Source organism: Poecilia latipinna, unplaced genomic scaffold (assembly GCF_001443285.1).
Source record: "Poecilia latipinna isolate Pla-1442-1.1 unplaced genomic scaffold, P_latipinna-1.0 Scaffold434, whole genome shotgun sequence".
Taxonomy (NCBI): domain Eukaryota; kingdom Metazoa; phylum Chordata; class Actinopteri; order Cyprinodontiformes; family Poeciliidae; genus Poecilia; species Poecilia latipinna.
The window spans coordinates 294,143-353,093 of NW_015113050.1; the positions used below are offsets into that span (position 1 = coordinate 294,143).

General features: G+C 39.2%; 1 protein-coding gene across 5 annotated transcripts; it reads right to left on the minus strand.

The window, feature by feature from the left end:
* Window positions 1–4,523: 4,523 nt before the first annotated feature.
* On the minus strand, window positions 4,524–54,584 carry phactr2 (phosphatase and actin regulator 2). Of its 5 annotated transcripts, none has more exons than XM_015038236.1 (13): window positions 54,319–54,583; window positions 22,930–23,112; window positions 21,584–21,658; window positions 20,980–21,123; window positions 19,499–19,747; window positions 15,354–15,891; window positions 14,309–14,487; window positions 13,739–13,895; window positions 13,349–13,404; window positions 11,145–11,206; window positions 10,741–10,878; window positions 9,393–9,469; window positions 4,524–7,362 (listed from the first exon to the last, which is right to left on the minus strand). In XM_015038236.1, the coding sequence occupies exons 1-13, from the start codon at window positions 54,455–54,457 to the stop codon at window positions 7,347–7,349; spliced, it is 2,013 nt and encodes a 670-aa protein (XP_014893722.1). In that variant the 5' UTR covers window positions 54,458–54,583; the 3' UTR covers window positions 4,524–7,346. The 5 variants fall into 5 exon arrangements, with proteins under 5 accessions (XP_014893722.1, XP_014893725.1, XP_014893724.1 ...); XM_015038239.1 differs by lacking the exon at window positions 54,319–54,583 and adding an exon at window positions 46,027–46,147; XM_015038238.1 differs by lacking the exon at window positions 54,319–54,583 and adding an exon at window positions 36,396–37,091.
* Window positions 54,585–58,951: the final 4,367 nt, after the last annotated feature.

Here is a 58,951-nt window from a genome sequence, read left to right on the forward strand (position 1 = left end):
ACAACATTAAGGAATTATTTTTTGTTTTAAACTCCACAGGTTTACAAGTGGTACTAATAAACAGAGGTGGGGACTCGAGTTACATGACTTGGACTCGAGTCAAACTCGAGTCATTAAAATCAAGACTTGAGACTTGACTTGAAAAAATTCTCAAAGACTCGGACTTGACTTTGACTTTCACACCAGTGGTTTCTGGATGGTATATGCAGCACATTATTTTGTGTCTTGGTTAGTGATTCTGGCAAGCTTGATTCACGCAGCGTGTTTTTATCAATACTGAGATGTGAAATTAGCTGTAGATTTGACCCCACTTGGACTGAAAAAAAAAGACTTAAAATGACTTGAAATTCCCGACTTGAGACTTGACTCAACTTTTGCCCGACTTGAGACTTGACTCGGACTTGAGGACTAGTCTGAGTCAAGCTTCAGCTGTGTGAATCTCAAGAATAAATAAACTCCGATAGCAATTTGACCATTCAAAGCACTTTACACTACAGCACTTTACACTACAGCCGTTTTTTGTCTCTCCTTTTTTCCCCCCGTTATTTTTAAATCCTGTTTTGAGACTCGCAAAACAGTGACTTGGTCCCACCTCTGCTAATAAATGCCGCTATGGTGAGAACTGCTGTGCATCCAGAGCAGATGCCCTGAGGGTGCAGACTGGCTCAGTTTATTCTGCTGTTTTGTTTTGTGTAATATTTAATGGAGAAAAAAAAAAAAGATTTTGCTAAACCAATGCTGGACAGTGTTTGCAGAGGCGTGGTGCTGAGCTGCATTTATCCCCAAATGGAAGATGAACTTCTTTAATACGAAGCCTGCAAGAGAAATGTAAGCAATTTGATGCAACATGCAAACTCAACAACACATTACAGCACACACAGAGAGACAAAACAAAAAGTGGAATCTCAAACAATCTTTATTTTTTTACACAACTAAATCACTTGCATCTGAAGGTCACATTGTTGAATGTATTCTTTCTTTTATTAAAAAAAGAAAAAAGCTTCCTCATCCAGTTTCTGTCCCTCTGGAACAACCGTTAGTGTTTTCACTCAACTTTCAAATGTTTTTGAACATTTAAAAGTTACAGAATACAGCATAAAGAATGAAGAACAAGAGCAGAAAATATTGCATTTCACTCTCTATTTCATTTGTTGATAATCGTCCCTTATAAGCTGTAAACTTTATTTGTTAATATCTTTCTTGCAGTTGGTTGCATGTCTCTAAAATTGTCTGTGGTTTTGCTTCATTTATGTGACTGTTCGATAATGTCTGTTCAGACTGTTTTAACAGAAAATTGTCCTTGATTAACTATTTCTTTCAGGTTTTTTGCTTCGGCATCGACAAGCAAAAGCTCAAACCTCTGAAAAACAAAATCATGAACCGAAGCAATCAAACCCTCCAGTACCGAAATCCCTATTGTCTCTTTATGCGTCCTCTTTTGTCCGAGAGGCAGTAATTTTACTCCTGTCAAATCTGTAAACAACTTTTTTTCCCCCCTTCTTCTTCTCTGCTTTCTGTCAAGCTTCAATTTCATTGTCAATGCGTCTAAGAGCCCATTGTTGCACTGACGTCATGGGGGCCCAGCCACCCAGAGAAGACTCCTCGCAGCTCTCTGAAGCCTTCTTGCATTGTGCACACCATTTCAGATGCATTAAGCGCTATTTTTGGCCAGTTTGTCTGTGTCAGTTCTCCTTTTTATGGAAAGTAAAAGCATGCCTGGTGAGCATCTCGACACATCTCCCCGTGAAATATTTAATGTTGCATGGCAGCTCATTTCTTTACCTCCGTTTCAGGGGACTCATTATGTTCCTTCTCTCACATGCCCTTTCAGACGATTGTTACAATCGAGGCTGCCGGGGCCAGCCTCTCGTGTTTTGCTTTTACAAATGACACACGGCGCCATTTCTTTGCTCATCTGTATTCGTGCCGTTTGGATGCTTTTCTTTTCCCTCCGACCAGCTCAGTCAAATGGTGCAAAAATCCAGGACTCGCGTTATTAAACACAACACCTCACAAATTCAACAGTCTGGCTTTAATATAGGAACACAACATGGAAATCACTCTTTATTTCTTGTTTTTTTTTTTTCTAACACGAGTCAGAATTAAATCTCCCCTTGAATAATAGATGCAGTTTTACTAGATTCAAAAGGTAAATGTTTTCAACCCACACTTCTTACCAGACAAATGTGCGTAACAAACCGAAAGGCTGTCCTCCTCCTCCTCTTTCAACACGTACCCTCAGCATTATTACAATATTTTTTGATGGATTGGAAGCAGAATAAGAAGAAGTGTGACTGCATTATTTCTCCTTTAAAGGAGTTTAAGAGCGATGTCTTCAGTCAACTTGTCTCCAGTTGAGCGGTGGGCTTACACTAGAGTGTGTCGGGGAAAAGCTGCCTTCCCATGTAGAGTGGGAAATTTAATTAGAGCTTAGGCTATGTGCGCGTCTGTGGGAGGATTTTTACAACAAAGCAAAGGGCAATTTTTATATTTTCTCTGCTCAACCAAATCATTGCAAAGATGTTTAATCCGTAGGCACATTTCCTATTTTTTTTCCAATTTAGTCTTGACAGAAGATCTTTGAGGAACTCTCTGTCTGTCTTTAATAACCAGCATCTTTCCCCCCCAGACTCTCCTCGCTGTCCGTTCTGTTTTAAACCATAAAAATTTGTACTTGTGTGAGAAACCTCACGTCAGGACAACTTTGTGTTTTTAAATAACAGCCGGCGCCTCTAAGCAGATTGGAGCAACGTCCAAACGATGATTTATTTTTCGGAAATTGGTTTTCTAATCATAAAATTCTGTCGTGAAATAAAAAAAAAAAAAACATGTCGCACTTCATAATATCTAGGGATTTTTAAACAGAGAAATGCTTCGGCGTTCATAATCGTTCTAGGTAAGTCTAAGAAGTTGGTTGCAAAAGAAGCTGAGCGTTGTATTCAAGCAAATCAACTAAAAGTTGAGTGGAAGGAAAACATGCCAAAGGTCCATTCAGAAGGTAATGGCTACAAGAGCCATGCCAACTGCTGGCGTTGGTTTTAATCTAGCCCAAATTCAGCTCAGCTGTCTACCCTGGAAATAAAAAAAAAAAAGAAAAAAAAAAGTTATCTGCTGACAAGATTTATGGAGATGCATTCTTCACTTTTCAGCAGGACTGGCAGCTGCCAAAAGTACTATCAGCTTGGTTCAAACACCCTGGCATTTCTGCCAACAAACCGGCCTGACCTAAAACTCGACAGAGAATCTGTGAATAGCAATGCAACTGAGCCGAAGGCTGTTGAAAAGACAGCGGCTTCCTTAAAACTTCAGCAGAGTTTGCGGTTTATTCTCAATTTCGGAGAAGGCTGGATATTTCCAGAAGAAGTTTTCCAATTTCAGACAAAACTCCTTCGAAACGAGATTGTGGTTTGAGGGGAAATCTGGGAGGGATGGTGCGCCACGCGTAGAAACGAGCTGAAGAAAACGTGCACTTCCATCAAGTACGACAGGAAGCACAAGCCCTCCGGCATTTTGAGATCCTACAGTGAATCCAGTAAAAATTACGGAGCTGTAACAGAAGAGTAGGGGGAAGTTTTCTTGGTTTCACATGAGCTTGGAGGGGAAGTGTCTCAATTTGACCTTTATTCAAAAGCCCAATATACCCAATATATGATCTCTGTTATGATGCATGTCACATTTTTATGTAAATGCATTTCATCAAAACGCAGCAGGAAGAAGCAACATCAATGAAGACAAAAAACTTTTTTTCATGGCTCTTTATATATATATATAAAAAAAAAACACACTATACACATTAAGGATGTAACAGTAGTTGTATCTGGATATATCGTGTGAGATTATTACAGTCCATACTTTAATGATGAATTCTGTCAAGTTATATGAAATATCCAAGCCTGGTTCTTTTCAAAGCTCACGCCCAATTTGTCAGCGTCGCGACAGCATTTAACGACGGACGAGGTTAAAATATCTGGGAAATCACAATGATTAACATATTAATGAGGATATGCAGCTCCATCTGGAATGTTCTCCCAAGAAGTGGCAAAGGAAACAACAACAACAACAAGCAGCATTACGACAGCACTTAATTTACACTGTAAACGTTTCATAAACTTGTGGAAGTTATTGAGCATTTTAATAACAAGCCGCTGCTATTGAGTATAAAAGTGTTTTCATTTCCAAGTTAATCTTGACATCTAAGATATAGAAACATCTTCTGAGTACAAGTCGAGTTGTTCTCTTTATATATATATATATATTTTATAGGATGAAATAAAGGTTTTCTTTTAAAGCCTATCAATATATTTAATACAATAAGATTAATTTATTCAAATAAACTCTACATGGTCTTTGTTTTATTCCAGCATCTTTAAAAAAACAACAACCAAAAAAAAAACACTATTCTATGTGAAACATAAACTAAACACAATGAATAATGTGGGTGATTTAAACTGAAAATTTAAATAACATTTTTTTCTTGGAATATTTTCCACTTTGGGCTAAGAATGGTCCCATTTTAGTGGTTGTTTGTGTATATAATATTAAACTACCCAAGAGCGCCTTTAATTCATCACCATTCAGATATTTACTTTAAATGTCTTTATGCCTAAATATTTTTAAATTAATTATTTAAAGCTTAACAGAGTTCCACAGACGTTTGACATGCTTCCGAAACAATATATGGAAAGTTTGAAGAGATAAACCAAACATCGACTTCGTCGTGGCTTGGAGCGACTGACCGTATGTGGGATGTGTGAAGGTCAGAGTTTGTGCGTCACCCACAAACAATTTTCATATTTAAGCAGGGGCTTGTTTTTTTCTCTCCATATTTTAAAATAATGGGAATAAAATAAAACAAGTAAAAGATGGACGATAAAGTGTCATATTTGCAATAAAACTGTTAACGCGTAACAACTGAGACATGAATGAATGAATGAATGAATGAATACCGCTCCATTTCTGTACACGGCTTCGTATTACAGCCTCAGCAAAGTCAGAGGCCAAATGTCGGTTTTTGCTCCACTGGTGTCTGAAACCAGAACGAGTGTTGTGAAGGTCCAGGTGTTAAAAAAAATAAAATAAAAATAATAATAATAATAAAAAAGAATATATCTCTGGATGTCAACAGTAACAATTATCAGAAATCTCAGTAGACCAATGGCATCGGGGTGGGGGGAGGAATGTCACAAAAGATCAGGGAGACAGAGAAATATCCTCGTCACATCCTGCGTCAACACGCATCTCCACAATTTAGGATTCGTCGTATTGAATCTTGTGAAGTCTGAAGTGGCACACGAAGCCAGCGAAGCAAGGATAGGTAAAAGTATTCAAACCATGTGACCGACAAAATAAATCTATCAACTTTTATGTAAAAGGAACGAAGAATAAAACTCAATTCAGACTTCCGTATCGTCTCTTTTCTTTTAGGGAATATATTTGATCAGTTTACTCGAAATAAAGCGGTGCGACAAAATGCACAAATATAAGCGAGAGAGAAAGTTATCAAGACGCATGTCAAGGCGATGTGTAAAAGAGGAATGCAGCTCTGGTAAACACGTTTCTTTCCTTAATGATTCTTTACATCATCATGGCTTTTTTAAAGGGCTATTTCAGTCCGTTTTTAAATCAATTTATCTCAGTTCTTGTTCCAAATTTAGGATACTTGATTAAACAAACTTGATCTGATTGTTTAAAGCTCAGTTATTAACAAAAAAAACTCTGTTTTCTAACTTTTTTTGGCGTTTATACCCTATTGAATCATACCCAGTTTAGGCGCTCTGCAGGTTCAGTTTAATATCTTGATTTAAAGTAGTCTAAAGGTAAAAAAAAAAAACTTTTATGGTTTTATGTTTGGGTCCTCAGCCAGAAACCGAAGAACCAAAATACTGATAACTAAAATGTTGACGTGAAGCAGCTACTGGGGAAATCAAAAGTAAAGCATGTCAAATAAAGCATGAGACAATGGAAAAACGGCACTTCGTTCCAATAATTCAATTCATAGGAATTGATAGTAAAGAGTGAAATTATCCAAACCTGCAAGATGATAAGATAATACTCTGACTTTGTCCAGACTTTGAAACTCTGGTAAACATAATTTTCAGATGGCTGCATCATTGGCAACATTTCAAGCCTGCATTATATTTATATTTATATTTATATAGCCCTCCAAAACAATAACCTAACCTTTTTTAATTAAAAAGGCAACCTGCTTTTTATTAACCCAACTCGTCCAGACGAGGGAGGCGCCAGGCAAGAAGTCTTAAATGAAAAAAAAAAAAAACTGCAATTGAAGGAAATTAAAAACAGCAAGCCAAGCATGGTGTGATCATTGGTTTGCAGCTAACGGCTCGGCGCAGGATATACGACGTCACACGATCAGAATTTGTGCCGAGGAAGCACAGGTGACTTTCAGTAGGCTGATGATAATTCACACTTCACTATTCAAGCCTAAAGGTGTCCACATCTTTGAAAGCTTCAGCAGCTGACGGGATCATCGTCACCCACAGACGTCAGGATCCCAGTCTGGAACTTCTAGGATACAATGCCCCCTAGTGGCGATGCTTGGAACAGATCTAAAAATGGGGATTTCACAGTGAGGCACATCAGAGCGGAACAAAGTGCCTCCCCCTCCTGTGCAATCTGTCCCACAGGCACTGACATCATCCTGAACCCCACCCCTCCTCCTCACACCCCCAATCACCCGCCCCCCCACCCCCGCTTCCTGTTCCAGGAGGATGTCCATATTTGGGCATTTGTAAGATTATGGCATAACTTGGCAAGAACACCACTCTACAGCACATCTGAGCCACAGTCACAATTACAAAGGCAATGCTGCTTGTCTTTCCACCCAGCAACCTCTCATTACAAGGCCTGAAGTGGGAAAAAAAAAAAACACACAAACAAAACAAAAACAATAAAATACCCAATAGTTCTGATATTCTACAATAAATAAGAGGTCCTATTCAGCGAGCTATACACAGCACTGTAATCACAATAGATATGTGCAAATGTTTCAAAGGTGCCTTAACGTGGCCGAGGCCTTAAGACACACATGTAGCTGTCATTAAAGACATAAATATGTATCACCAGGAGCAACAGACCCCCGTCAAAGATGACATTGTATATGTTTTAGCAGGAGAAGCCGGGTTTAAGTAAATCTGAGTGAAGGTAGCACAGTTTTTTATAAACATCCTCGTATCCTCTGACAGAGAACAACGCCATGGCTCATCTAAATACACACGGTTGGTTTTCCCTGCTCCGACGGGCCAAAGTGTCCGTTTCAAAGATGTCGACGGGCTTCAAAGAGGAACGAGTTGAGGACGCAGGGAGAGGAGAGCGAGAGAGAACCCTTACGGCCGATGGAACCTGAAAGCAGAAACACAGAAGAGTCGCGTCTATTAAAACCGAAAACAAGCAGACCGCAAGACACCAGCAGAGACTGTTTGAACTCAACAAAACAACATGTCGGGTTCCTACGAATGTTTCTATTCAAAATCTCCACTGTTCGACATTTCTGTCAATTTTGAGTAAGATTACAGCTATTTTTAAATACAAAACATTTGCCTTTTTTTTTTTTTTTTTACACAATCCGTGAAGCAACGTGATTCAGCAGGGTGGTAAAGGGATATTTCACCGTTTATGGATATTTATTCAACTTAAACCAGTTAAAATCTGTAACATTTGAAGAAATGTCTGGACCAGTTTATTCTACATTTTCACTCATATTGTGATTAGTTTAATATCACAAAATCAAAAAAAAAAAAATATATATATATATATATAGAGTCATCTAAGCTTTACAAAGTTGGGTTCAGTTTAAGACCCAGATGTCGAAAGAAGGATCTCGAGGTGAAAAAGCAGGGAAACATACTGCAAACAAATGTATTTTTTTATCTGGTAGTAGTTTAAAATCAAATTAATCAATAAATTTGACAAAAACTCAAGTTGTGAAGAGTTAAAACAACGACAGTAATTTCCTACATAAAACTTATTTGTCACTTATTTGTAGAAAATAAACATGACAGCCAGGTTATTTTTCTCTTCTTCTAGATGGTAAGAAATGAATTCAGGCTTTTTTTAAACACATTTTTTCAACAATTATCTAGACCAGGGGTGTCCAAAGTCGGTCCTCGAGGGCCGGTATCCTGCACATTGTCGTTCTCTCCCTGGTGGTAGTAACAACCTTTCCAGCTTGTCAATGTTCCTCTTAGGCCTCTAATGAGCCATCATTTGATCCAGGTGCGTTAAACCAGGGAGAGAACTAAAACATGCAGGATGCCGACCCTCAAGGACCGACTTTGGGCACCCCTGATCTAGACAAAACAAAAATTATCTATTTTGCAGGTTTTTTTTTTATGACAAGAAAACCTGATGCATCAACCAAGGAAAACATTTAGCTGTTGCCATGGACAGGTGTGTTTCAACAGCAGGAAACAGGCACTTTGTTTACCCTCTCCATTTCCACTGTATTGACCACAGTAAAAACAAATCACCGTGGTGATCCAGGAAAAAGCCCTGGAAGAACTTTCTTTTTAAAATTGTCTTAACTTTCCATGGTGCAAAGAATTTCAGTGTAACTTGAAATTGTCTGGGAGACAAAGAGAGAATTTTTAAAGATACCGAAAGTACAACAACATTTAAGCAGGTAATCGCTCCAGTGGGATGAGGTAGAAAACTTTGTTAATCTGAACCTGTTCACATTTTCTGCTGCCTAGTCAGACTACAGCAAAACACTGGTTTAAATTTGCAAAATAAAGATGACTCGGATGTTTGTTTTAGTTGAGTGAGTGCAAAAATAGAGTGCAAAACGTGATCTTGTGTTTAAAATGACATAAAACTCATAATTTCTGCTTATTGCCAAAATATTTATTTCTACTAAGGCATAAAGTAGCATTAATAAGCAACTTTGCCATATAAACATAATGAGAAAAAATACAGTTTTATGACCCTAAAATGGGCCACTTTGCTGCTTTTGCCTGCCCAAAAATGTTAACATACAATTTCTATAACAAAGGCAAATTTAGGAAAGGTTCCCACATGGGCTCTGAAAGCCCACAGGGCCACAATTAGTGTCAGATTTATTTTGCATCAATAATGAGACGAGAAAACAAAGGTATGTTTTGTGACGCGTTTGTTCGGACTCACAAATCCAATACTGCTCAGGTGTAACAACATCTGAGACAAACCTGAACGTAGGTAATCAGTGCTGGCAGGTAATGAACTGAAACTGACCCACCATGACTTTAATAAGGAGTGGGGAAAGGCTTTAGGAGGACACAATAACGCGTATTGATCAGCGAGCGCTAATAAACAGCGCGGCTTCAGGACTCACTGAGCTAAATGACGGATGAAGCCTCAGAGTCAGGCTAAGTGGAGTGAAATGACTGCAGGGGTACCTTGTAAACTGTTTGCTGTCTTCATGAACCTCCATCTCTCGGCTCTTAAACTCGTTCAGCTCCTTGCGGATGGCGGCCTGGGGGGACAGAGGACGCACAGACACAAACAGGCGATGATGAGAAAATCTTTAAACCCCAAAACGATACCCGAGTCGCTGACCTAATTCAGATTACAGCACTTTGAATAACCCAACCTGTTCAGCAACAACAGTTCGCTGTGCGTCAAGTGTTATAAAGGACAAATATGTGGATTAACAACTCATGCCTATTGTCAGGTATGGAGGAGGAGCTGTGATGCTGTGGGCCTGGTTCTGTTCCGAAGCCAATGGGAGCACCTTGTTGGAGCACATGGCATAACTCACGCCTTGAAATATACAATGAAATTAAAGTTTTTCAGCGTAAGATTATTCCTCCGGCAAAAAAGAAACATTTATTTAACATCTTGTAACACTATGATATTGGGAATATTTCCACAAAGAGTCCCAGTATCTGTGAAGTGTGACGTATATCCACTGTACTGTTTGCTGCAGTTATGGAAAATATAAATGGTTTCATGATGGAAAACAAGACAAGGGAAATAAAAGTTTGGGAAAATCTAGTATTAGCAAGCTAATACTAGATTTAGAAATTAGTCATTTTAACAATGACTATTTTCGAGGGTTAGGGTTAAAAATAAATTTAGGTCATGAAATAATTTTTAATACATTTCAATACAACTAAAACTGGTTTATGCAGACGTATATATGGTAAGTGATACAATAAGGGAGCAGCATAATAAGGACATTATGTCCTCAAAATAATGTCCTTATTTTGAGTGAATATAGTGAAGTGGAGTAGAATATTCCAGACTTTACCCCTCAAATCTATTTAGTCCAGTTGGATTAGGTCGACAGCTCCTGCACCTTAAGCAAACAATCCATTTGACATTTTCCAATCCTGGAATTGCTTCGGCATTTGATTCTAATCTCTTATAATCAGGCGCACGCTCCGATTAGTGTTCGATGTGACCCAATTTATGAACTTTGTGTGATGTGCAGTTCCAAACATTAGCAGCAGGGGGCAGACTTGGCACACAGACTGAACTACGATCAAAACATCCAACACCCAAAACATGCTAAGAGACGGTTTCTACTGGTCCTGTTTAGACAAAACAGCTGTGCTGAATAAAAATAGAAAATGTATTGCTAAATTATCTCTTACTGTGCTCAGTATAAGTGTAAAACTTTGTGCTTCGGTTGATTATTTGGTCCTTTAATCTGCTAACCAGCCCATTCTTAATGTCTAATACATAAAAAGGTGCCCTCAAATACAACTGAAGTAACAAAGGAAAGTAGACGGACAGCAGTACCTTGTCGGCGGGAGTAAGCCGTGTCCAGGGTTTGTCTGCCCGACGGTCGTAATCCTTGGCGTCCGTCACCTCCACATACTCATTAAACCGCAGAATCCTCCGAGCAATTAGCTCTGCCACTGTAGGCCTCACACTCAGCTACACACAAACAAGAACAGAGAGATATTAGTACGAAAAAGGAATTTTGGTAGATTAAAAAAATAAGTCTTTTACAGAAGAGAAAAAAAAAATCAACAGATTTCTCAGCTCGACTTCCACCTACTGAACCTGAGATGAGCTCATCTATCTACAAAAGCCAATTCTCTGCCTCCTTTCATGCCTCAGAGGGTAAAGTAAAGCCCATAAGTTTGCCCTGAGTGTGTGCGTGTGTGTGTGTGTGTTTGTTTACTCAGTGTTAACAGTACCTTTCTGGTGAGTCTCCTTTTAATCTCTTGCTTTTCTTCTTTCTCCTCAGCTTCATTTTTCTCTGCGTGCAGAGAGTAAGCAGAGTCATTTCACTCCCAGCATGTCTGCAACAAGCTTCTGCTTTTATTTGACATTCGATTTCCTAAGTCAAAATATGCACCGTTAACTGTTCAAATTGTATAAGTCGCTAAGATATGACAAAATATGATTACGTTGCTCTGTTTCTCAGACAGTGAAAGCGGAGCTGGACTGGTTTGCCATATGAATTCTCGTCATCCATCGACGTTGTAGGGATACAGCCGAAGGGCTGCAACTACTGACGATGGGAGAAAATAACTACCGGCCAGACATTTTAATGCTGCAGCTGCTTTCGGTAACTTTTAGAAAAAATACGTTAACATATTTCTTAAAACTTTCACTTTGTTGTGACAATATAACAAGAGACAGATAATCTGTTAAAAAATATTAAATTAAGCTCCACTGCCTGCGTCTCTCTGGTCCTGCTGCCATCTGTAGACATACACAGCTTGCTCAAAAACACCCAAATAAAACTGTCAATCATGCTCAAGTACTCGGTGCTCGATGTGCCAACTTACAGTTACAGGAAAACAGTTTTCCGTCGTCGGTTGTAATGCTAACTAGCCTGGGAATTCACAACAACCTCTGGTGTGGTGAGCTAGCTGTAGCAGGGTGTGAGCATTGCATACTCGAGGATGATTGGCAGCGCTAAGACCCTCCTCCTGGCTCTGATTGGTCATTTCTGACTAAGTGGTGTAGTTGGTACTGGGAGAAAGTACAGGAGACTGAGTCACTTTGTCATGACAAAGTAGCAGCTTTAACAGATATGTAAAAAAACAACATATAATTCATGAAAGTTGCCCAGTGGACCTTTAAGCAGATTGGTTTCAGTTTAGAAATCTCTCCAATTCGAGAAACCTAAAGCAAAATGTCGTCCATGGCAAATGTATCAATGTCTCTTCAGACAGACTTATTAAAAAAGTTGGCATGCACAGTAATCTTAGTCTTCTCCAAGTTGGAGGATTTAATTCCTGCTCAGTGTCCTGAGTCCCAAACGAGTGTCTGTCCATCTGAAGAAAGGACATGTAACACAGGGTGTCCAAACTTTGTGGGCCAAAATCGCTGAGCCAAAAGAACTTGTGGGCCAAGAACACAAAAAGAACTAAAATCAAGCAAACATAGTCCATTTATTTTGTTCTGTTTGGAAGGAAAGGAATGCTATTCATTGCAGATCCAAAACTTTTTGTGTTTGGTGTCTTAAACAAAGACATCTGGTCTTCAAATACTTTTGGGTTCGATTGAAGACATTTATCCTCAGTTATAAGGACAGGATTTGAGTGAAGCAAAGTCGGCTTTTCAGTAAAAGCCTCTGGATGGACGTGGTTCAAATTATTATAAAGGTTTGGTCATAAAAAGATGAATATTTTGTGTTGTACTTAACATGCACATGACAGTTATACTGTTAATAATGTTACCCTGATTTCAAATAAAACGTCTCCGCCTACATCAACCACTTGTGATGGACGGGACAAATTCTGTCCAAGGGCCACAAATGGGCCCTGGACTGCAATTTGGACACCCCTGATGCGATGTCTGTCTGTTTGTCTGATTTAGGAGGCACATGAGGTTATGTGAGGAGCTGAAGGAGGCTGGACAACATGAACCCTGAACAACTAGAACACTTCAGCTCCATCAACCCACACATCCATTCATCACTGTGAGAAAATGATGACCACAAACCATGTTTTCCTTTGGAGCAGCAAGCAAAGGACGTGCATTAGCATTTTCAAAATGTGTTCTTTGTTTCTTCTTCAAAGATTCAATTAGTTTATTTTCACACAACAAGATTACATAATGAAATTACAGGACTTGATCTGTCAGCCAACTCCCATTTTGAGCTCATCAGCTGTGAAAGCTGAGTTCCTCTGTGCTTGGGATGAATTTATTTGCTCTGCACCAGCCAAACACGCTAAAGTAGCGCCGAAAATCTTCTTACGGGTTCGCTTTTATGTGCTGAGCTGAAACGTCGAAGGAACGGACAAAGACGTTTTCTACAAAAAAAAGCTTTTCTGTGGATTTGGTGTTATGCTTGCCTGAAACGTGTTTGTTTGTAGCGCAGCAATATCCCTAAACCCTGCCCTAATCTTCACATGACGAAGATTAGGAAAAGATTTCATAGACTTACGTTTGAGGATGTTTCTCTGCTCCAGCTCCTCTGTGGTGGGTCTTTGGCTCAGGCGTCTAAAACAAGAAGATTATGCCCACATGAAATTTTTACAAAAGGGCTAATGGAATATAACTGGAACATTCCTCTGACCTCAGAAAGGGAAATTAATATAATTCTAACACATTTAAAATCTATTTAACACCATTTGTTGCTGATTATAATAGATCCAGTGCCGACTGCCATCATCCTCAGTGCTTCGCCGCGTATCACTGGTACTATTACACCACCCACGTCAACACCATTAAATCATTACCAATCTGTTATTGTCCCACAGCTGAGCCAAATCTATGACAGGTAGCACCTACCCACTCTTTCACAGCATCCTTTAGTGAGTCTCAGTGTGTGTACCTGACTAATTTGGAGCCTATCTGCTGGCGGAGCTCGTGCCTCTCCGTCTCCGAGCTTCTTGGCAGAATGTTTTTCTCCTCCAACTCCTCCTTGCTGGGTCGGTTGCCCAGCTTAATGTTCAGCGTGTCTCGTCGGCGGATCTTGCTGGCCAAGGAGTCTGACGAGAGGGAATGGAGATCGATAAATTGAGTTCTTAAGGCAATGAAAAAACTTGAGGTAAAACTTAATATTGACTGACGATTAATATATGAAATATTAAAGTAATGCATTGCTGATAAAGTAGACAAGTACACATGAGGGTTTTTTTTTTATTTGTGAAAACTTGGGTAGTTAAGCAAGAGGTTTAAAACTGACTAAAAAAATTAACTTGATGGCTAATGAAGAAAATTTCAATGTCAGTTCTGGTACAATACAAATAAAATATGCCTGAACACTGGTGAGTCAGATTATGATTCACTTAGATGAGCTTAAAAAAAAGAAAAAAAAGAACAGTGCAAATAAAACTCCCAACACACCTTGCTTGTTTTCATGTCACACACTTATTACTACATCAATAAATTGACATCATACTGTTTGTGTATTCGTCTTCGTCGTCCTCTTCATCATCATCGGCCCGATACAGGATGGGTCCATCCGAATCAGAATCACTGGTCTGGCTGTCTCTTGGCCTATCGGGGATAACCGTCGCCTCAGCCTGGTCCATCTTCACGCTCAGACCTGGCTGCTTTTCCGAATCGCCCGCTGCTGACCTGCACAGGTCAATAACACATCAATAGCAGGCCAATAACATATTATTAACAGGCCAATACCACATCAATAACAGGCCAATAACACATTATTAACAGGCCAATAACACAATTATAGCACAACCTGAGTTCCTAGTTCAAGCATGGGCAAATGATGAAATTATTTATTAACAAATTGACTGATTGACAGTTCATTGCAAAAGAATTCATATACTTTTAACTTTTTATTTTGTTACGTTACAATAAAAAAAGAAAAGATAAGCCCTTGGATTTTATTAGCACTTAAACCGACAGACCGACACCGAGATCCACATCAACGTGATGTGCAAGGAAAACCGTAACTGGAACCCAGAGTTTTGTTTGTAAATTATTGAGGTGTGGTTTGCATATGTATTCAGTTTTATTTACATCTTAAGCTGAAAATAAAACCGATACATTTACAGCAGCTCAGCAGATCTAAAAAATAAAACGCTATGAAAAACAGAACTCTATGAAATGTTTAGAGCTCTCCAATGTGCTCCATCAAACTTCTGCGATCTTCACAGAACAGATTACCGAGATTAAATGATATACAAGGAGATTATTTACTCACTAAGTGACTTTTGAAGGTGAATTGTTGCTGTACTTTTTTAAAAGAAGGATTTCTTCAAATCTTGTGTCACTTGTGTCTATGATTATGCAAAAAAACATTATGTACAGGAAAAAATAAGAGCCTGACTGGACCTCTTACAATCAGCTGCAGAAAAAATATCCATAGGGACTATATGGCAGAACTTTAGCATGGTATGAATTATTAACATCAATACTATCGGACTATATGATCACAAAACAAAAACTGGCACACAAAGGCAGATGAGTATAAGCATCACCTGGAGTCGTTCTCTTTACCACAATCTGTTTCTCCTTGCTTTTTCGCATCTTTCCCATCCTCTAATTCTGTCCTTTCACGTTTCTCCCCCTGCGAGCCGTCGTCTTTGTCTCCTGTGAAGGAGGTGTCCTCTGTAGTCTGGTTGATATGAGAGGACTGGTCTGTGGTCTCAGGAGCCACAACCTTGCGAGTCTCTTCCCTTGAAGCAGCGTCACTTAGAGCCGATTTAGACTCTAGATCAGCTTTCGAACTGCCAGCCTGATTTCCCTCTGCCTTGCTTCCTGAGGCTTTGGATGAAGGAGGCTTGTTGTCTGAGGAAGGCGGAGATGATTTTAGCTCCTCAGGCTGACTAGGAGTCTCTGTGGAGGTTTTCTGAGGTTCGGGTGAAGAAGTTGAAGCGTCTGGTTTCTTGGTGGTCTTTGCAGGCGTCCCCTCAGACCGGGCCGCAGCATCCTTGGGCACCCGAGAGCGAGGTGCGGCAGTGGTGGAGGTGGTGGCTTTACTCGCGCCTCCCGTCTTCTTTGGGTTTGAGGATTTGGCTGAGGAGGAACGGAAAAACCTCCAGTCAGTATAAGAAAGCCAAACATTAGTGAGCTAGGGTTAAACAAGCAAGCTGTAAATACAATCGTTCAAATTTCTAAGACGTGGATTAAAGCCCAAACAATGTAAGTAATAAGTCAAGATCAAGATAAATGAAAATTATATTCCAGACTGTTTTTTGCAATTAAAAGTGCAAATAAAGTAAAGCTATACAATAGTAGTTACATATATAAAAAAGAAAAAAATAATTGTAGAGGAGATATTACAAAGTGGCAGAGATGGGGATGTATGCAGCATTTTGTGTTTGTTTGATGGACGCTGACAAGTAGAGTTTCAGCAGTGAAGTGAGAAAAAACACTGAGCAAACAAAGGAGCTGGAACAAAGGCTGTGTGTTTTCGCAGCGCTACTGAAGAGCTCCTCTGCAACTATTTTGCTGTCTAAAATTGCTTTATTTACACTTAAAAACAATAATAACAGGGCATTAGGAACGTTGCACTTGTGTCACAAATTGTAACCACGGTTTGCCTTCCAGGAAAAGCAACGTGAGCAACAACTGTGACGCATGCACAAATGTAAAATGTGACAATGAATCTCATTAAGACCCAATCAGATGAGTGATTAGGAAATTTCATGTGTTGATCTAAAGAACTACGTGACGTCAGTGAAGAACTCTACCAATTTACCTCTATTCGGTAAGAAATGTGTCAGTGGTCTAACCCTCTCTATTATTGGAAAAACACCAAAAGCCACAATGTTTTAATCTGAAAAATTACAACTCGTCTTTAGGTAAATTTAACATAATTTTCACTGCCACGGTTTACAGGAGCCTAATTTGTTTTCTGCAGCAGCGTTATCATATGTCCTCCAAAGTGACAAACAGGAAGCTAGTTAGTGTGGCTGATTCCCATAGAGATAAGGTGATGCGCTCCATCATCCAGGAGGAACAGAGAGGAGATGCTGATTCATCACATCAAAAGGAGTCAGCTGACGTCACCTGGACATCTTTAAAAGGGTATTATGATGTTGATGCATACCTTTTTAGTTAACAAACCATTATAAATAATGTTGTTGTTTTTTTTTTTCTGGAAATATTTCTACACGACCACATTTGTTTTTCTTGTAAGTGAGGGAAAGTAGCCTTCATTTGTAAAAACCCAAGGAGGGGCAGCATTGTTTTGTTTCGGTCGCTTACTCTAGTAATCCAATTAAATAATTTTAAACTATAAGACAGGAAAACTGTCTTGTTGTTTATGACATTCATAAGGGGTAACCCACCCGTGTCAACTCAAAATACACCACAACAAGCTCCACATGCTAACTGGAAGCATTTCCTCTGCAATCTGATCTCAGATAGCTGGAAGACGATGAGCTGATTAACTCGTATGTGCAGCTAAAGATGATCTTATGTGTACTGATATAACTGTCAATGGCAGGTTTAGCCACTAGGTGTCAGTATTATTTATTCTTGGTCACATGGTGAAGCTCGGATAGATGTAAGCAGAAGAAGAAGTGGTTGTAGTAGAGTTGTGGCAAATAAAATATGGTAAATAAACACAACAGCATGTTTTCATTTGGTTGTTTCTTAGGAATCAAAGGAAAAACGTGTTTAGATTGCAGGCTGTGGAGGTTAAAAGAAGGCGGTGATGAGTTCAAGTCTCCATACAGCGTCGTGTCACAATCTGTCTAAAATCTATATAGTGGTAGAAGCAATGTTCATCTTGTTAAGGATCCTGGTTTATCTCCAGGCTTGTACAAGATGGAGACGAATGTCCATACAAACCACAAATGCGTGTTAGTTTTTGAACTGAATCCCCCAGAGAGACATTTGTCTCTGATTCAGACTTTCCTTTCTCTTTTCCTGCCTGCTCAAAGTTTAGCTTCGGATGTGTATATCAGCAGTGACTTGCTTCATATCTTTTGTCTGAACATATTTATCTCATCCGTCTACCCCAGCAGATTAGATAACTGGTGAAGGTGGTAAAACCGCAGCAAACTGGTCATTTTTGGTGTTTAGATTGTGTCAAACCAGCTGCCTCAGCAGACACCGTAGCACATTCGAAGGCAGAAAAATGCTTTTGCATGGATCATAACTTTGCACTGTGACTCCACAATGGTAAACACTGTAGCCAACGGTAAAAAACTAAATACGCACACATGCGAGGAGCTGATCAAGATTATAAAGGATGCTGTGTGCTCACTTCAAAAGAAGTTTAACCTGAAACAGTGAGTGCTTTTTAAAGCTGCGCCGCCAGCTATGTTTCAAGGTTAAAAATGAAAAAAAGAAAAAGAAAAAGGAAACATAACACCTAAGGTGATATGGAATAAAGCCGCTTTTCAAAGCTTGTGTAACGTCTTTGTGTTCATGCAGAAGAAGCCAGAGAGAAATTAAAATGTTTGAACTTCAGACACAAATAAACAACTTCTGTACAACTGCTTCGGTAAAATGTCTACAGAGCAAACTAGAGATACGCTGTTTACGCTTCTGTGGACTCGACAACACGGAAGAAGTGGTGTGATAAACGTACCCTCACGATTTCATCCAACCGGTACAATCCACACACACACACACGCACGCACACACACAGTAATATAGAAGTGTTTCCACAGCTACACACAAACCATCACTTCTGCTTTCGCAGAAAACAGAGATCATAAATAAAGCACTTCAACTGCAGGAAGACTGGTAATCCCCTCTATTAGAGGGAGTTTTTGTAGCCACTTGACCTGACTTAGACTTGATGGTGCTTTCAGGGTATCAACACCCCTTGAACACGCCACTCTTTGCCATGTTACAATCACCAGCCTCAGTGTGTTTCCTTTGGATTTGACAGACCAGTTGAACATGATTGTGAAATCTCCAGAAAAGAATGTGCCATGTCCGATGTTTCACATTGTTTTAGCTAACCATGCCTTAACCCCTCAACTTCCACCCCTAAAACGCTTACGTGTAAGTGAATGGGTTTATGAAGACACCAGGGTCCGCAAGAGGGCTAAGGGGGTTTTAACTTGTACACAGCTGCAGCATTGATGGTTCTGGTATCTTCCATGATCTTCAAGATGATATTTTCTTTCACTAATGTTCCCCAAAAAACCTCTGAGGAAAAAACAAAAACTTCATTTATTCTCAGATCGAATTAATTGTGAATTGACTATTAATTAGCTGTATTTCTGAAGGCAAATTGTGGCATTGGATTTCATTTTAGGGTGCAAAAACATATACAGATTTCTTGTACACATATATAAACACAGAGCAATACCTAAGTAAAAATATCCATCTGTCTGTTCATCAAAAAATAAAACCCTGTTTTCTTTTCCATCGACTTAACAATGAGCAGCATCTTTGTGTTGGTCTATTGCATAAAATCCCAATGAAACACACAGATGTTTGTGGTTGTAGCATGACGAAAGAGCAAGACACCAAGTGCACGATGAGGTGTACATGCACACGTGGTTAACAGGTGGAGTTTATTTTAAGGAGGGCCGCGTTACTTGGTGAGTTCTTCAGGGATACGGCACATTTTCCATGCAGGGCGGCAGACAGGCAGGCAGGGAGGCAGCAGCTCTCAAGGGGACCGCGGGCTTCAGTCTCATCCAGCTGAACTTACCAACCCCTCGACTTGTGGTGTTAGTGTGCCGTGGGTTAGCTTTAGCCTGTGTAGATGCGCCTGCCTTGCCTGCGGTTTTAGCTGCCTTTTTAGCTCCTGGAGCACCTTCTTTGTGTCGCGTTGCGGTGGCGGTGGCGCCACCGGCTCTGGTGGCGGCGGTGGCCGCAGCGGCACTTTGCTGTTTTTTAGCCGCAGCGTCTCGAGGTCGAACCTGGTTCGTCCGGGCAGGTGGTTTAGTCACACACCTCTCTGAGCGGTTCAGAACAGGCAGGAAGGAAGAAGTGAAGAATTTGTAGAATTAAAAAGACAATGAGGATTTGCATTGTTGCAAAGAGATGAACAGGCTGGCATGCAGGCAGCAATAGAGTGTGAAAAATAGTAGAGGTGGTGTTGGGGAAAAAAAAGAAAGAGCTGAAGCCTTTAAATAGGCTTTGATAGATGATGTATGTGCATTACTTTCCCAGCATCCCAGCTCTCATGGTATCTGTTGCTTTATTTGCTAAATCTGCTCCCTTTGGCTTTCTGACTATTGGCAAATTGCTACAGGTTCAATGCTAACGCAATTGAGAGGAAAACATCACAACACTTAAGCAGCATCAGTCTGAGGAGCAGAGGCCTGAGAGAGTGGGACGCATTAGGAGGAGGAGATGCTGCGCTGCTCGGACTGTGGCTCCCTGCTGGAGGCTGATGTAATGGCATTATCAGTTTGAACACATTAGGCTCCCTCATTGATCCCTCAGAGAGGTCAACGTCAGCTAGAGAACGGACACATTTCCAGATGCAATGCGTAGTTTCAGAACCTACAAAAGACTGAAAAAATATTCTGGACAACGAAAATTAACCGTTTAAAAAAAAACAAAAATGGTCTTAGCAGTTCGTTTGGCCCAGGGGAGCTACAGCAACAATGACCCAATAATTTTCTACAGATCTGATTCTGGCATTTTGTGGTAAGTGCCTTTTAGTGGAGACGTACCGAGAAATTGGCTGGTGACTGGAATCGTCTGATTTTACCCTCGACCGGCCATGCTCAGTTACATTTTCCGATCAGATAACGCATCAGATTTAAAAGTTAAAAGATTGTGCTGACAAAAATGTTTCATCGTCAATGAAACATGTTTCAGCATCACAGAGGGGTTTCAAAATGAAGTCAGATGCAAGACTTATCTTTATAAAGTCATCAATTTCGACTAAAATCTATATTGCTGGATCAGAACTATGGAAAAATCTCTCGACTGTTGCACCTTTTCTTAATAAAACAGGAACAATTTACAGGACAACCAACAACCAGAGTTATCTTAACTGAGACTGAGAAAAGTATTTATAGTGGTTGTGAAATGTTTTCTGAAAATCAGGAGAACGGGGAGTCCCGCCACATCTAAACCTTTAACAAGTAGAGAAGTAGAAATGGGAATTTGCCTCAGCCCTACAGGTCAGAGCAACAATTTAAACAGGAATGGACAAAAAGAAGAAAACTAAACTACCTGATGTTTTCTCCTCTGTGCTGATTGGTCCAGCAGCTTGTTCCTCCACCAGAGCTTCAGGAGACTCGATGTCCACTTTGACTTCCTCTGGAGTTAAACTGGACGACGCATGGCCGTTCAGATTTTCACTACTGATCGGTTCATCTGAGAGAAAAAAAATCCTGCCGTCACAGATTTGCATTCACTTCAACAACAAGCAACTTTGGTGACATCGAAGAAAGTTAAAGTTAAAAAAACTCCCCTTGTGAAGAAAAATCTGTAATTTCAGCCAAGATTAAAATATTTTACAAATGTACAACTTATAATGTGCAGGTTTGTAGTAATCATGCAGTATGGAAATAATCACACTGTTTGGTCCTGGACCGGATGCCAGAAACCAAGACAACAAAGACACACAAAATAAACAAGTGCACACACACACACACACACATTCACACCAAAGGGCAAATTAAAGTGGAATCAACCTAACATGCATGATTTTGATTTTGATTTTGATTTTGAGCCCATGAATCCCCCAGGAGGACGAGCAAACCCCAAACAGAAACGTCTGTTTGGGATTTTAATCTGGGACTCTTGGTGCCAATATAGACAAAATGAGACGAACCTTGCTCAGGGATAAGAACCCCCTTCCTGATGAGCTCCTCTCTTGTTTGTCTAGTGGAGATTTTTCTCTCTAGAACTGTAATAAGAAAAAGATGAAGATGGATGTCGAACTCGGTAAAGAAATGTAGTACGCTCTCCTTCAGACTTTCTTTTGGTAAAGGCAATCATTTTACACAGGACTCTAAAATGTCTATATTTAAATCATCACTCCTCTCTCAAGCCATTGTCCTGTTATCACACACTGTTCTGTCTTATTGAACCATTAAAAAAAAGTAGCAAAAGTAGAGTAGTGAATAAAACAAGATTGCCGCATCATGTTTTCCTAACATCATGCAACCCAAGGCGTTCCTCAGGGCACATCAAACGATATGTGCAACGTCGAACAAATCTGGTTAGAGGGATTGCTGAATGTTACGTTTCTCAGCAGAATCACAAAAGTAATTTCCAGATTTTTCACTTTGTGTTGATCAGGGCTGGGAAATGAAATTAATTTTTTTTTTTTTTTTTACCAATGAATCAAATTTTAAGTCTAAGAAGGCTTAACTATTGGAAAATCTTTTTTTTTTTTTCACCAATGTTCAGAGTGATGCCAGTTCACACAAGCATGGGCAAATGATTAAGATATCATCTTGTTTTACAGTGTCTGTTTATTTGGACTTTGAATTCAGGTCAACTCCCAGAACGGATGGCTGAAATAAAACAAAAGTTATTGAAAATATTTTTTGTCATTTGTAATTTCTTTAAGAAAAAAAAAAAAAAGATTAAAATCGTAAATCAAATTTGGTATGATAAAATCTGAGATCTTATTTTTATGCCATGTTGTCTAGTCCTGGTGTTAACTAATTCACACAGAACTGCCTGCTTTAACCACTCAGCAACTGTTCCTCTGCTGTCTAAACAAACAAGTGTGACTTTCCACTGATATATTTAACAATACGGCCTTTTTTTATTTTATAAGGTCAGAAACGTAAGGATTCTTTCTAGTAAATTATCCTGGAAACAAGCCACAAACTTGCACAGACAAATCAAAAAGCAGAATATTACACTAACCAGATATAGGAGAGGGAGGGGAAAAAGAGCCTCTGGTGTTTCCATTTACTTCTGTCTCTTTTTATTTCCTGACCAACAGCTCAGGAATAAACCATAAAGAATTACAAACAAGCCATGTAACCGTTTCCTTTTAAAGCTCTTCTGGGAGTTAGAGCGGTCCAATTCATATTTAATGTTCCCCACAAACCCAACGGTACAAGCCGTGACACTGTCCAGACTTTTGATTGGAGAGAACAACTCGGCAGTTGTTAGCACAGAGTCAAAAACACTTACAGCTGCACATTTCGCACATCCTACCTTTGGAGAGATCCTGGAACTTGTCGCTGGTTTTCTTCTTCCTCCACTTCCAGGGTTTGAACAGTTTTCCCAGTGTTGACAGTTTCCCTCGTTGCTGTCGCGACCCATGGGCATTCTGGGTATTGGAGGCGTTGTCCACCACCACATCACAGCTGGCCACAGATGATTTCTCCAGGCCATCGACTAGAATATGACATAAATATGTGGAAAAAAAACAAAAACAATGTTTAACTAATCTGTATGTAGCCTTTAAAGTTCTGTTCATTGATTTATATCTGTCCATAGAGTGCTTCACATTAATAATGTAATTTTTATAGTAAATTTGCATCTAAAGAGTAAAACATGCTGCACTTTAAATGCAGCTCAGTGTTTCAAATAAAATTCATCACCCTGCATGTTTTCCGATCCAGCTTCATTTTTTTTCTGGGCAAAAACAGTTTTGGTTTTTTCAACCTGCTGATTCTGAGTTTTACCATTTCTGACTTTACAAACTTTAAGCACACAAACTCTTTATTTATTGACAACAAACAAAAGAAATGTGCTGCAGCTTCCTTCATGTGGCACTGGCAGAAAATTAGGAACTGAAAATTGTCCAGGTTTATAAATCAAAAATATATACCCAGACATTTTTCACATTTTTATTAAGCCCAACAGTGTATTAAAATAAAAATAGTTTTTCATCTTGTCGTTTTGCTGAACTGAAGAAAAAGATTTTCGATTTGGTGACCGGTCAATTACTAGTCACAGCTGATCACAGAAAATTGGGTTTTTAAATCCAGCTTTTAGCACACAGAGGGACAAAATGAGCATGCTTTCAAAAGCATTTCAATTAGAAACACTCTTTAAACAACCCCCAAAAAGTCCAATTTCATTTAAATTGATAAGACAAACCTTGAAGGGTTTCCAAGTATTTACTGATTTTTCTCAGCTGCAACACTCCAAAAGAAAAAAAGTTAACTATGACAATCTGACTCCACTTTGACTGAAGTGCTCAGAGTTGTCCAACGTATGCAATTGCTTGGCTTCATCTCGCTTCAAATCACCTCTGCTAGAAGCTCAGAGAGCAGATCTTGCACCTATGGATTTCTTTTATCCCCAGAGTCTGTCTCTTTTGAGGTGAACACACACACACTGTGTCCTACAGGACTTGAGTTTGATGGGGTTTTTTTCCAATCCAGCAGCGTCTTAAATGCTGGGTGAACAAACATTGTGCGTAGCTTTGAAAGTGAAAAACCCTGCAAAAAAAAAAAAAAAAAAAAAAAAAAAAAAGGAAAAAAAATTTTGGATTCTTTTCAAATCTTATCAGATGTCAGATGGTGTCAAACTGTTTTATTATCGCATTCAGTCGTTCAGTGGAGAGACAGCCATGTCTTGTTGTTTTGCTCATATAAAAATCAATTCGCTGCTGATTGGTTGGCTTATATGAGCACCGATAGATTGTGTTGATGTCAATATCAGTTGCTTGTGGCAGGAAACAAAAAAATATGGAATGAAAGGACTCAGAGGGTGGACGATGGACAGTAAAGATGGATAAAAAACTGAATTTTCTGCAAGAGTTCAGTTGAAAAACGTAGATTTTCTTACTTGTTAACCTCAGCATCAGGATGGAGTGTCCAAAATAAAAGCCCACATGGCGCATTTAGCAAATACCGTTTCTTGCATAGGTGTAGGCATTAGCCGAATAATCAACAAGGCCAATATTTTGTCTTGCTTAAAACACAGCCATCAGACTCACCTCAGCATACTTAGCAGAAAACCACAGAGCCACAACTATGAGCAGCAGGGTGTTGCTGTGCATAATGTAAGGGTGAGAGACATGATAACACAGCATTCAGCCAATCAAATAGCAACAAGCTAACCTCACTGGAGTTTCTGTGTTAGTTTGGTGCTTTTTTTAAATCATGCTCTTGCTGTAATTGTCAAAAACAAACCCTTTTCTCCTTTTCTATTCCAAGGAGGAATAGTGCGCCCACAGCATCACAGATCTTCCACCATACTTAACACAGCCAATGGGGTGCTCGCTTTTTGTCCCATCAAATTAATTTCTTTAAAAGAGCAAATTCAAAATGTAGTTTTAAAGAGCTGATTGGATACATTAAGGAATAAAAACACCATCCAAAACAACCAGCTCCTATTTACAAATTATTTGACCCCAAAACCTAATAGCTAGTTGTTCTTTCACTGGGAGCAGCAACAACCAACAAGCATTTATATCAGAGCAAGACATGCTGCTTTTTCAGATACCGTAAGACCTTTTAGCCTACTGCATGCTGTTGAACAAGTTCTGTTTAGGTTTTCGATTCTATAAATACAGCACTAATTAGACTGTGGGTGTAGCAAGTGATACTGCAGTCAGCTTTCCACAAAATATAGCTCATGATGGCTAACTTGTGATTTACAATTGGGGCAGATACATTTTCACATGTGGTCAGGTCAATTTGGAAAACTTCCTTCCCTTCATGGATGGGATTTTCATTTAGAATCTGACTTTTGTATTTACTTAGGTTATTTGTGTCCAATACTCAACACATTTGGTGATCTGGACATTTAAAAGCCATAGAAAGCAAAGAACTGCATAAACTCAACCTTTATTCTTGCTGCAATGACTTCTGTAAAAGTCAGTGTGGCAGGATTTAAGCAAAATTCAATGTCTCAAATATATGAAAATATATATTTGATTATTAAAAATGAAAACACTGAAGTGAGCCGCAGAGGCCCAAGCACGCTTTCCCAAAACGGCTCTAACAGAGTCTCTTGCCTGCACACCGACACACATTTCCTGTTCCTGTGTTGATATAAAATCACAACAATAGGTGCAGTTCAACAGCTGCATTGTGCAACTAATGATGGGAAAATCAGCAACAGCACTCATAATCACCATAAGACCGACTACAAAACAAGAACAATAGACTTAGCACTCTCTGGGCAGACAGAGGAGAAATACACAGAAACGGTTCACAGAAGTGAAAGAAAACTTGAGTCCTGAGAGCAAAGAGAACAGGAACAGAAAGAGAAAAATAAATTCAAGTTCAAAGTTCAGGATTTCTTCATAACCATTTGATTCGTAGCTGGTAATCAAATACGAACCACGAAACATGCGTTCTAAATATGACTGAGTTAGGTTTTGTTTTTAATGGCTGTAGCTGATGAGCTGCATCATCCGTTTTCATAATGCTTACGTCTCTTATTTAAACAGGACTCAGCATTACTACAATAACATATTTTAAAATGAAAGAGGAAGGTTCTGTCATCATGGAGGAATACAGTAAAACTAAAGTCCAAATTATTGACCCTCATACGGCACAGAAAGCAGAACTCCTCATCCTTTGCTGAGTAAGTCAAACACATGCCCAGTTGTTTTATTATCATGAATTCAATCTTCAGAGAAAGCCAATAACCTCGCAATCCAGACCAAACATTCCCTAAACTCAAAGCCCAGAAGATGAAATGCTACAAGCTTCCAACTGACTGAGGTTTTCCAATGTTTTAATAAAATATTTCATATTTTCCACTGGAACTGAAAGGCCTGTTAACATGCATGCATTTTCAAAATAAATTAGAAGAACAAAATGAAAATGACCCAATATTTATCTCATTTGCAGCATCTTTTACAACAACAACATATAGTGGTTTGTATAATTTTCTTCCAAATTCAATATCAAGTTTAGCAATATGCCGTACCATCTCTATGCTGATGATATTCAGCCATATTGCTCATTCAAAGTGTATATCTCCTTAAAACGTTACCTCCTCAACGGTCTGCTTGACTAGTAGAGCTTAGATTTATGGCCCGACCCGAAATCCGTGCTGGGTCGGGCCAAAATTATTTGCTTGATGGTCAGGTCGGGTTGGACTCGGGTTTCTGTGGCACGAGCATTTAATAAGCCTGCAATAAATCCAGCAGAGAGAAAACCAAACGAGAACGCAAGACATAGAGTTGTATTAATCTACTTATTACAGAGGAGTTGGTGGCTTACCCTGGAGCAGAAGGTCATTAGACTGCACACATTGTTCCGCTCCCATCAATCACACATCCCAGATGATCTAAACTCTATTATTGAGCATCAATCATTGATGCTAGACAATAGAGCATTGGTGAAGCAAATATAACATCTCCAATATATTGGAAACGTAGGTATATTTGTCCAACAAACCTCTGGATCGCAGTGAAGTTAACATCGTCTTTTGAAAATCACTGACGACGACACACAAACTACTTCTTTCATTTCGGCAACATTCTCAAATAAATAAAAATGCACCAAAAACTATGATTGCAATATTTTTATACTTTTACTTCTTCTCATTTAGACTACGGTAATGACATTTTCCTTTGAATAAGAGGAAGCTCAACCATCTCTGACTGCTGCTGCTGCTTGACCTTTAACCAACACAAACAAGAGAGACTGTAATAGTCGTGATCTACCATCACTTCAGCGGTTACCCATTTATGCTATAGTTCATTTTAAAATCTTGCCGTTTACTTTTATAGCTCCTCTTACATGTCTGACCTGATCCCTCTCTACCGGCGGCGTGAGGTCTTCGGGTCAAAACCTGTAAGTTCTAAATATATAAAAAAAACCTGTTGGAAGATGAAGAATACTGGAGGTAGGACCGAGTGATTTAGACCAACAGAGCGAAATCCAAGTGTAGAGATGAATCCCACTAAGAATCGGTGGCAGGTCTTGAAAATAGCTGCTCACAGATGCTCTGCGTAATCCGACTGATCTTGGGCTATGTTGTAATGAACAATGAGGAAAGAATTCAACTTCTAGATGTGCAAAGTCGGTAAAAATGTTCCAAAACATTATCTCAGCTGTAATTACAGTAAAATGTGGTTTGACAAAGTACTTAGTCAAGGGGGCTGAATACAAATGCAGTCTAAATAAAATCTTTCCAGATTTTATTTAGATTTTTTTTAAAGCAAGCAACATTTTTTCCCCCTAAGCAGCAGGTTTGTGTTACTTGTGTTGACTTGTCGCCTCAAATCTTAACAAAATGTACTAATGTTTGTGGTTGTAATACGACAAAATGTGGAAAATGGGGAATTGATACTTTTGCAAGGCATTCTAAGAGGGGATGCAAACAAAAAGGCAGGATAATGGGACGGCCTATTGCTTCATCCGATAACATCTGTTTAATAGATCTGCACTTCTTGGATTACTTAGCCCAGGATGTTTTTAAAACAGTCACTAAATTCAACTGTAAAACGTAGCAATATGCCTGATCAGTATTGGGATTCCAACTTGCTTTTACTCAAAAAAGGTGGTTGAATTCATCTCCAGCGAAAGCTACAAACACACCTGGCTGTTCCAGAGAGAAATGACCTCCAGATGTGTTTTTGAAGAAAGCTCACTTAGCAGACATTACCGAGGCTTTAACATCACACACTGAAACCGATTTCACACTGAGCTGTTTCTTTCTTTTTAATCACTTTGACACAGCCAACCTAGAATAGTGACTCAGGCTTTGGATATACAGCAGATGTGGGAACGGGTAGGCTAATCAGAAACACAACTTGTGACACAGTCGAGATCTGACTGAGGTAATCCCCCACTGGGTTTGTCCAGTTATAAAACTGCTATGCAAAGATACGCAGCCAATGGGCTTATTTGCAGTTACACATCATAAAGTGAACAGAATATTAAATCCTTTAAAGGCAGTTTGTTGTTATTATTGCCAGTGCTCTCCCCTGAAAACAAATTATTGTATTGAAGCCAGTGTGTGTGCTTTTTTTTCTCAGAATATATATCAGGGACATGTGTTGAGGAGGAGGGGAAAGGGAGAGGCTTGTTTCCTTCCTTCACTGCAAGTTACCAGGGGAGAGAAGAAATAAACGTCACAAACAGAGGAAGAGGGATGGAGCTGGAGAAAGAGGCAAAAATATACAGAGGACAGCAGATACAGGGGACAGAAAGGAGCCTGAAGTTTGGGGAAAATATGTGGTAAGAAAAGATGGAAGAAAGGAAGGGGAAGAGAAGAAGAACAAGGCAAAAAAAAGAGAGGTGTTGGACACGAATAGAGGGAGGAGCAACCTAACACTTATGTCATTTCTTCCTAATCTAAAAGCCAGAGAACCACAGTGCACCAAAACTTATAATACACACAATAATTCACAGGGCAAGCAACCTGGACGTTGTTTAGACTGCTACATCATTTGGACCATCACACCGTGGCTTCACTGGTTTTTTTTTTTTTTTTTTACAGCGGCCATTATTGCTGGCAGACGGCAGAGGGCATATCAGTTTCTACGTTAATAGTCCTTCACTATGATCCTTCCTGCTTCTACAGAGCTGTAAAGTCAGCAAATTCAAGCACACCACAGTACTGTTATGTCATCTATAATGCAATAATGTGGAGCATATTCATCATTATAAGAGACGGGGGTTTCACTGGGGGCGCAATCGAGTGTTGCGTTAGCTGCGGACAGCACCACAGAAAGGTCCAGTTTGTTTCCATTTTGAGTCACATGTTCCTTCCTGCATCCCATCACCTCAAGGGGTTTCCATTACCTGATTGAAAGAGCAATGCTAACCTTACGACAGAAACAAAAGGAGAAGAAAAGGAGTACATTTATGCAGTATTTTAGGGATGGGTTGGATCTAAATTTTAGTGTTTAAACATTAGATGAGACTAGAGATGTACAGTGTCTGAAAAACAAGCAATTGCAATACTATTGCTGAATGTTGCAACGGCAAGATAACGTATGATTGCCCCACATTTCCTTGAGTCCTGCATTTTCTCTTTATTATAATGACCCTACTGATCAATTTGACCGTCATCTACTAAAACTTTGCGTCACATTTGGGGCAGACAGCAGTGGAAGCTCATCCGAAAGCTCAAATTAGCTATTTGCTCACAGAAATGCCAATAATAAAGATGTTTCAAATGTTATAAATTACAAGATAATGACTGAGACTGAGCTGATTTCAGATGTAAAGTTTATTTTGATCTGAAATAATCAGATTTTTTTATTACCAGGCTCCCTTAATGTCACATCTGTGTGGTCCGATGAGGCTACCGCTAACAGACTGCTACGAGCCATTAACAGTCCTCAGCCAGTAAACATCACTGCAAACTCTTTTAAAGTAAACATGTGAGCCAGTATTTTAAGTACTGGCTTCCTTTAATTGTTTATTTCACGAAAATAAAAAGACCATTTACAAGACTAAAGTCTCAGAGTCTCCATCTCCGGTGACCTCCAAAGCAGATGCCAACTATGGTGCCGACATCCCTGGAACTGGTTTCAAAATGCTTACAAACCTGATTTATGAGCACATTTATTCAATACAGCAACTTTTTCACGAACCCCCTTCCACTCCCAACTGTTCCTACGAAGCGATCCAAAGGTTTTAATAAGTTTATCAACTGCAAATAAAAATGACCATATCCTGTCAATAGATGTTAACTTAAGAAGGGATGGGCTGATGCTCTGTGTTTATGATTTAAGTGCTGCACAGCACATCCTTTAACCATTAGTGTGTCAGTGTTACACCCTTGCTCTTACTCTGAAGTGATTACATTTCACTGTCACAGCTGCGAGTTGTCCACATTATGGCTTTCCATAAGTTTTAAAGTGTCGTCATGGTGTCAGGCGTTTTTTAAATATGTTAGAAGTATCTTTTCTTTACTTTGTGGTTGAAGACAGAGCAACTTCAGAACTACTTCCTTTATTATTTCAATATAACAGCCTCAAACACAGATCCAAGACCTCGAGCGTGAAGCACACACCTTCTTACACTGAGCCCATAATATTTTATTATTTCATGTTAATGGCAGGATAAGATCTCTTCGAGGAAGACTTCAGCCTGAAGAGAAATATTCAGGTGTTTTATTAAAGCAAAATTAGCTTATTGTTAACTTTATAAGTGATTTTGTTTGATAAAGAACATCTGTTTTTCTTCAACCACTGATTTTTATTCCCTTCTGATGAAGACCACATGTGCTGCCAATCTGCATGGGCTTTGAAGCGCGATGGGAATAACTCATCAAAAAAAGATTGACAAACTAAAAACAATCATCATGAAGCTATGAGCTGGATTTCTTTAAAAAACAACAACAACAAACCCCAATATGATCCAGTGAAAATTACACTGGATATAATGAGTAGACTCTAAAGCTGACATGGACACAACTGTGCAGTTTTGTCAGATGATATTAAACTCTAAATATGAAGAGTTTGAGTGGCTCTCTGAAGAAGACAAGGCTCTCGTCAGACAGTGTCCTAACCAACCCGACAGCTGGCGTGTTATGAGGGAGATTGTGCTTCATTCAAATGTGCTACTGCTGCGTTATGTGAAGAATCTAGAGTTTTGATTTTCATAGTGTGCCTGGTGACAGCAACTCTAATGAAAAAAAAAAAAAAAAAAAAAACTTTCAAAAAAAAAAAGGCTGAGTCACCCAAAGTGTCTCGATTCAACTGCACCATGTTGTCCTCAATAGCAGGAACTTACTAATGTAGAAATAAGGAGCCTTCACAAGGCAGCAAACGTCAGATTTGTTTTCCTTAGACGTAAGGAACCAATGCATAAAAATCACAAGTAATTGAATAAAACTCTGCCTTGGAAAAAAGTAACTCGTTTCCTGCCAAGCGGATCCGGGAGCTTGAAAGACATGATCATGGGTCAATCAGACAGCAATGCACTATTAAAAAAAACAAAAAAAAACTTCAAACATGAGTGTTTCACCAGCCCTGCATGTTTGGCAATGAGATGGAAATTTCAGCCACAGCAGAGCTGCGCAAAACTGCTGTTACTGTTCAGTGTTGCACCGCATTGATCCGCTGCACTAGTGGAAAATGAGCGAAAACAAATATCCAAAAGTAGTTTTCAGCAGCAGCACTCAAGCTAAACGGCCTGAGCTACGTGTGGTGGATCAGATCCCAAACAGCATATAAGCCTGAGTTACAATGAAGGTCAGAAATTATTACTGCGATTCTCATGTTTAGTTCACATCATGCATGTTTTTTTTTTTTTCAGTAGCATTAAGCTTGTCTTTATAGTGACACATATAAAGCTGTGAAAATAATCACTGTATGAATAAAGCGTCATGTCAATAGCTCCTTTAGCAACATGTTAGAGTTGTGACGAGTTTGATACTTATTTTACCCGCAGTAAGTGGGTAACCACTGAGGTGGTGCTAGGCCCTGGGTAATCACATTTGGAATGTGCTTAAAGGTTTTACATTAGTTTACATTTTCGTATGTTTTTTTTAAAAACTAAAGCCGTTGTATTACTGATAAAACCAGTCAGCACATTAATCAAGTATCCCAATAGAAACACTGCAAAACTTCCCCTAAAAAAAATAAACATCCTTTCTACAGAATTTAAAAATTTTATTACTACGTCCCAAAGAAAACCAAACAAAAATAGCAGATGGTATTTCTACTGAGAAATGCAACCAGTGCTAGCTGGTACTAGAGAGTCTCGTGAATATTTCTCTACAGAGAAGGAAAAGTAAAGATCAGACTTTTCCTGGTCGATACCTTTCTTAAGACCTCATGAAACAGAAAATATGCTGAAAGTGTTTACCAAGGTAGTGGCTTTGAACCCAACAAAAGAAAAAGAATAAAAAGAAAAAGAACGTCCACCTGTGTCTCTAAAATTCATCTGATCATTCAAAACAAAAACCGTGCTTCAAAGTTTATGCCACTGGCCGTTATGAAAACAAAATTAGACAATAATTCTCCAATATTTCACCTATCAAATAGAAATCTAAGTTGACTGGCGAATTGTTTACAGTACAACAAGAGGAGGAAGTCTGTATAAGGCTCCAATGTGAAAAAAGAAAAAGGGTAGAAGACTACATTGGTTCTAAAGAAATACAAAAAAAATAGTTCCTTAAAACCATTTCAGAACTACTCCGAATCAGGGTTTCAGAAAACAGTAATAATGATGCAAAATCTCCTATTGCCAAACATCTCATTACAGCTGTCCCCAACATTGGTTGAAATTTCAAGGTTTCAAGTTGTGGCAGCTCCTAAAAGACGAGGCAACAGAGATAAACTCGTTTTACAGTTCACTACGGACCTGCAAGATTACAATGTTTTTATATTTGAATTTTTGTAGAGTGCTGCATATTATTATTGCCGTTTAATTGCCACTGATTGGACTCTTTTCTCCCAGATGTTTGTTCTTTGGCCTGATTGTCCAGCTTGTCCCTGGCTTAGTTGCCCTTTAATTTCTATATAGATACGTTGTTTGTCTGAGATCTGTAACAATTAAAAAAAAAATTAAAAAAAGAAAAACCAGGCTTTCCCAGACCATTACTGATTTCAGGTTTTACTTAGTGGGAGCAGTTTGTTTATATTTTGTCTAATTTATTTTTTCTTTTTTTCCTCCGGGCTAAAACGCATAGAAAAAAAAAAGTGTTACACTTGCTTTGATAAAGTGTAACAAAAAAAAAATAAGGGAAGTACAGGCTGATCTATCTTTATTCATCAACACATAGTGCTGTATCTGAATAGATCAGAGTGTCATGAACAAGTTAATTTGTTTCTGTAATTTCCTGTATTTCATCCTACCTTCTGTATTCCTTTCAGTTCATTTTGATCATTAAAAAGCCAAAATTCAGTTTCTCCGAAAATTAGAACAAAACTAAGATTAAAAAAAAAATAATATATATATATATATATATATATATATATATATATATATAAAAAAGTTCACTTAGCAGAACGTGTGTCCGTGTACGTATGATATGTGCACTCAGTAGGTTGTGGCTCCTTTTGCATAAATTGCTGCATCGATGCCGAGTGACACTGAGACGACCAGCCTGCGGCTTTGATGAGGCGATAATGAGATTGATTTAATGACAGCCTTTAACTTCTCCACATCGTCGGGTCTTGTTAGACAGGTTATCAAGCTCAGTGGTCCCCTGCTCATTAAACCAGGACTTGGTAGCTCTGGGAGTGTCAGCAGGAGTCAAGTCCTGCTGGAAAATGAAATCAACATCTTCATAAAACTTCTCAGCAGATGGAAGAAGGAAGTGCTTTAAAAGGCGCCTTCGCTGACACGGAGAGCACAATGACCCCACGTCACCACTAGGGCTGCACTGATATTACAAATATATTGTTCTTGCAATGTCAGTATGCGCAATATACATATCGTATAGGACTGCTTGAAGTGAAATAATTGTTGGCTAATATTTTCCAAGTGTTATAAACTTGCATTTTTCATACTAATGAAATATTTAGCCAGGTCAGGTGTAAATACTCCGACACCGGACAGTAATGACGCTGCTAAAAATTGACTGACGGAAGCACAAGAAAGAAGAAGAGAGGCAAATATGCAACTAATATCATCGCAATATTTACTAATATTTAGGCACCGACTGCAGCTTTCTGCCAATCTCCGATCTTTAAAATGTCTGACCTGCCAATTCCAATTCTGCCCGATACTGATTTTGTTTGTTTGGTTTTTTTTTTGTCTCAATGTTACTAAAAGTAGCAAGAAAGTTGCTGAGTGGGCAGCAGTAGGGTGACTACTGTTAACTGCAAACATGCAGATCTGGTGGGTGGATCTGTCAGGCAGAGCAAAAGAGGACAGTGGCTGATTTTTAGGTCTTTTGCAAGGTGGATAAGATCGGTAGGTAAGATCAGCTTCACATATAACACGTACAGTTTGTAATACAGAGTATTGGTCGATCACCGATCTCCCAAAATTAAAGAAATCGGGGGGCCAATTTATGAGTGCACCCCTCCTAATACCATATGTATCTTAGGTTTGTCTTTTGCTTTGCAGCTCTAATAATAAGAATAACTGTCAGACACCAACAACAACTGCAAATAACATTCACAAAAGAGATGAGATCAGAGCAGATTGTCAACAAGATAGTTGGACTGCAGCACAACCGTTCAAGTCATCTGTTGAAAGTTTTTTTTTTTTTTTTGCATACACTGTATAGCAAAGTCAATGTTTCCCCTGTTACATTTCCCAAATGTCAGAAAAATTCAAGAAATTTTAGAAATATTCATATCTCATTGGTATTTTGCAGAATAGTCTTTCATACTGTATGACTTGGTTAAAACATTTCAAGTGTTCTTTCACAAGTTTCTGATAACTTCCTGGGATTTCGGGTTTCATCTTCCTTCCTAATTTTCTTTGGGACTGAGATCAGACCTTTACGGTCATTCAGTCACTTTCTAACTAATTTAGCAGCATGATTGAGGCCGTGGGGGGGATCCATTTATGCCAAAGCTTTAACTTCCCGGCTAATGTCTTGAGATGTTGCTTCAGTATTTCCACATAGTGTTCTTTCTTCATGATGCCATCTAATGTGTGAAGTTCACCAGTCCTCCCTACACATAAACTCCCACGCAACATGACGCTGCCACCTCCGTACTTCTAAACTGGGACATTGATCTCAGGTTTTCAAGGTTTATCACTTTTTCCTCCAAATGCAACAATGATAATTCCGCCCAATACTGTCTTCCATTATCTGGCATTTACCCAAACATGTATTTTAATATTCCTAAGTGGTATAAAACAGGACAGGTTTATTCGGATTTAAAGTCAATAATAAAAAAATATTAATCGGTGTAAAAATATGGTATATATGGTCTTAAGTGATTATCACTTGTAATATATACTGAATTCAATTGCATTATTATATGAGAGTTACTGAAAATTGAGGATATTCCAATTTACATCCAGGCACATGTTGAATTAATAGACTGAAAGTTGTGGGAGTTTGAAGCATTTATTAAGAAAAAAAAACACGTAATCAGCTCTTTTTTCTGTAACCTTTGTTAAACCCACTGATATTTCTATTACATTAGCTTTAGCCCAATCTTGTTAGAATAAAAACCGAGCTGTGAAACTGTCAAATGAAATCTCTGCCAACGTTGTGAAATTTCCTGCCACGCCTTTTCTAAAAGCGCAGTGCCAGAGTAAAAACATATTTTTTTGTAGTATTTTGCCTCCGGTTAACTCTAAAGTACGAGTTCAAATTTAGAATTAACGTCAAAAACCAAAAACAAAGTACAACATTTTCTGGGGGGAAACGAACTAACCTCCTCTTCTTCTGCTCAGACCGAGAACTGGCTGCAAAATTCATCAAGTTTTCATTACTCGGTGGTAACAATGCAGCCGTATAAACAGCCCTCGGGTTATAAAACTCCGCCGCCTGCTTGTTCGCTGGCTGTTTAACTAGTTTTATGACAGCTGGGCAGCACGGCCAGCGATAAATTTAGAAACGCACACCCCGCGTATAAAGATGCACGAATTGATTTTAACAGTCCAGTTAGCCAGTTTAGCACAAAGCTTGGTGTTTCGTCGGAGTGTTTCGAAGTTCTTTATGTCAAAAGGGGTAAGAAAAAAAAAAACTAAAGTTAAACAAAGAGAACAAGAGACGAGCAGACTTCCTGGATAAAGATAGCGGATTGTGTGTGAGAGAGAGAGAAGCAAGAGGAAGACAACACTGACATCACACACACACACACACACGCAAAAAAAAAAAAAAACACTCCCCGCTCGCTGACTGAGACACGGCAGACACAGCGGTCTGACCCATATTCAGCTCCAGCAGCGGGCCGGACCGGGTTCTCCTCCCCCCCCCTCCCTCCACCAGAACCCGCTATCACGGCTTCCTATCCCCGCATAAGCTCCGTCCGCAGCCGCCGAGCGCGTTCATCTCAAGAGAAGAAGTTTCACGCTGACATGGCCGAGGCGCAGGAAACTTGGTTCATGCACTGAGACTGAGTGAGTGAGTGAGTGAGTGGGTCTCTACTACGTAGTGACGTCCCCTCCCACCTCGACGTCCTGTGAGCGGCTGCAAAATGCCTCTTATTCCGCCATGCAGAGAGAAGCTGCTGAGGTCTGACACCTCCAGCCGTGAGCTGGAAACCGAACAAGCCCAGGAATATTGGAAACCAGAACTTTATTTAGAGGGCGGAAAAAGTCAGTGAGTTCCCTGCTGGACATAAGTACAAATCTTAAACTCTGCTTCTTCATTTTTTTTTTTTAGACATTTTAATGCGTAGTTTCTGCAGTTTCTGCGACATCTGGCTCCAGCCCCATTCACTCTGACACCCCAAAAATTTAAACTCTATTACCAACTATAGAGTCCACTGCTGTGAAATGTAATCTCAGAATAAATGCAGCTGTTCTGTGAAGGCCTAAGGGGTTTGACAAAACAACATTAGTGACCAAACAGCATCTCCAACAGCAAGGAAGGGAAGACATCTTTAAAGTAGGGTTAGGTTGAAAATGAACAAGTTTCTACCATGACCACCTAAACCAAGGATTTTTCAACCTGCATAAAGATAACCATCTTTTTACAATCTTGGTTAATTTCATCCCTAGAGTGTGATGATTCCAGAGATCTATACTAAGAGTTTCTGAAATACAGCACAAGTTGTTGACTCTTCTTTGCAGCAGACTGAAAAGCCTACAGTCATCCCTTCATCTTATATTGAACTTCTTTGGCCAAGCTGGAACCGAACATCAGCTTCCCCTATCAATTATCTAGTAGTGACTGCAACATACTAGCTGACCTCTGGGAAGACCTGACCCCTGGCCTGGACACTGCCGGATAAAATTAGATGTTACAAAAATAGACCAGTGTTACATTTGCAAACATATTCAGTTGAAACCAGATGGTTATGCATGTAAGCAGGGATACTTTCTCACATTAAATCAGACTACATTTTGCTTGGTATAGGTCAGTGAGGATTGCCAACAAAAAAAAAAAAGTTATATTTGCTCTATACCAGATTCAGTGAGAGTACAGGATGTCTATAAACTCTGCTCTGGGTCATACAGGGAGGAGACAAATCAGTCGATTTGTCAGCATGAAATGAGGATGCCGTAGTAACATCTGGCTAATAATAGAAATACTATTAGCTTGAATTACACCACCTCTGCCTCTGATTTAAGGCAGGAAACTGTTTGAATGTGTTTGTGTGAGGGGCAGCTTTAGCCATCAGCGTCAACAGAGTGTCAGCTGAAACCTTGCAGAACATCGGCTGACAAGAGCGAGCTATCAGTACACTAACACACACAAATACAGGCACAACAATAATTTGCATGACTTCAAGGAACATCGCATCGACTTCATAAGGACATTTCACTACGTTCTAATTAAACAACTCCTATCCTATACTTGCAAAATTACAAATCTTAGTATCAAATAACTTTAAACTTTTTAAAAAAAGCAAAGGCCCCCCCCCCTCCCCCCCCCCCCCCCCCCCCCAACTCCCAGCACTGAGACTGACTCAAGAGCACAGGGTAAAATTATTTTTAATTTAGTCCAAGACTGCCATCTAGTGTTCATAAGAAGAACATAATTTCAAGTCCATCCATCTGCAAGAGGAGAGCTGGTGTCTGTCTTCAGCAATCACTGTCCAAGAGGCAGAATAAGAGTAAAACGACTAAGAAAAAGGTAATTGGACACAATAGTGTTGTGTCCAATCGGTTTTTCACTCTTTTATGTCTTATGAAAGAGTAAAAAACAAGTCTTCGGTTCTATTTCATCACAAAAGGAAGGACATTCTTGCCTCAGCATTTCCACAGAAAGTGCTTTATAGCATGTGAACTCCAAATATTGGCCTATTTTCACAGAATAATGGGCAACCGAAATGAAACAGTTTCACTAGATCTTATTAAAATGTTCGTGCAACCCCGCTTACCAACTTTCACACAACAATCACATGCCATTTCTGCAGTGATTCAGTGATTTATATATATTCTTCTTTTTTTATATGCCCACGCACTAATTCAGGTAGACGCTGGCAGTGACGGTATCGTCAACTGTTAGTTTAATCACCATGTCTGACTGCAGGACTCTGTTAAAAGTTTAATTTGGGAGCAACTGAGACAGCCACAGCTTTATGGGAAGGTCATCAGTGAATGAGATGGAAGTGGATAATTGAAGATGCAGGAAGTCCTGGAGGAGGTGGGAGGATAAAGACAGAACAGGGGGATGGAATTACTTAGAGCGCTTAACAGAGCAAAGAGACTGTGTTAGCATTGACTGTGATGTGATATTATATACTTCTTCTGTTTGACCAAATTTATTGGAGTCTGTGTGTGTGTTAAGGAACAATTATCAGATGAACAGTCCAGACTTGCTAAGGAACACAAGGGAACAAAAAGCATCAATAAAAACAGCAGATAGGTCACAGATAAATTTACGGAGAAGTTTAAAGATGAAATAGGTTACAAAAAAGAAAGAAAAAGGAAAAAGGTCACTGTTGAAAAATGGCTGTAATAAAACACGACTAGCATGAAGAAGAAGGTGCCATGGCCAGACAAAACCACAAATAAACTATGTGTGTTGGAAAACTTGTACTCTCTATGGGACATGTGGTGGCAGCGTCATGCTGTTTTTTTTTTTTTTTTTTTTTTTCTTCACCGGGGAAGCTGGGTGAAATAAGAGGGCAATCCAGGAAAAAACAAGGTTATAGGTCGCTAAAGACTTGAGGTACATGTAGAAGTTCAACTTCCTGCAGCAACAACCACATTCAACATTCAGCCAGAGCTGCAATAGATTGGTTTAGCTCAGCAAAAGTCCAGGTTTTAGAAATGTGAAAATTAAAAAACGGTGTTCACAAATTTTCCACATTCCACAAAATTTTACAATCATTTCCTCTTTTAGATGTTCTTTTTTTTTCATAAAACACCTTATAAACCGTGTATTATTTTTCTTTCTCTTCACAAGACTGTACTACATCTATTTCTGTAACAATAAATTCAGAATAAAAAACACTGAAATCTGTGTTTGGAATGTTGCATAATGTGGAATAGTTAAAGGGTTATGAATCCTTTTTTTATCATGCTGTACATATTATGTTTTCTATTCAAATTAGTGTATTCTGGGGTTTCACTTAGTGTAAACACTTTTGCCTGTTTGCTCTGTTTTAAATCAAATCAATTGTAAATCATATTTAATGTGATTCTAGACATGTTTGACTCAGTCTACAGAAAAAAAATATATATAAAAATTGTGACTAAATTCAAAAAAAATTTTGTGGTTAACTTTTTAAAGATTGTTCAGAAGTTTAGTCACACTCTTACTGAACTGGTCCGGTGAAAGGGTTTCATTCTTGACATTCTGACAGGCGTCAAAGTCAAAACAAACAGAGGCACCACGAGGCAGCAAACAGCTTTATGTTTTCCAAAATTAGCTCGATACCTTTACTGTACATCTGAATGCCTCTTTTTGAGCATTGATTATTCTGCTTCTAACTATCTTTGTGAAGATCTGATCAGTTGCAGAACAAAGCTCCCTCTGGATTTAACCTGGATCAATATGATGCTTTTACTTGAAATCTCTGTAAATACACTGCCTTCACAGCTGGAGAAATGGACATGAACCATTTCATAATTTCTCTACCAGGTTTTTTTATTTTTAATTTATTTTTTTTAGGGAAGTTGGTCCTAAGTGTCCCGGTACTAAATAACAGAGATCAACTGACCGTTCAAAGACCACAGCAGCTGAAGGAGTCGAGGCTCCGGAAAAGTGGGGAAAAGGAAGGAAGAGAGTCATCAAATATTAAGTAGTGGCCTCAGCAGAACAAGAGATAATAATTGTTTAAGTGCTATTTTCTTTCCAGAGGCTTTCTCTCCTCTCTGACTTATTTATTAAACCCGATGTCTTCCGTGGTATAGTCCAATCCCCCCAAGTTGAGCCTCACACGTGTGCACTTTCACAACAAACTCAAGTCGAAGACAGAAAAACATACTCCAAGCACTCCTGTTTTGCAAACTTCCTGCTTGTTCGTAAATGGCTTGAGAATGAGAAGTTTAGAGTGACCTTTAAAGAGTCGATGCTGAGAGATTGCCACGCTGGGATCATGATTCAGACTCCAAACTGTCAAAACAGCAAAGTGTGATTCAGCGAGAACCAGCTACCCAGCTAAGCAAAGGCGAATTAGGGAAGAAGAGTTCCAATGAAATGCTGTTGTATTCCTGCACAGTTTCATTGCATTAAATTATGAGAAATGAGAGAAAAGTATATTGTGTAATTAAACAAGACCGGGAAAAAAAAAACAACAGGAAATTCATGCTGGAGAGCCAACAGGCACTAGAATTAAATTTTCATTTCATCCCTTTAGCATGAGCCCCAGTGGAAAATGGCTCTCTGTGATTCATCGATGAGATCAATAAGTGAGGACTTGCGCAAACAGGAAAAGGCCCTATCATTTTGCTCTTTAAAATTTTGATGAATTCATCTCCCACTGCATCTTTTGAGTGGTCTAAAAAAAAAAAAAACCCTTACCGCATTCTCCCGTTACGATTAGTTACTTCTTTCGTCTGACTGTTCAGCCTCAATTACAGGTACGGCTATCCATGACTACCTAATGCAGTGGAGTGGGTTTTAACCAAATGCTAAATTATTAAATATGTTGTCTTGTAAGTGTATTCATGGCCACTCAACTTGAAATACTTTATTAGGATTTCAACCGATATACATTGGGGCAAAATTGAGAAGTGAAAAACAAAACTACATCTTATTTTTTTAACATATTAAAATGCTGTGGCTGGCAGTGGGGGCAGTAGACCTGCTCAATGAGATGTTTGTGGGTTTGATTCTAACCTTCTCCCCGGCCACAAGCTGCTGTGCCCTTGGGCAAAGGACTAAACCCCGAGTTGTCTTCTGATGTTTGAAAGGACATGTGTTTTGAGAAAAGTTGGGCGAATAAGTTTCTAGTGTACAAGTGCTATAGGAAATTCATTTCACGTTAACAAGTTCAGTCCACTTATGTGTGTCTTTTTCTCCGAAGTCCCCAAATAAAAAAAAAATAGTGAAGGTCTGACTGTAGAAACTAGAAAGATCCACATAGACAGGACAACTATTAGCTGTGCACACTGCAAATGTGAGCTTTGTGGAAGACTAGTCAGAAGAAAACATGTAGCAGACACAACAAATGTTGCTACTATTGCAGCAGTAGTAGCGACATGATGTGGAGATGCTGGTCAGAGTTTATTAGAAGAAGATTGGAGATCAATAAAGGAGAAACCTGAAGATATAGGTTGGAAAGGACATAGGTCTGGGCTGCACATACCCAGAGCTATAGCGGGATTTTGTTAATATGGATAAAGGCACATTGCTGAAATGACTCAGAGTCCAGACCTAAACCTAGCATTGATTTTCAGAGACACTCTTCATTCAAACGGACTGAGTTGGAGCTGCTCAGCAAATACGAATGAGAAAATGTTTTAGTATCCAGATGTGCAAGCAATTTAAAAACTGCAACTCTGCAGTATTCTATGTTGGTCTATCACATAAGAGTCTAATAAAATAAATGCATTAAAACGGATGCACTTCTGCAGCGCGATGAAACATGAATTGAACGGTTGCACGTGATTTTGTTCAGGCAGCCAATTATTCAAATGATCAATCGGTGTTGGGCTTTTGCTACTGCGCGCCCTCCAATCCCCGCACACCGAAAAGGAAAGCGCCTCCCAATTCTGAAAATAAACCTTTATCTCCCCTGCTTACAATATCATGCACCCTCATCCATTTTTAGTCGATCTTATCAGCGCAGTGGTTCTAATGTAAGACCAAAGTAAGCGACGACTTCTGGCTTCTCTTTCTCTTCACATCTTCCAGTCAGCTCGCCTGAAATCCGATCTCCTGTTTGTTGTATTCCGTTCGGCGCAACCCATAAGCTGCCATCACTGCTAAAATGTTGTCTGCATAAATCAATAGTTGACATCCTGCCAGACAGGGCAGCCAGAGCAAAGCAAGCAGGAGAGACACAAAGAAGCGCACGGTGTTGCACTGGCGTGGAAAGAGCTTTGCGCCGTTGCAGCGCGGTTGAGAGTAACCGTAGGACAAAAAGGTCAGGGTCGAAGGAAAATGTGCAAACACGGCACGGATGAAAATCTTATTAGGTTCAAGCCAAACGTGGGGAGTAAACACACGTCTTTTATTTCTTCACCTGCACTTTATACGGTAAAATGTGCACACACTTACCAGATAGCAATTATCAGCTGCAGAAACAGTTGGCTTGAGCCTGTCCGCCATGTTTACTTAGTTGTGTTGTGAGGCTATTAGCTTCCAGTTTCAAGCCTAAACATGGCTTGTTTTAGAGTAGGCTACCAGTGGTTGATAATGGTTGCTTTGGCTACCGTCCAGCTAGCTTTTGCTCACACACTCTGCTCAAGTTTAGCCCTGTAAGGCTTCAAAATGTTCCACACAACATTTTTGAAGCTCACATATTAAATCTAAAGTTAGAAATGCAATAAAACTTTCCGTAAAAAATCAGTTAATGTAAACACTTTTAGTTAAACAGTCGATGTAAAAAAGAAAAAAAGAAAAAAAAAGAATAAAAAATACAGCATGTGATCCCCAGAGAAACAGAAGGGAAGTTATTCTTTTAAAAAGCAAGTGGGAATTTCTGCCAGAGATCTACCTGTCAAACAAGTGAATCAATCTAAAGTTATGTTGTTTTACCAGAGCAGGACTCACCTCTATTAAATATTAAACCCTGCAGGGAATACAGAGTTATCTCCAAGCCCAAGCAGCATTTGTGACATAACTGAAGCTGAAGGTGTGGCTTTGTTTCTAACTTTAGCGACTCTAAATGCAGAAGTGAAGGTGCTGTCAAATGTGGTCAATAGCCTTTTTGTTCAAAATCGCTCCTGCCAGCACAGAAATATAAACTAATTGCGCTAGTAAATTATTATAATCACACAGGCACATAAAGGCTGGAATTACTCTGTCACACTGACACCAGAAAGCCACATAAAGAACAGGAAGGGAGCATGGGTACTGCTCAGCCCCATGACAGATTTCTTCTGCTTTTTCTTTTTCTTGTCACACTAAAATGTTCCTGATCATCAAACCAAATTTTCAAATTATGACTTAATTTATTTGAGGAAAGACATTTTCTAAAGCAGTCTGGAAGTATGGAATAAAGACTTTGCCTCCCTCTAATAACTGGCTGTGTTGTATTCACTGGAAGTTAGTATTTCACATCAACATGGGGGACTTTTTTCACCCTCTACTCTTTGTAGAACTGTCTTAATTCAGCCACATGCCAGGTTTTTTTTTTTTTTTTAGCATGAGCAGAATGGTTAAGGCCGTTCCCCAACAGTTCAGTCTGGACTTTAACTAGGCCACATTGAAACATACTGTATGTTTTAGCCGTTCCGAGGTGGACTTGCTGGTGGATTTCATCCTGTTGCCTAACTCAAGTGCAAATGAGTTCAAGGTCACAAAGGGATGGCTGGATGTTGCTGTTCAGGATTCTGGGGGCAAAACATTAAGCTTCTCAAGCAGAGCCAGACCACCACACTGCCACCACCAAGTTTGACTGTTGGTATGACCGTCTGTTTCAGAAATGCTCAGTTTGTTTTTGTGCCGGTGCACGTACCTTCCAGAAGGTCGTACTCTTGTTTCACCAGGCCAACAAACTATTTTCAACAAAGATGTTTACTGACAATGGTGAGATGGGGCCTTTATTTTCTTTTAGATCAGCACTGGTTTTCCATTTGTGATTCTCCCATGAATGCCAGCTTTGGTCAAATAATCAACAATGAACTCATCTGGGAGAAAACAAGAACTGCAGTGCTTTAGATGTAGTCCTCGTTTTTTGTTTTTTTTGTGACATCCTAGATGAGTCGTTGATTAACTTTTTGAGCAGTTTTGATAGGCGGTCCATTTCTGAAAAGTTATACCACTGTTCTATGCTTTCTTCTTTTGCATATGATGACTCTCACTGAGTTTTCATGGAGCCTTAAAGCCTTGGTAATGACTTTGCAACCCTTTCCAGATTAAAGATCTTTTAGCCTACCTCATTTTACCAGACAGGCACTATTTAAGCAACGCTATGAAACAGTTCAGCGTGACACAAAGAGGAGAAATCTGCACCGTGTGTGTTTTCCCATCACTGTGGAGCAAAGAACTGCGACCCACCACCGAGTTCATTGCAAAGTCCGGCACTCCACACGCACATATGCGTGCAGGAACGATCGCAGAGGATGCTTTGCCTTGCAAAACAGTGATTCACAAATTTGCAGTCATAACAATTTGTTTTGTGGCAAACCCGAGCCTCTGTTACAAAACACATGGCCCTGAACACAGATGGATTCTGGCTAAGCCCGTTCAAGTCCAATAAAGCTTTCCTCTGATTCCAAGATCATTCCTGTTAGACATTTCTATATCTAAGTAGTGTTGTTACGGTGGCTGTGTCTACAATGGATACCTTTTTTTTTTTTTTTCACTGTAGTAAAATAATCACTACACCCTCCCAATATTCAAATCATACACTCAGAAGTGCTGCATAAAAATGAGAGGACACACACTGTGGGGAACTCCAGCGCTGAAAGGTGTGTGTGGATCATTTGCACTTTAAGCACAGCAGCAGAAACGTTTCCTATTAAATACACTGATAATGTTGTGACAACCTCTGTAAACAGTAATTAAACCGTAGTAGATAACGCAGGAGTTGGTTTATTCTGCAGCTCTACTCCAACCGGTGAACTGACGCACCAAGATTTGGCCAAACAAGCCGTGCACTACTAGGCATCATCAATCATAACAAGTATCCTTCCCTCTGTTGAAATCAGCCGCTATTGTTTCCCCCCCAATTGCTAATAATCTAGAGTGTTTACAGACTTATGAAGCACAGTGATTTGAACCACCATCATTTCCTCACGGTTATTAGGAGTGTCAGCAGCGAATCTGGCCGTCACAACGCAACAGAAGGCTGGTGAGGAGGATTCGAATGTTATCAGGTGATCCAGCTGAAGCGTTAGCGTTTGAGCGTTAATGCCGTTTTGCTGTGCATTTTCCGTGACTGTGTGTTGTTGCTGGAGCGAGGCCACATGCTGTGGAAAAAAAAAAAAAAAAAGGCAGAGCAGTGCAAGAAAAACAAGCTTCAGGCAGATGACAGCCACTCAGTCAAGTGATCTTCACAACAGCTAAACAATAAGAGGCTCTGATCCTGGATCGCGTCGGCTGTTCCCAACAAGACAGATAAGTTATGAATGAAGTTGAGTATGTGAGAGGAAGTAGAAGAGGATGTGCAGGATCAGTGCTCTTTTTATGTGTCCGAGTTTGAAACGCGTCATAAAGTCAGAGGCAAAACAAACACACTCACAGCCAGACAGGGAAGTACGCTACTTTTTAGAATGCAAGGAGGAAACTCACCGTCATGTTCCATGTTTTGATCCTACGGGGGAATATGGAGAGGAGTGCGAGTTGATCCTTGCCTCTTCCCGACACACACGACCTCTCTGCCACCCTCCCACCCTCCACTGACTTGCTCTCCTCCCTGTTCTGTCTCCTTGCGTCTGCTGTGCTCTCTCCCCTCTCTCCCCTCCCTCTACCTCTCTTCCCTCCCTCTGCCTCTCTCCACTTCCCTCCTCCATCACTCTTCCCTTCCTCCCTCCCTCACTGTTTCCAACCACTGTGTGCCTGTGTCTCCTCCTTCAATCCACTTGCTCTGATGAAGAGCATTAAAACTTAATGTTTGTTTCCATCTCAGTTGCTCTCTCCTTCCCACCCTCGCAATCCGCCTCATCCTGCTCGTCTGTCCATCTTCCTGAATGTCAAGGGTTGTCCTGCTTCCTCGTGGCTCCATCTCTGTGCATTTTTGTTCTAGCCGACGCAATCCCAAAAAGGATGCAAAAAGAATGGGGAGAATGAGACGCTCTCAGGGGTGGAGGAGGTGTATCACAACACCCGAGGTGCGCCGCGAGGTTAATGTTACTTTCTTGAAGCAAACAACTTCAGTGTGTATCAAAAAAAAAAAAAAACGTGGAGCAAAAGTGGAAGGAAAACAACACCTTGTTTTCAAGCTGGTCAGTTCATATCAAGATGGATGGAGAAAAATGCATCGATCTTTTAAGAAAACCTGTTTGATGCTGCGAAACACCTGAGCCAAAAGCTGAAACTACTTTGAGCTTCGGATGTGCAAAAGCGGTACAGACTTAGGCTAAAAGACGCGCAGCTGTGATCGCAAAAAAAGGCTGATATAAAAATTTGCCCCACACTTTTGAGATTTTATATGTCAAAGTATATTAGCCCCATGTATAATCTTTCTTCTACACCACAACAATGCACGGCTCAGTCAGTGTCAGCCTATCCAATAAAAAATCCAATAAAATGTTTCAAAATTTTAAGCTTTCAGCTTGAGAAAATGTAAAAGCGTCACTGCCATCTACTATTGTGTTTTTCAAGTGTATCGGCAAACAGCAACGTTTAATTTAACTTGATTATTTCATGTGTTTGATTGATGAAACGAAAAAAAATAATACTCTGGGTCGGTTTGTGTGAAAGAATGTTTCAGAACAGGGACTTTTTACATGATAAGATCCTTCTTCTAAAAAGACTACGTTTAAAGGTCTGTGCTTTTCAAATGACATTTTGTTGCAATTAACTCATTAACGGAAACCACAGAAAATCTTAACTCTGCGAACTCTGCATGACAAAGACATCCAAGAACTTTTTAAATGCAAAATGCACCAATCAGGTTCTGACAGTTTTGTCTTTAGACGGTTGCTTTTGAGTTGTTTTCTTATTGTAATTAAATCAGCTGTGACATCTGAGGTATCTTTTTGAAGCAGATTAGCTGAGAGTTTACTTCGTAAAAACGAAACCTCTTTTGTGTTTTTTTTAGTCTAATTGTTGCCTAGTAACACAATAAGACCATATCTGAGAACTGTGGCACCCTCCATGACAAAAATAAACAAAGCACATTAGATCAACACAACGTCTGCACAAATTGCAACACCAACTAATCAATGTTCAGAGACTCTGGGGGGAGACACGAACCTCAAAGCGACAGAGCAAAGTCAGAGGAGCAGACAGATGGTTGCTTTCAGTTCCTTCTGACACAAACATCTTAAAAGCAACACCATCGACCCAGTTCTAGTTTGACTTGACACGACAGGATTGGGTTATGGGTTTGACCTGGCATAGTGGCTTAAGGTTTCAAGCTAAATCACAACATTTTTAACACATGTTGGTTAGAAATAATTGTTTTTGATTCAATTATGCAATTAGCAAGAAAATAAAGCATTAGCTAATGGTCCGTTTCATGACAAACAGCTGAATTCAAATAACTAAATTCACATTAGACAACACTGTATAGAATATTACAGTACCGTGTTTCATTGTGGATATGCTGCTCTTTTTCCTGAAATGCTGCATTGGTTTTCTGCCAGAGGTAAGACGACACACATCTTCCTAATGGTGTTTTATGGTAAATGTGAGGTGAACCTTTTTTTTTTTTTGTATAGCCTTGTTTTGGCCTTTGAACTTTTCCTCGAATGAAGTTTTTACAGAGTCTCTATTCTTTTGTTGAATCATCTTAACTGAGGCTCGTGAGATCTGCATTAATTTGGTTGTCATTCTGCAAAGCTGGAGTACTTTTGGTATCCAGGTGTGAATTGTGGTTCTTGTTAGCTGGAGACACAAAGAATTAAAACTTGCTTTCGTAATTATTTTCAGATTTATGCCAACAGCATATTTTTAGATCACAGTTCTGCAACCACGAGCAGACTGTGTACGGCTCAACTGTGTATTTTCATATATAACTCGACCAGCTGAAATCCTGTGTGTTTTGTTCTTTCAGCTCGTGCAACCAGGGTTGCAAAATAACGTAGCGAAATTTACAGAATTAATCTGCATAAAACGTGTGGGATTTCTGCTAGGGGAAAACCCCACAGACAACACTCTGCTTTGTCTTCCTCTGGCTGGTCTGCAGGCTTTCCTAGTGTTTTAAACACAATCTAAGCTGCTGACCGTACTCAGCAAGTGATTATGTGCATCAGATTTTGCTGACATATTTGTCAGATCAGATGGTACGTTGGAAAATTATACGATCTCTATGTTCTGTGGGCAGCTGTACTTTCTACTGTGTCACATTTGTTCAACAGTTCATAGAGGTTGAGGGTTTATGACTGTCTCCCAAGGTGCATTGGGGGTGAAATATTGATGAAGGAATTTCAAACCCCATTCTATGTTGAGACCTTCTGGCTTATTGTGATCACAAAACCAAAAAGAGGATCTGAAAGTGGGCTAATCGCTTTGTTTCTCGCCTTTTCTTGATTTTGGTTTGATCAGTCAATGATGTGTTTACCTACTGAGATCTTTTAGTTTGGTTCATGCAATCAGAACAGTACTGCTGAAGTCATTTTTTTTTTTCAAATATCTCCTAGCTATCAGGCCAGTGTGAATTTGAACCAAACAAATGCACTTAATAGTTAAATTGTTATTTTAACACAGAAGCAGGTGGGTTTAAAAGTTGCTTGAATAATCATTTCTAAAATATATTTTAAATTTTCTCAGGTTATCTTTGTATAAAATTTTAATTTGTTTGATCTTAAGATTTTGTCTGATAAAACAAAGTAAAAACCGAATAAATGTGGGTAACACTTTATTTGAAGGGGGTTGAATAAGATTGACATGACACTGTCATAAACACCTGTCATGAACATGAATAAGCCTTCATGAATATTTATGACTGTTGTCATAAAGCGTCATTCGGTAAATTATGACACTTTTAATACAAAGTTGACATTATTCAAAATGTCTTTGTTATGACAACTTGACATTAACCAAGAAATCATTACTGATATAAATTTGTCATAAAAGTATTACTGATTGCACTTCAAAAATTAGGTAACTTTATGTTATTAAAGGTAAAGTTTAAACAGTAATGACTTGTTGGTTAATGTCAAGTTGTCGTAACAAAGACATTTTGAATAATGTCAACTTTGTATTAAAAAGTGTCATAATTTACCAAATGACGCTTTATGACAACAGTCATAAATATTCATGAAGGCTTATTCATGTTTATGAAAGTGTCATGACAGTCTTATTCACCCCCCTTCAAATAAAGTGTTACCGAAATCTGTAATGTTGCAGAGACTTTTTTTCTTTCCAAAATGCCCACTTTAGATACACACACTGTAATACAGTGATATATTCAAAACCTGACAGGGTCTCATCTCATTACATGGACCAAACTCAATGCAATTAGTGTTAAAGTGAGTTTTGAGGGCTGTGAGTTGTAGTTTTAGTGTTAGACAATTGAAAAACAAAAGCTGTCTTTTCGGTGTGTGTACTGGTGTGTGGGTGATAGAGAGCTGCCGCGAACACTGTTTCGCTGTCTAAAGTAAGACAGACATAATGTCCACACAACCATTAGGTTATTGACTGCATAAGAGCAGCTGCATGCAGTAAAGTTTGGAGCTACTTCCCTTTCATCAGTCAGTGTAATTGCTCTATAAACTGTATATACTTCAAGTTTACCTGCTTCAATAGTTTTTCTATTTGATCTTCTCTCGTCTTACCTCTTCACCGATTTCCTAATATGTAAACAACCCAAAGCTGTTGTTTTTCTCTCATCTTCCGAAGCACCAAAATATCAGATCAACCCACTATGTCAGCATGGCATTTCCATTACGCACAAACGCGCACTTATGTTACGAGCACATCATCACAGAGGGGGGCTGAGTAGAGTTAACATCCTGCTCATTTGCTGCTGAGGCGTTTTTACAAATATTAATAGAGTTAAAGGCTTAGTAAGTAACCACAGAGTTACTGATAGACAGATGGAAGGGGAGACAAACGGCATGAGTGAGACTTTGGCTTTTTAAGAAGTCCGACGAAGCGACACGCGCCGAGCGAGAAGAAACAACAACCGGCTCGTCACCGCCGCCAAAGCCCACCTCCACAGACGAACACAAACCTGTATGATAGAACCACTAGAAAACTCCAGTACTTCACAAGACCAGATGGTAATTAAAAAGGATAGTTCTTTTCTTTTTCCACGAGTTAATGCAAGAACGGAATGAACACAATCCACTTAAAACAGACCAAGACTGAATAAACATTAGAATAATTACTAAATCTTTTGAACCCACTGCTTAATAGCCTTCTTTGTTGTATATTTCATTACAACAGGACACGGAAGTTTGAAAACGCAAATACTAGCATGACTTGCTCTTTAGTTAGGGAGACTGGAGCATTTCAGAAATGTTCAAACTTTACTTTATTGGACAATTGTAACAATTGAATGAATGTCCTAATGGTTTAAGGTCATGTCACAGCATCTCACTTACACAATTAAGGTACCAAACAGACACCAGGGCATTCTCCTGTCTGAGAATGCCCTGGAAATTATGGTTCCAACAATTACATATAGTCCATGTCTTGATAAGGAGCTCCACACAATCACACTATTGCAATTGTGATTGTTAGTGTAATGCTCTTTTCCTGAAATGTTGTGTTGCATGTATTTAAAGCATGATGAGATGCCATTTTTAAACAAATCTCACTGTGACCAGGGGCTGGGTAAGTCACACTGTAATTGTTTTATTAAATTTAAAGAAACTAATTCCCCCAATTTTTCTAAATTGGTAAACAACACAAAAGAGAGTTTCTTAGTAAAAAGAAAACAAAACAAAACAAGAAATTGAAAACCTGAAGACGGTCAAATGGACACTGACAGTGAGTCACAGACGGGTGCATCCGAGGTGCACTAAGGAGCGCTACCATAGATCCTTTCTTCCAGCAGCTGTAAGACTCTATAACAATCACTGCTTCCAACAAACTGTTCAAATAGATATGCACATTTAACACATGTTTAACTTAATCAACTCAGTTGCACAATCCTTTGGATGGGCAAATACTTTTTTTTTATAGCTACGTGAAATTGCAGGTTTTCAAGATCCCCTTTTTCCTCCATATATACAAAGGTAGAATGGCTTTTTCCTCTGAGTGGCATTTCAGCCCATGTTGATACGTTCGTGTTTGACGCTGACATGTCGATGTTGATGTGTTGACATGTTGGTACGTTGAGATTAAAACCAAGGACGTACCAGACTTTTAGAGGTTCAGTTTTGTCACAAAAGGAAGTGTGTTTTTAAAGGCGGTGCCTTAAAATGCATCTGAAAGTGTTCTTCATTTTAAGAGAAGTTTACATCATGTGGGGGTTTCCTAAATTGCTGAACAACATGGCAAACCCGAGAAATCAAAAAATGTGAAAAAATATGTTGCCTCATTATTCATCAAACCTAACTTATCTAAAACAGGATATGTTGAGTTTGATTGTATCTCAGTGTCAATTAAAATCAGCTTCCAGATGCACATCTGATGCAAATGTTCTCGACGGCCAGTCGTGAAAGATTTCTAGCTGAAACGCGTTTCAAACTTCATGCATTCATAACCGCATTTCTCTGTCAGAGCAGAGTTTTATTTCTGAGTCTTTAACAGAAGCCACAGCGGAGGCTAAGCATAGACCATGTGTGGGAAGTGAGGGGTAAAGAGCTGCTATCTGTATAACTCAATGTTTTAACAAGTAGTTATTGCCGACTCAAAGGGGCTGTAATCAGCGTTATTTTGGGAAGGAGACCCGAAAGGAAGAGAGCTCCCGGCAAGATGATGCTGCTTTTTTGTCTTTTTGTCCACAGCCCTCTCCTCCTCCTACTTAATCACCACATGCTATTAATTTTTTGCTTCTGCTCTTTGACTTCCATCTATCTCGTTAAGAATCGATGCTTTTTGTTCCTTTTGCTCCTACTTTCCTTGTCTTTTCATGTACATCCATCTGGAGGATAATCTGCTACTAGCGAAGATCGGCTGAAGGCCATCTCTGCCTGATTGATCATCATTACTGAAAAACATGAAAATTAATGCAAGCACAGGTTTTATCAATGCACACAGAATATTGCTGCTTTGCTTTATTGTCTTGTGCAGTCGTCAGAGTATGATTAATATTGCTTAGGCTGCATCCTGAGCGGAGCAGTTGCAGTTGCTTTATGAAAATATCCAACGGGCTTTTTGATATAATCCAACGGAAGTTACTAAAGGGATTTGTTGGCTTCAAAAAATCACTTTTTTGGACAGTTGGTGATATTCACATATTTTTCTTGTACATAAGAGAAGCACTTCATCCGTCCATCTTACAAACTGTTGTGGTAACATTAACATAACATCAGTGAAAGTTGTGGGACTCCAGGTTAAAAAAAAAGAAACTTTTATATTTGCACAAATCAATTGATGTTCTGCTAGTTGTACAACAAATGAAAGGCCAAAAGCATTTTTTTATATATTACATAATAATATTTAATAAAATATTTATTATTTAAATTTATGGCTCACACAACCATGAGGATTTTTTTAGTTTTGTTATTGCTTCACATATATCAATCTGTGAAGTGAAACTAATCGACACATTACATTTCACATCTTGAACTGAATTACTGCATTAAATAAATTTTTAGAGGATGGTCAAATTTATTGAGACACACTTGTAAGCTTAAGCAGTTCCAGCAGGATCACTGGGTATAATGGTGAAACGGCTCCCTCTTCTGTTTTCTTTTTGTAACATCGATCATAATTTTGAAAATGATGGTAAAACGCCAGTATTTTAACTTGAGATCGAATTAGATTTTGGTCTCACTCTCAGGAACACATATCATATGTACGTAAAACAGATACTCATATCTTCACATCTGTAAAGAACTTCCCGGGACGGCATCTGAAGATACAGAAGAGTTAATAAAAGGCCCTTTGAAACTCTTTAAGCACTCTGGGTTTTTAGAAGATCAAACTATAACCTTGCAGATGTAAGGAGCAAAAATTAGCTTTGGACTTCCAGTTTCCTAACTGCTCCAGCAACCATTTCCTGTAATTACAGCCGAAACATAAACACTCAATACTTCCTGTGCAAGACAGGCAGAAAGCAGTGAAGCATCCGCATGACAGTGATGCTACCACGGATTAATCAGACCGCAGAACATGGAAGATCTCATCAGAAAAGCAGTGCATTATTATGGTATCAGCCCATCAGTAATGATGGCAAATGTGTGCACTCATACAGAATGAGGCTAAAGCAGTGGAGCTGGCTTATAGGAAGTGGTTTCAACCACTGTCAATACATAAACAGGTATGCGCTCTATGCAGCCATGGGCAGCAGGCTGCAAAAACTGTCACACTGACATTTGAGAAAGATGGGGAGGATAAATATGCGGTTACCACAATGGCTGAGGCGTTATACCGCTAGTGCATTCGTCCTGTCTTTTTGATGCCATTTTGACACTCTGCCACTGGACCCTGAGTGGGTTTTCTTGCTGCAAAGAAGGGCCAAAAAAGCCCATAAGTGGTGTCTCAAAAGTCAGTTTGTTTAAAGTTTCCATTATGTGTGTCACCCTCATTATAATTTAGGAAAACAATAGTAGAGCCCACAAGCTTTAAGTCGGTTGTGTTCAAGTTACTGCAAGTGTGTTGCTTTAGTAGACATTTGGTTTGTCAACTAAAAAGAAAAAAAAAAACAGCTTGGAAAAATAAGTGTAAAATTAGCCACGCAGGGTTGTAAATAAAAAGTGTTACAGTAACGTGCCTGTTCAAATGGATGCACCTGTTCTTTTCAAACACAATGTTGTCTGCCATTGGTATCTGAACCAGGGGTCAGGCAGTGTCGTCTCCTACCTGAGCGGGCTCCCCGGAGCCTGAACAACACTCTGGAGCGAAATCCTGAGGTGTCACTTTGGGAGCGGTATCTGGGGAAGGGCAGCAGCTGAGTAAAGCGCCTCATCTCTGGGTATGTGTCTCCTTCCTCATCCTCCATCGTCGCGTCCTCCGTCAGCCCGCCAGGAGAGGTGCAGCAGAGTGAAACTTCTCTTTATGAACAAGCAGCAGCCTAAGTCGGGGCCCCTCCTTCTCGTCCCTCCTGCAAACTTCTTCTTACGTTCCCGTTTTGTCGACGCCTGTGAGAAAAAATAGCTACCGAATAACAGCTTTAACTGGTTTGTCTTGTGTTTTAAGACCGCAGTTTGAGAAGTTACAAGAAAAAAAACAATGGTGCGAGAAATTTTTCCTTACAGCCTAGTTCCTGATGTATAATATCATAACTTTTAAATTTGTATAGTCAACTACAGTAAGATATGCAACTTTTACTGATTAATCTAAAAATGTCGACTAAGTTAAAGAATGTGAAAGCAAAATTATAGAAAAAAAGACAAGCTAATGTGATTTCAGATTCTAAACACCAGGGGTCGCTAAATTGCCACTCTGCTACGAAGCTTGCCGTCCATATTAACAAAGTCCCTTCATACATTTGCTCGAAAAATAGGTTGAAGATATCTCACTCCAATCCTTTTTTAAGTTCCTTTCTAATATTGCATTTTTAGTTTGTTTTCAATTAGTACCTTAAAATTATACAGTATCTCAACAAATCATAATGAAAAAAAAATAGATAAAAAAAATGCAACATACTACAAAAAAGTTTTGGAGATGGAAAAAAATTAAATATCATACAAAATTCAAATACAGCACAGTTTCACAGTGTCTCAAAACTTGAAAACTGAAAAACTTAATATTTTAGCGAGGTCACAGTAAAGCGTTTATAAGTCACTCATATTGTAAAATTTAATTTCATTCACATGCATTCCGGTTAGGTCGCAGCTATAATCCAGTGTGATCAAACTCAGAGTGAACATCTTTGCAACAGACGATCTGTGTTCATCCTGGAGCAGCAGTATGACTGTTGTCTTCTGGATCTGTTGAGATGGGCTGAGGGCTGCGGCGCAGAGGACAGACTAAACAACCCCAAGACTACGTCCGCTTGGTAGGAAGTTGAACGCTGGGAGGTAAACTATGTTTCTCGTCATATGGAAAGCCACTAACTTAACCGTTCCGAGCTTTTTTTCCCCTGTTGGTTTTCCTCTAATGTTTTACGAAGAGGGCTAACCCCAGTCATCTCTGTTAGCCGTGTTAACGCAAGCTGTAGTTCCCTCAGCAGATTCCCGATAGTTTTAGGTGGGACATTTACACTATTGGACGCATTTTGTGAGTCATTTAGCTTGTTTCTAGAGAGCTAACATAACCTGACCCATTTCTGGTTGTTCATTTTGTTGCTAACACAATTGTTCAATGGGTTATGGTAATCTAAATGGTCAAATGTTAACCAAGACTAGCTCACTCTCATTCTAATGCTATTTCGTGAGTTTGGGTAGTTAAACTCGCGGACAGATAGTCTTTTTGTTGGTTGCAATTCAAAACTAATTTTAACTTTGACATTCTGATTGTCCTTTTCAACTGAAAGGAGCTTTGTGATAGCAATCAAACCTGCTGGCCTTATCTGCTCTGTTAAAAGTAGTTTATGGGCAGAAAGTTGAACTGAACCCACCTCTCCTACTCCTGCACTTTGACCTCCAGGGAGCAAGGCCTTCACAGTAAATTGCCGCTACTACACCCTCATTTGTTCTTTAGTGTTTTCTTTTCTTTCTTTCTGTTTTTTTTTTTTTGAAAGGCGTTCTGATGAAAAATACACATTCACCATAGTCTAATAGTGATAGCAAGTTGGAAAGGTAAAAATTCATAATCCACCATGCTAAATACTAAAATATTAAGTTGACAACAACTCTCTTCAGTGTGGATGCTCCTGTTAAGAGAAAAAGACTCAACACCAGCTACTTTGAGTATCACTGACTTGTTAAAACGTCACGTTGGAGAAGGTACAGATAACAAGAAGACTGGACAAACAGAGCACAAAATGTACACAAGTTAATCAATCAAGTTCACAGACCTTACATTGACTGTAGGAAGCTTTACCAACATAGGATTGGTGGAGCTTTAGTTTTTAATCAAATCTCTCTTTCAGAAGTCATTATCTGTGGTTGTTTTGTTTTTTTTACTGTCAGATCTTCTGTGATTTATATTAGCCCTCTTGTAATAAAATCACTAAGATCTGATCCCAGTGATGTTTCTGCATTGCCTGCTACTTCCACACAAAGATGACCCCAGGACAGGCCTATAATGAGGGGGGGGGGGAAATCAATCAGTAAGCAGTCAGAGAGAGGACCTGTCTGAATGAGGTAAAGCTGCGAGTTCAGATTGCGTGCCATGCCGCTTTGCTGGTAAATCAGGAACTCTTCTAAGCGATCCGCAGAACATGGTATTTACTCACTTTAAAAGTTACAAATATGTACAAACAGAAATATAAACAGACTGATACCAACTAAATCTCTGAACATGATAATTGTCAATGTTTGCTTCAGCTGTTAACACCCATTGCAGCAGCAGCAGCAGTAATGGTTTGGGCATTAGAGCCACGTTTTGGATCAAACACATACGGTTGATTCTGAAATGCAACTCGAATGATTTGGAAACGATATATAAATGTGTTGTTCCCCCATAACATTGTGTTCCAGAATCAACTGATTAGCTTGATTCATGTGCTTCTTGTGATGTCGCTAACCCAAAAACACACAAGGAGCAAGATTTTTTTTTTTTTTTTTTTAGTGCAATTACCGAAACAACAAAACATATTTTGTTGTTGGAGATTTGTTGTGGAGATTGATCATCCATTTCTGATGAAATGGATGATTTCTGAGCTCTATTTTTACTCTCAGTGAACATCTACAACAATATATGCCTGGATAGTCTCTTTAAAATAGCTAAACATTTCTATGTAATTGTATTGTGATGATTTTAGGAATACCTTTAAACACTGTCGCTAAAGTATCACTAAATAAGCCCTTATTACTAGATTTCTTTTTTTTGTTGTTGTTGTTGTTAACTTGAAAACAATTTTCAGTGTTAAGTTTGCCCATAATGAGAGACTAGAAGTATCTAAAAGTGAAGTGGGTTATGCTTTTTTTTTTTTCTTTCTTTCTTAACAAAAGACAGGAAAATAAATGTGAATTTCTCCTGGAGTCTGAAATGAGGCTACAACCAGGCAGGTTGTCAAACATTTTCTTGGCTGGGTTTCTTTAGTAAAGAATTTGTTACATGAAAATTGGGTGGAAACAAGATACTTACTAAGCTAGTCTGATGAAATCCATGTCTTGGAGATCATGCTCTCAAAGCATCATCTCCAAGTTAGACTATGTGGGTGTGTAAAGCAGATTTATACTCTCAGATGCATTTTATTTCATGCTCCTTTTATTAAAGAAACCATTTTTTGGTTTTGTTTTTAAAATGTCTCTTGCAAAGAACCCTTCTTGGTAGAAAGAAAGCAGAAAAATGCATGAGTGTATGCCTAATAGTATGGTAAAATGACTGAGACTTTTTCCACAGAAACTCAGTTTAGTCATGGCTACAAAAATTCCTGACACCAGTGACGTCTTTCACCATGGGAAATATTTATATATACCAATTAATCAGCCAGGGATCAGAGTTGATCCATTTTCCCTTCCGGCCAAATTTGGACTAGCTTACTTCCTGAGATTTTTCAAATTTCACTCTAATAGAAAACTGAGAAGTGTGAAAATAACTTATTATGCATCAGAGTTTTAAGGTCAAGTCAGTGGCTGTAGTTCTGATCTTGAAAAGACTCCTTAAATGACTGTGCGCTAAATAGAAAGTGAAAGACGTTAATGGAAAGAAAGGGTCTTTTTCTTTTTTTCTTTCCACCAAACCGGTTTCATTTCTAAACCGATGCTTTCTTTCTGTCCCCACCACCGCAAACGCTGACCCCGAAGCGTGGCTGCTTCATCAGCACCAAGTCTTTCTTGGGTCAGACGGAGGAAAGAACCACTGTCGCCTACACCTCAAATGGGGCTCATGGAAACCGACAACCTGTTATTTGTTATGAGGACCGAGTCTCAAGGCTGCATAAAAAAAAAAAAAGGCTGATCATATTTGTAGCTGGTAATAAATAAATAATGGGGTTTGTTAAACTGAACTCCACGTCTGTATAAAAAAAAAAATCCAAGACATTGTAAGCTACATAACAATGTTTCACAGAGCAGACACTTTGGAAAATGAAACTTGTTCAAATGAAACAAAATATTTCCATCTTATATTTTGTTGCCAAGTTGGCGTGGTAGGTTGCCATGGATTCTGACCAGCTTGTTTTGTCACCTTCAATCTGGGCGCTCAAATTATAAATTATTTTAAAGCAAAAATTCTTCTTGAATTAACACCACTTGGTGAAATGTGGCCTTCACAGTTTGGTACTGTATAGTTTTGATTCTTTGTAACAGACTTGTTTTTGTGTGTGAAGTGGAGCCAGCCGGTGTAATTGCTTGTTGGTGTCCTTTGGCTTTTCCTGTTTGTCTGCCTCAGAGATACAATACCTCCAAGCAACACTTTCACTTTCGCCTTACTGACTTCTTAG

Bases quoted from the DNA above. Each gene is read 5' to 3' on its own strand.
- phactr2 (XM_015038236.1), bottom strand. From the start codon at position 54,457: ATGGAGGATGAGGAAGGAGACACATACCCAGAGATGAGGCGCTTTACT. The intron at 13,896-14,308 runs GTATGATGTCAA...CCCTCTCGTCAG, and splicing joins CGAAGACGAATACACAAACA to ACTCCTTGGCCAGCAAGATC. The intron at 13,405-13,738 runs GTACACACACTG...TTCTTGTTTTAG, and splicing joins ATAGGCTCCAAATTAGTCAG to ACGCCTGAGCCAAAGACCCA.